This window comes from Haliotis cracherodii, unplaced genomic scaffold (assembly GCF_022045235.1).
Source record: "Haliotis cracherodii isolate W230 unplaced genomic scaffold, xgHalCrac1.p SCAF_9, whole genome shotgun sequence".
NCBI classification, from domain to species: Eukaryota; Metazoa; Mollusca; class Gastropoda; order Lepetellida; family Haliotidae; genus Haliotis; species Haliotis cracherodii.
In genome coordinates, this window is record NW_027266343.1 from 17,665,087 (window position 1) to 17,726,034 (window position 60,948).

The 60,948-nt window shown below is 38.8% G+C and overlaps 4 protein-coding genes across 4 annotated transcripts; 2 read left to right on the forward strand and 2 right to left on the reverse strand.

Annotated features, from left to right (window-relative positions):
• Window positions 1–2,830: 2,830 nt before the first annotated feature.
• On the reverse strand, window positions 2,831–8,409 carry LOC139453094 (uncharacterized). The gene is made up of 6 exons (XM_071234719.1): window positions 8,328–8,409; window positions 5,931–5,999; window positions 4,808–4,918; window positions 4,235–4,309; window positions 3,681–3,813; window positions 2,831–3,314 (listed from the first exon to the last, which is right to left on the reverse strand). Exons 1-6 carry the CDS (start codon window positions 8,337–8,339, stop codon window positions 3,214–3,216), a joined length of 501 nt encoding a protein of 166 aa, XP_071090820.1. The 5' UTR covers window positions 8,340–8,409; the 3' UTR covers window positions 2,831–3,213.
• Window positions 8,410–17,394: 8,985 nt separating this feature from the next.
• On the forward strand, window positions 17,395–26,332 carry LOC139453173 (uncharacterized). The gene is made up of 6 exons (XM_071234804.1): window positions 17,395–17,476; window positions 19,802–19,870; window positions 23,468–23,578; window positions 24,098–24,172; window positions 25,055–25,187; window positions 26,052–26,332. Exons 1-6 carry the CDS (start codon window positions 17,465–17,467, stop codon window positions 26,150–26,152), a joined length of 501 nt encoding a protein of 166 aa, XP_071090905.1. The 5' UTR covers window positions 17,395–17,464; the 3' UTR covers window positions 26,153–26,332.
• Window positions 26,333–42,302: 15,970 nt separating this feature from the next.
• Window positions 42,303–52,491, forward strand: LOC139452331 (A disintegrin and metalloproteinase with thrombospondin motifs 20-like). The gene is made up of 5 exons (XM_071233768.1): window positions 42,303–42,612; window positions 44,569–44,861; window positions 46,037–46,201; window positions 48,993–49,143; window positions 52,436–52,491. Exons 1-5 carry the CDS (start codon window positions 42,303–42,305, stop codon window positions 52,489–52,491), a joined length of 975 nt encoding a protein of 324 aa, XP_071089869.1.
• Window positions 52,492–57,319: 4,828 nt separating this feature from the next.
• Window positions 57,320–60,619, reverse strand: LOC139452541 (baculoviral IAP repeat-containing protein 3-like). Its single transcript, XM_071234055.1, has one exon. It carries the CDS (start codon window positions 60,552–60,554, stop codon window positions 59,604–59,606), a length of 951 nt encoding a protein of 316 aa, XP_071090156.1. The 5' UTR covers window positions 60,555–60,619; the 3' UTR covers window positions 57,320–59,603.
• Between the last annotated feature and the right edge of the window lie 329 nt (window positions 60,620–60,948).

A 60,948-nucleotide genomic window follows, 5' to 3' on the forward strand; every position in this document is an offset into this window, starting at 1 on the left:
GACGAAATGAAATTGTTCAATCAACGTAAGGTTGGATGGGACCCGTGAAGATCCGGGGTAGAATAGATCTTCAGCAACCCATGCTTGCCGTAAAAGGCGACCATGCTTGTCATAAGAGGCGACTAACGGGATCGGGTGGTCAGGCTCGCTGACTTGGTTGATGCATGTCATCGATCCCAATTGCGTGGATCGATGGTCATGATGTCAACCACTGGATTGTCTGGTCCAGACTTGATTATTTACAGACCACCGTCATATAGATGTAATATTGCTGAGTGCGGCGTTAAACAACAAACAAAACAAACAAACAAGCAATAAGTTTGGATGATATCAGCCGAAGAAGTGGTCGTTTGTTGTGACTGAATTCTTGAGATTAAGAGGAGTTTCGATATAACGCATATGTCGCCCACAAAACAGAGACTAATTCCTGTATTTGCACATGCTTGCACTCGGTCAAGGTAAATATCAGCAGGCCATACCAATAGAGCCAGCTACATTTATAACGAACTGGCGGATATAACGAACTGTTCTTTTGGCCCCGGCCATTTGCTGTATATATGCTTATAACGAACTACAGTTATAACGAACTTAAATTTCTGGTCCCTTTGGTTTCGTTATAACCGTAGTTTAGTGTATTTAGTAGACTTCTGGTATACATAAGAGGATAGGAAACGAATGTGAATCGTTCTATATTGCACAGGCAGCATAAACAATAAAATGGTCATCCGTTAAAGACCGCCTCCGGGGTCCAGTGGTAGAGCGTCCGCCCGGAGAGCGGAAGGTCAGGGGGTTCGATCCCCGGCCGCGTCATACCAAAAGATGTTAAAAGATGGTACTTGTTGTTACCCTGTCTGGCGCTCGGCATTAAGGGGCTAAAACAAGGACTGGTCGGCTCGGAGTCAGTATACTGTGTCTGAGTGGGGTATTCATGTTAAACTGCGGCATGGTATCTCAGTGAGCTAGCACTATAAATCGGCATCACTCCGTACTAGTACAAGCAGCCACACAAACACACACACGTGCATGCACGTCGCTATATAAGTGCAATAATCTTGGACGCGACGTTAAACCCCATTTCACCTCACTCATCCGTTAAATGACGACAGATGTTCGCAAGCGCGGATTTGGATAACGGTCTCTGCATCTTTTATACTGCAATCTGTGTTGGATAGTCATGCAACTTTGTGCGTAATGGTCGTGAGACTCAACAAGAGATTGTAAAACGTTTACATTTCACAACACACCATAAACCCAAGCCGGCTTTAGACAGGGTTATTCCACTTCTGACCACACATTTACATTGTAGACTATGGACCAAAAAGTTTCAGCAAATGAAGATACAAACTTTATGAGGCTTTTGTAGATTTTAAGAAAGCTTTTGAAAAATAAATCGCAATAAGTAATGGTCTGGATGGTAAAATGCTGAACGCCTTAATAAAGAAGTATTTATTAATTTGTCGAATTCTGTGTGAGAGGAAACGTAATTGAATAACGTTATTTTGACTGTCAAAATGGTTTAAGCCAATGATGTATTTTGAGCCCATTATTTACTACTATAACGTGGCAAACGTGGTATTAAGTTTATTCCAGATATTTAAGAAAACTGTTACTGTTATTCGCTGACGCCGTTATTTTAGTATCAGACAGAGCCAGTGACACAAATAAATATTCTTTTCAGCTCATTGCGATACGTGCAGCTTAAAGGTGAATTTGGATATCAGCAATTTCAGCAAAGGTTGATCACATTTAGCCATTAAGAGGAAAATACTAGTCCTTGAACTAATCATATATTTTGTCATTGCTTCAACAAAATTCTTTTTAAAGATATTTGATGCGTAAATACTGCCATTTATTTTATATTGTTCCGAGGTGTGGGATACCAGCAATATGAAAATTCCATCTGCTAGCTTGTTTCTTAATGTCGGATCACAAACCCCAAATGCAATAGCATATAGAGAAACGGGTCACTTTCCTATATAAGTAAGTAAGTGAGTGAGTGAGTTGGGTTTAACGCCACTTTTAACAGTACTGCAGTTATAACTTGGCGTGTCAGGTTACTGTGGGAGGAAAGTCCGAAGTGATGTAGGGCCCAGACGTTTACCACTTTGGTGAAACCCACGAGCAGGGGTATGGTGCTGACAAACCTGGCAACATAATCGGGACAAACCGGGATTCGAACCCACAATCATAGGTTTCTGGCGTGCCTAAGTGACGCAACGCTGCTAATCGAACCGCAGCGCCTTAAAGGACTGGCCATATGTTAAGAGTCTTTAAGATACAGCGAACAATCTTTCAATCCTATCTAACAGAACGTTTATAGACATTCTTACAAGATTTAGAGCAGGCGTTATAAAATTGAAAAAAGCAAAACAATGAAGGGAGATACTTGGCTGCTGATGCGAGGACTGATTTATAAGTTCAAATCCTCACATAGAAGGATGAGAATTGCATAAGTCTTTGGTGTAAAACATTACGTGATGTCATGGGATATTGCCACAAACACTTGAGTTACATGCGCAAATTGTAAGTCTGTAAAATAAGCATGGGTCTGAGACCTTTCGAAAATGGATAAACCTGAGGAACGTGTAGCGACCCAGTGATTATCACCGCACTCAGCAATATTAATGACAGCGGTCTGTAAATAATCGAGCCCCAGTCACTGAGCCTAGCCATGGCGACAGGGTCCATTCCATCATCTAACAACACCAGCATAATTCAGTGAGGAACCATTCCAGCTCTGAAAGTCCAGGCTGGCACCAATAAGGAATGATACCAAATAAATACAATATTTTGATTCCTTTGAACAAAAACTTTATTCAACAATCGACGATGAATTTACACAGGTGTCATGTCTTTTTCAGACGCAATCGGACTAATACCAATAACAACTATGAATGAGGGCGTGAATTAGGTTTTACGCCGCTTTTAGCAATATTCCAGCAATATCACGGCGGTGACAATCGAAATGGGATTCACACATTGAACCCAAGTAGGGAATCGCCTTCGGCGCTACGAGGAAACGCTTTAACCACTTGGCTACCCCACCGCCCAGAACAACCATGAAGTATCAGATATAATTATGAATATGGTTTGTTTGTGCCAAGGTAACGCACTCATGTCAGGATTTTTCAGTAAGTCAATTTTTTAAATATATATTTTCAATATGTCGATGTTTTTCAGAGGATATGCAATCCGTTGTCGTGTCCGCGTGTTCTAACATCTCCGCAGATACAGGACGCAGTGGCGATACAGACGTCCACGGTAGATGAAGTATCTGCATCGCAGCCTGTAGCAGGTGGCTCGCTTGTGTCGGTCTGTAACAGAAACAACAGATTGTATGTGACTGGCTGTGTTTAGCAGTACAATGTATGTGATTGGCTGTATATAGCAGTATAGTGTATGTGACGTATTTTATTAAGCAGTTCAGTGTAATATAAAGACCGGGCATCCCAACTCCCCCTCTCCATCATTCGCCCATCAACTCACTCAATCCATGAAACCATTAAACACACCTTTAAAAACAACATTGTCATCATCATCCAGTGGATCACAAACTACCCTCAACTACCCCACATGACAACCTTTCAAGATGCCTTCAGCAACAGCATTGTCGTCCTGGTCCACTCACTCACTCACTCATTCACTCACTCACTCACTCCATGACCACCCCTTCAAGTTACCTTCAACAACATCACTGCCATCTTCTACCAGAAGGTAGACCTCGCCTGTGCACCATTGCTTGACACTGTCCAACACTGCTTGATCAGTCACCTCCACCGCCGTCTTTGATTGGTCCATTATAGCCTCTTCGACCTAAGCAATTAAACAATAAAAAAAGGTTTCAAATAGGTCAATTAACCACATTGTAGTTACATTATTATTAAAACAAACGCCCCGAAAGCGCGACTTGGGCGCAAAAAGTTCACGTCTTCATCGCGATCCCAATATTGGAAAACCAAGTGAAATGTCTCTGCCATCAAGACCCTATAATACGAGGTTCACACATCAACAATACTATGTGCGGATTTGTTTCCCCTGCCTGTGTTAGGATCCGCTGTCCGAATACCAGATTCTCCCTGATTACCTTGGTTTTCCAGCAACATACCTCTGATCCTGAGTAGTAGACGTCTACAATCTACATCACATTCCTCCCACATTGAGATGTCACGACTCGACTCAGTTGTACCACTTCGAATATTTAATTCTGAACCATTATATAATTGCTTTTACTTACATAGTCTGGAAGGGGAGCAGGATCGGAGTCAATGAAGCAGGTGTCGTTTCCGCCCATCTTGAACACACGACGGCCCTGTGGAAGTTGTTGAAAAAAGGACAACACTCGTGTTAAGTCAAGGCAAACCCTTATTCTTATAAAATAAAACAAAAACGTTTATGTAATATAGAAAATAATAACTCTTAAAATATAATCTCCTTCCAATAATCCAAGTACATATCACCACGTGCCACATCAGTTTCAGATCTACGTATTATCATCTGTGTCCCATGTGCCTGGTGGTTGAAAGCCAGGAAATCTATTCATTTTACCCAAATCAATGAAAATGAAACTGGCAACCTTATTCATTTTATTGGTTTACATATCCGGCGACCATTACCAAATGCCGCCTAGTAAATATGAAAATAACAATTTTAACTCAACTTATATACGTGGATATCAATAGGACAAACAAAAATTATTGAAATTGTAAAGTGTGATAATTATATGAAAGTAAAAATGTAAACAAGCGTAGATCTGGGAACAAATCTAATTATTCTGTTTCATTATGTATAAATACATCTATAAAGTTACCTTTAGATCAACGCCGACGAAGACGTTGTCCGTCTCCCCTGGCACCGAGGACACCCCTGTCCCATTCTCACAGTCCTCCTCCACCATGTCGCCTGTGTCCATCTTCTCACACTGAGGACATCATTCACAACCAAACATAGATGAGCGTAATGATACAGAATTCAGTTAGTGACGTGACGTGTTTGACGTATTTTGTTGACGCCACACTCAGCAGTACTCCGCTGACCACCCATACAGTCGCCTCGTACGACAAACATGTCTTGCTGGTGCCACGGGGTATACACGTACATTGAATGTCTGGGACACGAGTGGCTGAGTTATGATACAGTTACCAGTTACTAACGTGAATTGTTTGAAGGTTTTTTGTATTTAAAATCCATGGATAACAAATGACAGAAATAAAGGAGCCATGTCAATACAACAGAAGTGTTATGGTCCTTTATCTTACCTTTCTATTCTTTTATTCGTTCTATTATATCGTATGTATCCTGCTTACATGTAAGGTACATATCTTATGTGCCCCGCTCGAATTGCCGAACTGTTGGCATTACATTTGTAACAGACCAACCGCAAATTTGTATCTAGAATTAATAATGTATTATGCATTTTCCGGATATTTTCCGAATGAAATAGATCTCAGGGAAAATCTGGTTGTTTTCTGTCGTCTTCTGCTTCGATGAATGTAAAGCATGATCGAAGTGGATAAACGCCTAACTGTGGTATTCTTACCGAAAACCACGCTCAGCAGAGCTGAGAATCTATATGTATATCTTGACGAGACAAATCATGATGGATTTTGTGAACAACGATCCAAGACTTCTTACGACCGGCATAGGTTTCATTGGACCAATCTAACCCAGAAACCCAACGTGGGCATGTTTCACTGTGGTTTTAGAACTCAATCCAATTGTCTGGACGGTGTTGTACACTGCTTTGAGCATTATTCTAGCCATACAAGAGAAATTGTCATCACGAATAGGTTTAAGACACTGTACCAGTGTGATGAATCGAATTCACATCTTTAAAGTAACAAGCGAACGCTTTATCCACTTGTTTAACCAACTGGTCCTTATCAAACAATAGTACTACTAGTGTAATTGTAATTGAATATACGTGTCCTTACCTTTTTCACTACAGGAGTTGAATAAACGAATGCGCAGAAGCACAGGACCATTGCAAGAACACATGTTACCTAGAAAATACAGAAATAGTAAAACTAAGAAAAGAGCGAATTAAATTGAGATTTTTGAAAATTGAACCTCCTTTCCTGTCCAGGCTGCTAAAACTGTACACGGACCTTCTTATAGAGCTAAACTATGTTTGAAGATGATCCAAGCAATGTTATGGAAATTCTATCATAATTGTAACGATTGTATCTTTTTGCTTTGGTTAATCATATATTGGCCACTATTAAGAGCAGCAAGAGCTTGTGTAAGTAGGGTTCCACATTCATATATCGTTTGTTTGTTTGTTGTTTAACGTCACACTCAGCAATATTCCAGCCACATGTAGGCGGTCCGGAAATAATAGAGTCTTGACCAGTCATTCCAGTGATTAACATACGTGAGCATCTATCTACGCCACTGGGATACGATGACATGCATAAACAAAGTCAGCGAGCCTGATCACGCAATCCCGTTAGTGGTCTCTTACCACAAGCATAGACGCCTCTTAAGACATGCATGGGTTGCTGAAGACCAGTTTTAACCCGGATCTTGACGGGTAACACATATCGTGACAGATTATAATATGAGAAGTAACCACCAGAAAAAAATACTGAAAACTTGAACAGTTGGATTTTCACGTTTAAGTTAATCATGAAACTTGTTATCATGCTCTTTAATATATCAACAAATTGAGTTGCTCTGAAATATTGTAATCTTTTACTCTGGTACAAACATGAAATTGAATCATAAATATAGTGCTGGGTTTTAGTAAGCAGATCACTCTCAAAATGCAATACAATATTTCCATGCACACGCATGTCATATATGACTATATATGAAACACACTAGTTATAAGTTATAAGGTTCAAAACCATTAGGTTAACTTTTTATTCTATAGACTCGAAACTTGCTTATGATATTCAAATCAGCATTCTAGATAAATTATTTTGCTACAAGAAAAACAACTATCTTTTCAAACATATAATTCTTCTTGCAAAAAAATACATTCACCAGTCAAGCATTAAAAAAACTACATTATGCTTTCCTTTCTTCACAAAAGATGTATGTAAAATAGAAATAATTATCGCAATGAAAAATGGTAGTATTAATATATTCGATAGAAACAAATTCGGGCGTCGTCATTGGTGGAAGCCACCTTGAAGTTTCAGTTTCATTGGTCAAGCGCTTACTGAGAATATGATGTTTACAATGCGAGGGAATACATTTTGAAAAAAAAAGAATTTAAATAAAAAGTTACAAAACCCTTGCCATAATTATAAGAAATAGCCCCTAAAAGCAGAGTTCATGATCCGATTAGGACTATATCATAAGCATGTGTTTAAGAACCACTTTCAAATTGTATTGATAGCAGGTGTTTGTTTGCAAAGGCAAGCCAATTGTTCACCTAAAACACGGTAACATAATGATAGCAAACTGTTCGCTATATTTTGGGCCATATTTGACGAATGACGTGATTGCCAACAACATATGAAATCACCTGTGAATATATGACCAACATGTTCGAATTCGTAGTAGTGTGATGAGTCTTGGAAGCCACAAGTTGTGGAACTTATAACATGAGCTGTGAAGTCCACGTTCTGCAATAACTTGGATGCATATGAAACTGTTAGTGTTCTTTAGGGAAAATAAGTTTTGTCTGAGAAACGTTATTTATGCTTAAATTCAAGTCCCTTGTTTGATCAAATTTTAAAATCAGGTCCCTATGGTAGAGTCTGTTTCCGGTTTATCCAAATGTTTCAATATATACTCTTCAGACATACTGTGGGCTCAAACAGTTTGAAACAATTTCGAAACATGATCCAAAATGCAAGATCAAATAAAGGCCATAATTTAAAATTTCACGAAAAACGGAATATATGTGTTGAGCTCCACTAAGAACTACACTTATAACACATTTTATTACATTTTGAAACAAAATGTATGGTTTTACAGCAGAGGCCAAATCAATGTCAAAATATAAAATATCGCAAAAAACGGAACAGTTATAGTGAGGGCCGCGACATACTACACATACACCAAATTCCATTATACTAGTATTTGGAGCGAAAACTAAGTAATGGTCAGAAATATGTATCTCAATATGGCTGAGGCAACCAATATGACAATCGGATTCGAATCTCTTCTAAGAAGATTTTACAGAAGCTGATGTCGACCAGCAGGTCAGCTGGAGTCAGATGAACCCAAACAAAATGGACGACAACGACCGGATCACGACTTGCTCACCTGAGAGAGTGAGTTAACCTGTTAAGACACGTTGGCAACATTTCAGTCACATTGTGAGTAAACCAAAACTGCACTCCCTAAACCAAAAATGTAGTTAAACTTTTACTTACTTTGACGCCCATGGTCTTCAGATTTAAGATGCTGAGTTGACAACTTCAGTTTCTTTGAGACAGTTCAGGATCAATCTTTCACTGCTTCTGTCCTCTGAGAATATTTCAGTCACATTTTATACATTCGCGGAGCCAGAGTTTAGCCAATAAAAATGTGATTGCACAAGTACAAAATCCCCTAAACGTTTTCCACGATTTTCTTTCGCAACTGTTCAAACTTGAACCAGGAACAAGATTGAACGACAGGCCATTGTTTGTTCGTACCTCAGTAGTCGGTGAAACATGAAGTCCTCCAAACGCCTGGTTGTTTCCGAGAAGCAACTTAAAACTCATCCTTTCAAGACCCACTTTCCATAAACTCATGATTCAGTGTTTTGTTGACTGGCATAATTTCATTACCATCACCAGAGCAAAAGTCAGTGTGAAGTGTTACGCTAAATAAGTGCAATCTTATTATTATCATATATTATGTTTGGCTTTCGGGGCTAGGCTCGAGCAAATTGGCAGTCCTAATACGTTTGTTTCAAGTCGTTCAAACACCACCTTGGTTGTCTGTTAGGGGTTACCCAGTAGTCTAAGGCACAGTGCAGATTTGCGCCACTTCGGTCAGTAAGAATCCTACGTTCATACTTCGAATTATGGTTTCACCTTGAATATGATTCATGGCTTCATCGAGTTGTTAAACACATAAAACCTGCATAACCTTGATTTCGTTGTGTGTAATAATCTTACAGTAAATTGTTAGATTAATTATAACTCAAAGATAATGCCACAGTTTCACACAAATAACTAATTGCAAAGTGTAATCTTTATTAAACTCATTATCGGTAATAAATTGTCCGAGAATATATAGAAAAAAATAATTATGCTCAGACTGTTGGAAAAAAGGAACTACTCTGCCACAAAAATTACATTCTTTCAATGTGTATTTTACAAACAAATATGAAGGATCATAGGTTTAAATATCTGGTTTTCCGCTGTAGCTGAATAAAATATCAAAATCCCTGTCCGACCCTATCATCCCGAATATCAAATAGGGGGTCCCTTGTAGATATATGAACATGTTTCATCTATATATTGTGAGAATAGTCTAAGAAGATCATTACCCTGAAAATCAAGCATTGCGTTAACGTTTGACTGGTCACGTTGAAAACCGTCTCTACACCCTGCTCAACGGGTGGGAGCATTATGTACTCAAACTACGTAGCACACAGAAAAACCGACCTCATGATGTTTTAATACGGGATGGGCTGTGGAATAGATATACTTAAAGGTACTTAAAGGTAGAATTTAAAATTTAAACACAAACATCCGGACATCCGTTATTCCACTTATTTAATTATTACTATATTGTGCCTGAGAGTTAGAACTTTACTGTGCTATACATATATATATATATATATATATATATATATATATATATATATATATATATATATATATATATATATATATATATATATATATATATATATATATATATATATATATATATATATAAGCTGGTCTCCCTAAGGCTGAATCTGTATGTATGCAAATTAAGGAGACCCAAAAACATGTATATTTTTTATTTTTTAATATATTTTTTTCATCTTTTAGCTTTCGATTGTCCACATGATTTAGAGTTAAAATACATCATTAAACTTAATAAAAGTATATGTGCAACAAAATATACACCTGGTCTCCCTAAAGCTGGTTTTTACATACGGTCTCCCTAATGCTTGTTTCAGATATATATATATATATATATATATATATATATGTGTGTGTGTGTGTGTGTGTGTGTGTGTGTGTGTGTGTGTGTGTGTGTGTGTGTGTGTGTGTGTGTGTGTGTGTGTGTGTGTTAGTGTTATTGAGTTATTGAGTTTTGCGGCAAAATTTAACATTTGAAACATCGTATAGAAATTATTTTACCGGTCACCGAATACTTCATCACATCTTCATATATATATAAAGCACAGTAAAGTTCTAACTCTCAGGCACACAATAAAAAATTAGGAAATGTAACGCCGATGCACATCTTGGTGTGTACAAAATCTACTACATCATTAACGAACAAAGAGAAAAGCAAGGGAGATATGTTGTCGCCTTGTCTTACGCCGATACAACAAGGGTATAATTCTGAATACTCATTATTATTAACTATGCAAGATTGTCAAACCTTATACATATTCATAATTAATTTTCCTTGTATTCCATATGTAACTACTTTATTACAAAGCCCCACTCTCCATACACTGTCGATCGCTGTCTGAAAATCTATAAAAGTACAAAACAGTTACTTTTTGCCTGATTTAAGCAATTCAATAATACCATAGAGTGTGAAAATATTACCCGTCGTGAAGTAAATATTTCATGTAAGAGTCAGTCAGTTTTGTGTATAAATCTGGGAGGGTATATATAGTTTTGATAATTCCACTGTGCTAAATGTTAGAAATATACTTTTATCAGATACAATGTTAAACCACTTTACTTACAAAGTTAAGACTTTTGGAATGGAGTATAGGATTTATCTGTTTCATGCTGTTATCGTTCATATTGTTGAGTAAATATTCCGATATCTCAAATTCTTCACCTGAATAAGATTACTAAAGTAATAAAACTCGTCATTTGAGGGGCAATCTGTATTTACTTTTTCTTTGCTTTTTGATTTGAATATATTCCAGTAAGATTTGGCATCTGTTTTTCGTAATTCGAAAGTTTATTTTCTGTTTTAAAGTTATCAAGTTTAGCATATTTCAAAACAGTTTTCTTGCATTCTTTACCTGCAATACATAGCCTCGAAATATATGCCTCTCAGTACTTTGCATATACTGCCGAACCAATACTTATTCTTTCTAGAAACAAACTATCGTTTAGGCTTAACAGTTCCGAACGAAAGTTTAAAGAATTATGTAAAACTTCACCAATTCTATGTACAACTTCATATATTCTACTCGGTTGCGACTGCAAGATATTATCAAGTTCTTCATTCATTCCGCTATGATTACATCATTAATGTTTTCTATGAAAGAGCTTGATTTTGATTTATTATATGGTTGGCCACTGGATGGTTAGTTCTTAACTGGCATATTCAAAATATGCATGTCCTTTGCCAAGGGTAAAATATGCGTAGATTTCTAAGGTGTTAATGAATGATACAATAGTTCACCTGCTGAATTTGATTAATACATTCAAACTGCGAAATCAGCATCAAGAAATCCTAAATGTATTAGAAAATATAACTTATTTTCAAATTCTCCTGAGCATTGATATGTTGCAATATTCTATTTTATATAAGCAAGATGAAAGGCACAGCATTCTCAGCTTTCCGGATGTGTGACTCAACCGGTAGGTCCTGAACTCTTTGTTATACCCGGGGCGACAACAACCCTTATTGCGATTGCTAAATGTTTTAAACTGAAGTAAAAAAAAGGTTGCATTCGTAACTCACGTCCACATTGTTTGTAGATGTTAAAATATATATATTTCAGATCTGCGATACAACTTTGTATTATCAACTTACGTCAGCACACACACACACACACACACACACACACACACACACACACGCACGCACGCACGCACGCACGCACGCAGACACACACACACACACACACACACGCGCGCGCGCGCGCGCACGCACGCACACACACACACACACACGCACTATTCACTTCACATTCGCCTATAGGTTTTGCATCTACAATACCTTATCAGGTAAAAGGTAATACGCTATATAATCGTTTAATCGTATGATTGTATCTGGGTAGATCTATGAACTATTATAACAATCTATTAATGTCTTCATTTATTTGATCTTAATTACAGACGATTAAGTCTAAAAGGACTGGTTCATTACCACAACAGGGAAATCTCATATATTTTGAAAGGCCATCTCTAGTCCACTGTCTAACAACTGAGGTTTCCGACAAATGGGATTTGACCCTCTGCCGTGGGTCACATGTCACAAAGACCAGAAAACAATTTTATGAAAAACCGTCGAACTCGGAACCTTCGTATGTTTAGCCCGACAAGTCAGCCGAGATAACGTTCACGCAGTTCGACTGAGTGCAAATGTATTAACGGCCACAGGGTAATGAACGGAAAGGGGCGAAATAGTGACGATACGTGCTTTATTGATAAAAGAAAATTGTTATTGATTATGATGACATGGGCAACATATTGATCACCCATCTGTGTCGACAACAAACAAGTCAGGGTAAAGTGATGTTTTTAAATCTGTTATATAAATAATATAACACGTAATGTTAATTTAATTTAACAGTTCTCCTCATAGCTTACACGGTTTAGTCGTAACCTGCGTAAATAAGTCAATGACTGCTTGACAATTTTTTTGTTAAATTCTTAATTAAAATCAATAAAAACAACTAAAGCATTATTGGATCCATCTTCAGGTCAATTTAAAACAAGTACACGTCAAAGGAAAAGGTTTTGAGTAAGATTACACAATGACAACACAACAAGTTTATCTTAATCACCTTTACCTTTATGAAGACATACAATATAACTATTGCACACACACACACACACACACACACACACGCACGCACGCACGCACGCACGCACGCACGCACGCACGCACGCACGCACGCACGCACGCACGCACGCACGCACACGCACACACACACACATACACACACGCACACACACACACACACATACATTCTACTGCAATGGAATTTTATCTGTTTCATTAAAACATAAATAGATCACGAATCCACCCGTCGAGCAGGGCATACAGGCGGGTTTCAAAAGAACCCAGTCAACCGTAAAACTATTGTGCTTTTCCGAGAAAATAGATGCGCGAGGCAGGAGTATTGGCCGTACTTGTTTGTTTAACCTGAAACGGTTCATGGAAAAGTACCCTGCATACACAATGAGCATGCTCGGATGCTCTGACCTGCCTTTTCAGGGGGAGGGGTGTGTGGTTGGAGTGTGTGTTTGGAGTGGTGGAAGGGGTGGGGTGGGGGTGGGGGGGGGGGGGGGGGGGTGCAGGAGTGGTCGGGGGATAGGGATGGGTTTAAGATGTTTTCTCAGCTACGTAAATTGTATTGAGGAAGAATACCTTGCCACCGTTACATTGGGGCAGGCTATGTCTATATTTCGCAACCGCCTGAGGCATTATTATTTTTTTCAAGAATTTTCGAGAACAATTTATTTACCGCCGGTCTGTGTTAAGGGTTTTATGAGATTGGGTATCTTAGAAACATGTTATAACATTTATCGTTAATCCAATTGGAAACTCAAGGGGTTTGGTCTGCACGTTTGTGTGGCATACCCATTACTGGTCAAATTCACAGAGGCATATTCGTTGTGCTCACAGTTTTGTATTACAGTGTAATTAACAATAAATAACTTCTTAGAATATTTTAACCACATATATGTAAAATGTGTATCTACAAGCACTAAAATGCTATCGTCTATACAGACCCCTAGGATTTCTTCATTCCTAATATCTAACGTATGTGTTTTGACCATTAGAATGTGGTATATTGAGTGAGTGAGCGAGTGAGTGAGCTGGTTTTAACGCCGTCTTGTACATTATATTAGTATTATGGCTGGCTGAGTAAGCGATGTCCAAAAGGTAAAACAAACATGTAGGGTATTGTGCTGACAAACCGATGGTCAACTGATCCTGAAACGGTTAAGGGACGCAACTCTTCTCGGCGAATTGCGGATTGATAAATCAACAGTCCGTCGAGTAGTGGAAAATAACGGAATAATTTAATGATAATGTAGAAATAACGTTAAGACAGGATAAGTGTGATGTTGTAGCAGACAAATGACCAACGTGTAAACATAATAAAGGGGAATCTGGATTCGAACCCACAATCATAGGATGCTGGCACGCCTAAGGGACGCAACTCTTCAATGATTTAATGATAATGTAAAAATAACGTTAAGACAGGATAAGTGTGATGTTGTAGCAGACAAATGATCAACTTAATCGGGGGAATTTGGGATTCGAACCCACAATCATAGGATGCTGGCACGTCTAAGGGACGCAACTCAGCGAAGTGCGGCGCCTCGGACGAATGGGTCACGCGTGCCCCCTACACCCACAGTGATCTGTTGAGACCCCGGGTAAGAACAAAGGTCCCCAGTAAACTATATGTATGTTTGTTGTAAGAGGCGAAAAAAGGCTTATTATGTCACTCATTAGGATGCTTGGTCCTGACTATTTTTTACAGATGGCCGTCACATACCTGCAATATTGCTGAATGCTCCATTAAACAACAAACAGACAGGGTAACACCCTACCTATGTAACTCCAGTATTTGAATAGGGGCGGTGGGGTAGCGCAGTGATCAAGCGTTCGCTCGTCACGCCGAAGATCCGGGTTCAATCCCTCACATGGGTACAATGTGTGAAGTCCATTTCTGGTGTTCCCCCGCCACGATTGTTGAGTGCGGCGTTAAACAACAAACAAACAAAACAAACAAAAACACACAGATAATGTTTGCCGGTACCCACAACGCGATATTGGCGACCTAGCTGGCATGTTCATTACTCATGAACACGTGCCACCCACGGGCGACTAACGGGATCGAGGGGTCAGGCTTGGTGGCTTGGTCGATACATGTCATCGTATCCCAAATGCATAGATCGGTGTTCATGCTGTCAATCAATGGATTGTCTGGTCCAGAATCGATTATTTACAGATCGCAGTCATATAGCTGGAATATTGCTGAGTGCGGCGTTTAACAACAAACAAACAACCATATGACTTTTTTTAAATTGTACATTCACTCGGGCTTATTTTCGTGTTACTGTGATTCTAAGGCTGAAGACAGTAATGTTGCAATTATTGACAAGAACAAACAAACATTGCTCACAAGAAAACCAAAACATGAAAAACTCTGAAAGAGGGTTTCCGTCTCGACTATATAAATAGTCGTTTGTCTAAAAAACTGGACATGATTGTTGTGTAATTGCATTCACAATTCCCTGTGAGATGATTACACAAAACGAAATTTGAATAAACAGACAGAATGAATGTGTGAGATGTATTGACGGCTGTTCTAAAAAAATATTTCGGTTATACAGCTGGAATAAGCCCTTAGTCATGCTTGTTTTTGACGTTCTGATCAAAGAACCAAGAATCATATTTAGAGTGATCCTGAGATTCGAAGCCATGTTTCTGTCAGACCGAAGTGATGCAACTTTGCACAGCAAAGGCAAACAAGGTGGTGTTTGAACGACGTGAAACAAACTTACTACGACTACCAATGTACAGTTATAAAATAACGATTAGGATAATCATAGAGATCGCGAAATACTGACATTTGTCTTTTCCCGCCACCTCCATACAATCCATTCATTATGGAACACCTAGTGTCGACATACTGACATGTTTCTATTCCCGCCACCTCCATACAATCCATCCATTATGGAACACCTAGTGTCGACATACTGACAAGTTTCTATTCCCGCCACCTCCATACAATCCATCCATTATGGAACACCTATTGTCGACATACTGACATGTGTCTATTCCCGCCACCTCCATACAATTCATCCATTATAGAACACCTAGTGTCGACATACTGACATGTGTCTATTCCCGCCACCTCCATACAATCAATCCATTATGGAACACCTATTGTCGACATACTGACATGTTTCTATTCCCGCCACCTCCATACAATCCATCCATTATGGAACACCTATTGTCGACATACTGACATGTGTCTTTTCCCGCCACCTCCATACAATCCATCCATTTGAACACCTATTGTCGACATACTGACATGTTTCTATTCCCGCCACCTCCATACAATCCATCCATTATGGAACACCTATTGTCGACATACTGACATGTGTCTATTCCCGCCACCTCCATACAATTCATCCATTATAGAACACCTAGTGTCGACATACTGACATATGTCTATTCCCGCCACCTCCATACAATCCATTCATTATGGAACACCTAGTGTCGACATACTGACATGTTTCTATTCCCGCCACCTCCATACAATCCATCCATTATGGAACACCTATTGTCGACATACTGACATGTGTCTTTTCCCGCCACCTCTATACAATCCATCCATTTGAACACCTATTGTCGACATACTGACATGTTTCTATTCCCGCCACCTCTATACAATCCATCCATTATGGAACACCTATTGTCGACATACTGACATGTGTCTATTCCCGCCACCTCCATACAATTCATCCATTATAGAACACCTATTGTCGACATACTGACATATGTCTATTCCCGCCACCTCCATACAATCCATCCATTATGGAACACCTATTATCGACATACTGACATGTTTCTATTCCCGCCACCTCCATACAATCCATCCATTATGGAACACCTATTGTCGACATACACGTATAACTAATTCTAACACACAAATAAAACTAAATAGTTTTCTTGCAATGTTTGTCAAGAAAATAGATTCACTTACGGATAATCTGCAAATGAAAAGTAATAACTATTAAATGTTAAGGTTTAAACTATTTGTTTGAGGATATGATGTAATAAAACAGTCCGCAATATGGTTTACCTTTGAGTACCCCTTTCAATATGACAGTGCTTTCAATCAGAACCTTCATATGTGAGCATTGTGCTATCTTGCTAGGACTCCTTGAAAAAATCATGGTGGTAGTCGATTCAAACAATGCAGTGTTAGGCCATTATTAATTAATCATGGGACTTTAATCCCCATCCGTCTCATTAAAACAATTGCCTGACATACTTCCATTGTCCCTCGCTATATGTTCCATCTTTTTTTTAATTAATGAAATACTTAGTTCAACCAGACAGCCATTCGTCATGGAAGTCATATTCGTCACCAGTTAACGAGAACAGATGCCTTGTATTCATGTTTCGCCCTTGCTTGTGGCGACCTAAACCGACTTCTATACAAACAAATGAAGGCCTGACGTTTAATCTTGTTCCTGGTTCAAGTTTGAACAGTTGCGAAAGAAAATCGTGGAAATCTTTTAGGGGATTTTGTACTTGTGCAATCACATTTTTATTGGCTTAGCTCGGGCTCCTCGATTGTATAAAATGTGGCTGAGATATTCTCTGAGGACAGAAGCAGAGAAAGAGTGATCCTGAACTGTCTCAAAGAAACTGAAGTTGTCAACTCAGCATCTTAAATCTGAAGACCATGGGTGTCAAAGTAAGTAAACGTTTAACTACATTTTTGGTTTAGGGAGTGCAGTTTTGGTTTACTCACAATGTGACTGAAATGTTGCCAACGTGTCTTAACAGTTTAACTCACTCTCTCAGGTGAGCAAGTCGTGATCCGTCGTTGTCGTCCATTTTGTTTGGGTTCACCTGACTCCAGCTGACCTGCTATTGTGACGGCACATCGTCTGTACACATCTTCTCAGAAGAGATTCGAATCCGATTGTCATAATGGTTGCCTCAGCCATATTGTGTTACATATTTCTGACATTACTTAGCTATTTTCACTCCAAATATAATGGAATTTGGTGTATGTGTAGTATGTCGCGGCCCTCACTATACCTGTTCCGTTTTTTGCGATATTTTATATTTTGACATTGATTTGGCCTCTGCTGTAAAACCATACATTTTGTTTCAAAATGTAATAAAATGTGTTATAAGTGTAGTTCTTAGTGGAGCTCAACACATATATTCCGTTTTTCGTGAAATTTTAAATTATGGCCTTTATTTGAACTTGCATTTTGGATCATGTTTCGAAATTGTTTCAAACTGTTTGAGCCCACAGTATCGTCTTATGAGTATAGGTTTGTATATTGAAACATTTGGATAAACCAGAAACAGACTCTACTAAAGGGACCTGATTTAAAACTTCAATCAAACAAGGGACTTGAATTTAAACATAAATAACGTTTCTCAGACAAAACTTATTTTCCCTGAAGAACACTAACAGTTTCATATGCATCCAAGTTATTGCAGAACGTGGACTTCACAGCTCATGTTATAAGTTCCACAACTTGTGGCTTCCAAAACTCATCACACTACTACGAATTCGAACATGTTGGTCATATATTCACAGGTGATTTCATATGTTGTTGGCAATCACGTCCTTCGTCAAATATGGCCCAAAATATAGCGAACAGCTTGCTATCATTATGTTACCGTGTTTTAGGTGAACAATTGGCTTGCCTTTGCAAACAAACACCTGCTATCAATACTATTTGAAAGTGGTTCTTAAACACATGCTTATGATATAGTCCTAATCGGATCATGGACTCTGCTTTTAGCGGCTATTTTTTATAATTATAGAAAGGGTTTTGTAACTTTTTATTTAAATTCTATTTTTTTCAAAATAAATTCCCTCGCATTGTAAATATCATATTCTCAGTAAGCGCTTGACCAATGAAACTGAAACTTCACGGTGGCTTCCACCAATGACGATACCCGAATTTGTTTAAGAGGTTTAAATCTGATTTTCAGTATGGCCTCCACGGTAGTCATATTGAAAGACCTGTTTAGGACCATTATTGCCATATTTTATCAAAAATGTAATTCAAATATAGTATACGTTTAGTTGGTATTTGAACTACATATTGGTTTAGGGAGAGAGTATATTTTTATCCAGGTGATCTTATGTCGTCGCAAGTCGTCCGTCGTCGTCCATTAATCTTTATTAAAGAACTCAAAAACCTGTTTATGACCATTACACAGCCCTTATTACTCCACATTAATGAAATGTGATCTATGTGTAGCCAGTAACAGGGTCAACATCTCTTCCTTTTTTTGCGATGTATTAATTGTGACCTTGATTTGACCTTGGCTCTAAGACTATGCTGACAACAGAGACTACTTTTTGCCCTTTCACGGCCATTTATTTTCAAAATGTCATGAAATTTGGTATATGTGTACTTCGTAGTTGGGCTCAACACATACGTTCCGTTTTTCGTAATGTAATAAATTATGACTAGATTTGACCTTTGCATTTTGGACCACGCTTTAAAATTGTTTCAAAATATCCTGGCAATGTTAATATCACTTCCTCAGAAAGCACTGAACCAACGAAGCTGAAGAGGTTCGAATGCCGTTCGAATGCCGTTTTCAGCATTATCAGTACGGCGTTAAACAACAAACAAACAAAAGGAGGCGGTATTGCCTTTGAAATGATACTTGAATGTTAGATTATGACCCTTGTCGCGAACACCTGGTGTCAGCACTTATTTTCGGTAACCCATTCCTGTATTTTTCATCTCTGTTTTACCTTTTACGCCTACTGGTGTCAGTTTCGGCGGTTGGCCGAGGCTGGTTGGTCTCTTGGGTTCACATATTTGTTCATTAGTGTGCATGGGGATATTGTATTGCATTTTGACAGTGAATTTCTTACTAAAACCAGCCACTATCTCTGTCTATATGTGGTTCATTTTCATGTTCTTACCAGAGTAAAATATTTCAGAGTAACACAATTTGTTGATATATTAAAACTTATCTGTTCCATATTTCAATATTTTTCTCTTTTCTAATTTTGCTGTTTTATGTTTTCCAGGTAACATGTGTTCTTGCATTAGTCCTGTGCTTCTGCGCATTTGTTTATTCAACTCCCGTGGTGAAAATGGTAAGTTTATTGAAATTTGTACAGGTATCACTATTATTTTATAAACCCCAGTTGGTCAGCCAAGTGGTAAGCCGTCCGCTTGTCTCCCTGAAGGCCTGAACTCTATTCACTGTACTGTTACAATAGATAGATAGACAGATATTCTTTATTTCCTCCAATTGAATGAAGATTACAATATGCAGATATGGTTATGCTACATGTTTACCATGAATTGGGGGTATATTTACACATGTGCATAAACATACAAGTCTTTTAGCAGGTATCGCCATTTCCTTATAAAGCGGCTTACATTAATTCTTACTTCTGCCCACACATCTCTTTCTAGTTCCATAATACATTCTACTGGACATCCAAAAAGTAAGAACGCAAGAATAACATCATCATCATTCTCCCAAATCTTAACAAAAACATTTAAATCCAGGATATCACATATGGTGTTAAAAAGTAAATTTCGGTCATTCGTATTGATCGTGCAGGACATAAACAGTTTTACAATAGCATTCTCTAGAGACAATTTCAGCTGATCCATAGAATACAAGCCTTGCAATATTAGTTATACTTCTACACAGCAGTCAGACATGAGTGGATTGTGTTCTACACAGCAGTCAGACATGAGTGGATTGTGTTCTACACAGCAGTCAGACATGAGTGGATTGTGTTCTACACAGCAGTCAGACATGAGTGGATTGTGTTCTACACAACAGTCAGACATGAGTGGATTGTGTTCTACACAGCAGTCAGACATGAGTGGATTGTGTTCTACACAGCAGTCAGACATGAGTGGATTGTGTTCTACACAACACTCAGACATGATTGGATTGTGTTCTACACAGCACTCAGACATGTGTGGATTGTGTTCTACACAGCACTCAGACATGAGTGGATTGTGTTCTACACAGCAGTCAGACATGAGTGGATTGTGTTCTACACAGCACTCAGACATGATTGGATTGTGGTCTACACAACACTCAGACATGAGTGGATTGTGTTCTACATAACACTTAGACATGATTGGATTGTGTTCTACACAGCAGTCAGACATGAGTGGATTGTGTTCTACACAGCAGTCAGACATGAGTGGATTGTGTTCTACACAACAGTCAGACATGACTGGATTGTGTTCTACACAGCAGTCAGACATGAGTGGATTGTGCTCTACACAACAGTCAGACATGACTGTATTGTGTTCTACACAGCAGTCGGACATGATTGGATTGTGTTCTACACAGCAGTCAGACATGAGTGGATTGTGTTCTTCACAACAGTCAGACGTGATTGGATTGTGTTCTACACAACACTCAGACATGAGTGGATTGTGTTCTACACAGCACTCAGACATGAGTGGATTGTGTTATACACAACAGTCAGACATGAGTGGATTGTGTTCTACATACCACTTAGACATGAGTGGATTGTGTTCTACACAGCAGTCAGACATGAGTGGATTGTGTTCTACACAACACTTAGACATGATTGGATTGTGTTCTACACAGCAGTCAGACATGAGTGGATTGTGTTCTACACAACACTTAGACATGATTGCATTGTGTTCTACACAGCAGTTAGACATGAGTGGATTGTGTTCTACCCAACACTTAGACATGATTGGATTGTGTTCTACACAGCAGTCAGACATGAGTGGATTGTGTTCTACACAACACTTAGACATGATTGGATTGTGTTCTACAAAGCAGTCAGACATGAGTGGATTGTGTTCTACACAACACTTAGACATGATTGCATTGTGTTCTACACAGCAGTTAGACATGAGTGGATTGTGTTCTACCCAACACTTAGACATGATTGGATTGTGTTCTACACAGCAGTCAGACATGAGTGGATTGTGTTCTACATAACACTAAGACATGATTGGATTGTGTTCTACACAGCAGTCAGACATGCGTGGATTGTGTTCTACACAACACTTAGACATGATTGGATTGTGTTCTACACAGCACTCAGACATGCCGCCTTCTTGATCCCGGGTTGGATAAACCCCCAGCAACATATGCTGGTTGGTAAGAGGCGACCAAATGGACCCGGTGGTCATGCTCGGTGATTTGCTGATCACGTTTCATCGTGCCCGACGGCGTAGGACGTTGCTCATTGTATCACTCAGTTGTTTGTCTGAATGTTGATTCGATTATTTAAAGGCCATCGTCCTTTTAACTGGAATTGTGGGGCGTAAAGCAACAATACTCAAAACTAAGTCATCAGTATGTTAATAGTGAGAAACATGGAGAGATAAAACACTTTGAATACTTTGTCACAGGAGACAATATAGTCTTCGCTATATTTTCATGGTCGAGATAAATAAGGGCTTTCAAAACGTGTCAAATGCACTCCATTGACGTGAGTTTACCCTATGTTGTCTCTTACAGATAAGTTTCTCAACAACAAGGGTAAACATTTGTTAAATATACATATATATTAGAAGAAACATATATCTTTCATTGGCGATATGAAAGAACAAACTGCGTTTAAGAACTGACAAAATGAACATTGCTTTTCTAAAATTGATCAAATGAGCTGATGTCATGGGCTTCAACCTTCTTAATTTGGTTTTTAGATTTTTTTGGGAAGTTCATGATGAACAGGACATAGAATTCTCGTTTATTAATATCTCGCTTTTGTTTTGTTACAATGAAACCCTGTGCTTTTTACATACAATGGTTGGTTTGTTGTTTAACGCCGCACTCAGCAATATTCCAGCTATATGACGGCGGTTTATATACAATGGGCTTTACGTCAGTGAGTGCTTGGTCACGAGAGTGAGGTATGCATGACTGATCCGCCAAACATTTTGAACTTCCAAAAATAATATTTTGATGTCAATGTACAGCATTGCTATTATATTCACACCTTGGTACATAATCCGAGAAATGGATTTATGTACCCTCTATGTTAGTTTATGTACCCTCTATGTTAGTTTCTGTACCTTCTATATTAGTTTATGTACCCTCTATGATAGTTTATGTACCCTCTATGTTAGTTTGTGTACCCTCTGTGTTAGTTTATGTTCTTCAGAAACTACAATAGAGGGTACACAAACTCATGTCACTCGAGGGACCGTTGGACAATTTATGTGTGGGGTGCATACCTAATTATACTGCAGGCATGTCCTATGAATGCATGCGCTGGTCCGAATCGGTAAGAATACCACAGTTAGGCATTTATCAACATCGTTCATTTTTCACATTCATCGAAGCAGCACAGAAAACAAAACCAGTTATTTCTAGTCTATTTCTTGGAAAATATCGTAAATATCAAGAGAATGGCGTATTACATAATTTATTCGAGATACATAATTGTTGTTGGTCTGTTGCAAATGTAATGCCAACAGTTCGGCAATTCGAGAAATGTAACACACATGTGAGCAGAGTATATTCAAAATAGCAGACTATGTCTAATCCCGTGGGGATTTCGGGTTAGACAACTTGACCAGCAAGATATGTTTGTCGTACGAGGCGACTGTATGGGTGGTCAGCGGAGTACTGCTGAGTGTGGCGTCAACAAAATACGTCAAACACGTCACGTCACTAACTGAATTCTGTATCATTACGCTCATCTATGTTTGGTTGTGAATGATGTCCTCAGTGTGAGAAGATGGACACAGGCGACATGGTGGAGGTGGACTGTGAGAATGGGACAGGGGTGTCCTCGGTGCCAGGGGAGACGGACAACGTCTTCGTCGGCGTAGATCTAAAGGTAACTTTATAGATGTATTTATACACAATGCAACAGAATAATTAGATTTATACGCAGATCTACGCTTGTTTACATTTTTACTTTCATATAATTATCACACTTTACAATTTCAATAATTTTTGTTTTGTCCTATTGATATCCACGTATATAAGTTGAGTTAAAATTGTTATTTTCATATTTACTAGGCGGCATTTGGCCATGGTCGCCGGATATGTAAACCAATAAAATAAATAAGGTTGCCAGTGTCATTTTCATTGATTTGGGTAAAAATGAATACATTTCCTTGCTTTCAACCACCAGGCACATGGGACACCGATGATAATACGTAGATTTGAAATTGATGTGGCACGTGGTGATATGTACTTGGATTATTGGAAGGAGATTATATTTTAAGAGTTATTATTTTCTATATTACATTACCTACCGTTTCTGTAAGGATGATATGGGCTTTATGTTATAAGAATAAGGGTTTGCCTTGACTTAACACGAGTGTTGTCCTTTTTTCAACAACTTCCACAGGGCCGTCGTGTGTTCAAGATGGGCGGAAACGACACCTGCTTCATTGACTCCGATCCTGCTCCCCTACCAGACTATGTAAGTAAAAGCAATTATATAATGGTTCAGAATTCTTTATTCCGCGTTGTGCATTCAGACATATCCTGGCGTGACATCTCAATGTGGAAGAAAGTGATGTCACTGGTATACGTTTACCACTTTGTTGAAAGTCACAGGTAATACCCTATGCCAGTAACACAGGGTCATTAGTGATAATCTGGTATTCTGACCCACGATCAGCGGATCTTGACACAGGCAAGAACAGCAACTCTGCATAATACATTACGGAGTCTTAGATCACTGGATCATCTGAAGTAGTATAGGAAGGTGATATGTAAAACACCTATAATAATATGGTGTGTCAAATCCTATTTATCCACTTGCAGTAAATTCTATTTGGTTTAAATGTAAAATGCGGTTCCGACAATACAACTCACATTGCAAATAGATAGAAATCAGCGTTCGATAAACGTTCGATGCGGTCAATTTGACGTTTGTAGTGAATAAGGACTTATACCAAGCAACCCTCAACTCAAGGTTTGGTGATGATGGTGCTCTTGATTTTCCAATCATGGGATCGCGATCTTGACGTGAACCTTTCACGCTCTGTTCGCTCTAGCGGGGCGTTTGCTTTTTACCTTAAGGCTGTTTTATTGCTTAGGTCGAAGATGCTACACTAGAACAATCAAAGACGCCGGTGAAGGTGACTGATCAATTGGTGATGTGTGATGTGTGAACCTCGTATTATAGGGTCTTGATGGCAGAGACGTTTCACTTGGTTTTCCAATATTCGGATCGCGATGAAGACGTGAACTTTTTGCGCCCAAGTCGCGCGTTCGGGGCGTTTGTTTTAATAATAATTATAACTACAATGTGGTTAATTGACCTTTTTGAAACCTTTTTTATTGTTTAATTGCTTAGGTCGAAGAGGCTATAATGGACCAATCAAAGACGGCGGTGGAGGTGACTGATCAAGCAGTGTTGGACAGTGTCAAGCAATGGTGCACAGGCGAGGTCTACCTTCTGGTAGAAGATGACAGTGATGTTGTTGAAGGTAACTTGATGGGGTGGTCATGAGTGAGTGAGTGAGTGAGTGAGTGAGTGAGTGAGTTACTCCCTGGTGGAAGAAGACAATGCTGTTGGTGAAGGTTTCGTCAAGGGTTGGCAAAACATTTACAAACAATATCATCTAGGAGGCAGGTATCCGATCTAACTTACACGGTACTGTTATATACAACCAGTTACATACATTGTACTGCTATATACAGCCAGTCACATACATTGTACTGCTATATACAGCCAGTTACATACATTGTACTGCTATATACAGCCAATCACATACATTGTACTGTTATATACAGCCAGTCACATACATTGTACTGCTATATACAGCCAGTCACATACATTGTACTGTTATATACAGCCAGTCACATACATTGTACTGCTATATACAGCAGTCACATACATTGTACTGCTATATACTGCCAGTCTCATACATTGTACTGCTATATATACAGCCAATCACATACATTGTACTTCTATATACAGCAGTCACATACATTGTACTGATATATACAGCCAGTCACATACATTGTACTGCTATATTCAACAGTCACATACATTGTACTGCTATATACAACAGTCACATACATTGTACTGATATATACAGCCAATCACATACATTGTACTGCTATATACAGCCAGTCACATATATTGTACTGCTATATACAGCAGTCACATACATTGTACTGCTATATACAGCCAGTCACATACATTGTACTGCTATATACAGCCAATCACATACATTGTACTGATATATACAGCCAATCACATACATTGTACTGCTAAACACAGCCAATCACATACATTGTACTGCTAAACACAGCCAGTCACATACAATCTGTTGTTTCTGTTACAGACCGACACAAGCGAGCCACCTGCTACAGGCTGCGCTGCAGATACTTCATCTACCGTGGACGTCTGTATCGCCACTGCGTCCTGTATCTGCGGAGATGTTAGAACACGCGGACACGACAACGGATTACAATATCCTCTGAAAAACATCGACATATTGAAAATATATAAAAGCATTGAGTTTCAGAGAAATCCTAACATGAGTTCGCTTTATACACGAACAGCTGACCTTTTATGACCTTTTATGATTGATCTTGGTATAAGTCCAATTGCGTGTGAATAAGACTTGCCACCTGTAAATTCCTTGTGAATTGTTGAATAAAGTTGTTGTTTTTCAGAATCCTTTTATTTGATATCGGTTCCTAATGGGTGCCAACGTGGACCTTCTTGGTTAGAATAGGTCCTTACCAAATTATGCTGGTCTTTATAAGCGATGAAATAGACGCCATGGCCAGGCTCAGTGTCTGGGCTTATTGTGTGTCAACGTACTCTGATGTGGCTCACGCTATCAACCACTGGTTTACCATGCATCATTTGAACACTTTGCCACGTGCATCAAATAAGCCGGTACACACAAGTATATGCATTTACGGATAGTACTACAACCTTTATTTAGGCCTTCACTTTCACTAAGGCCATGACCAAGCAACTCTTAAACAAGAGTCGTATTACGTACTTCGAAATCTTTGCAGAGAGAGCATGTCCGATCGATAGTACCTCAAAAGTTGTGAAATGTAGACACCATTTAAGGCTGGCGTTCCGGGTTTCAATAGTTACCCAGAAACCCATGGTTGTCGTTAGAGGCGATTAAGTAGATCGGCTGGTCAGACTCGCTGATTTGGTACATAGCGTTTTGTTTCATATAAACACATCGACATTATTCCGTAACCGGGGCGGTCGGGCAGCCTAGTGGTTAAAGCGTTCACTCGTCACGCCGAAGACCCGGGTTCGATTCCCGACATGGGTACAATGTGTGAAGCCCATTTCTGGTGTCCCCCGCCGTGATATTGCTGGAATATTGTTAAAAGCGGCGTAAAACCACACTCACTCACTACTCCGTAACCATGACACTCGTTAACCAGGACGAATTCAGTGGAACTACGCATTAAAGGGGGTTCGCCGTAGTAATGTTATAAGGTTAAAATGTGTCTCAAAAATATTAGAAAATGGTAATAAATTAAACCGTTTATAGCTGAAATGATGAGTTGCATTAGATATACAAAGTTTGTGACAGAGAACTTTTAGATTGAAAGGAATTAATAGAGAAAAGACATATCACATGTATCACAAGAGTACTCTGGACATTGCATATTTATCATTGGATTGGTTACATGTTATCGTCGATTAGTTAATGAAACAAACAGAGAAGTAAGATACTTTTCATTTGTAGCATCCGGAGTAAGTCACAAAATCAATAGAGAGGTGATCAATCTTGCACGTAGGTTTCGGTATTTTTCCGATTACGACACACATGAGTTCATGGTCAGATCTAACTTTTAACGAATAAAAATGAGGTATTGTGACATGTGACAAAGACAGGCCAGGCCCGAACACTATAAAATGATACCTTCAACATTAGGAGAGGAGAGCGTGGTTTGCAATCGATCGAGTCGAATCCCGATCGTTCTAAGTTTTCCCCATTTAGTGAACGAGTCTGGCCGGTCTGATCCTGTCCTGTATTGATAGACGGACTGAGAGTAAGTAAAACTATGTCAGTATAAAGCTGTTGTTGCGTTTCTTTATTATGCGAGTATGAATGCTGATGGAGACAACTTGGGGTAAGCGTCGTTAGACGAATCTCTCCATGACTGAGTTGTATCGATGCTGACAAGGCGAGTTGCACAGTCAAGGCTTAACTGACCATAGGTCGCACTTGACACCCGAACGCAGTTACGACAGTATAACCAATATGTCCCCGACCGGTATACAAGACAATTGAAAAAGAATTACCTAATCATTAAGCTGTTTCCATGCGAAATATTAACGATTTGTTATCAACTGACAGACGTACTTATCATTTGTACAATTAATAGTATCAGAAAACAATTACAAAGCCTTCATCATCACACAATGATTACAGAAGACTAAACTCAAACCTCCAACCTTTGTCTGAATGCCTATACAGTACAGATGTTATGGTTTAAGGAGAGTCTTTTTTCGAATTTAATTTCTTTTTGGAGTGACAGAAAATTCACATTGGCATTCTCCCTATATCTTCTTATGCGAATTTCGAGTAGAATTTGTCCCCAGCAACCTATGCTGGTCGTATGAGGTCCAAATACAACTCCGCGAGTTAGACTTATTGGTCCTATTTCTCGGCACACAACCACGGCACTTTGAGCAGTACGCTGTCCGATATTTTCTTTATAATGTTCTCATTTGTTTCATCTGATCAAAAGTTTTTGTTTGTTGATGAAAAGAAAACACTCAAGGTCGTTAACTCTCTGTTTAATGAATCATAAACAAAAAGAATCTGGATCGTTACATAATCTGTTGGAAAAGATCGGACACGATCATCTGTGGGAAACAATCGGACACGATAATCTGTGGGAAACAATCGGACACGATAATGGCCCCAGGGTTAAACACCACATGCAGCGTGATCCCGTAATACAACTACAATCCTTTTGTCACATCTTACTTGATTTTCTAGAATTATTCACATAGATAATTCATTTTTTGAAAAATAAATGTCGTATTTACCAAGTTTTTATATGGTTTCAAATAGTAAACTTTAGATTTACCATCCCGCTGTGTTTGGTGATAACAAAATATGAATTCAGATGTTACATAAGAGATCTTATGGTTTGGTTTGGTTTGTTGTTTAACGCCGCACTCAGCAATATTTCCAGCTATATGACGGCGGTCTGTAAATAATCGAGTCTGCACCAGACAATCCAGTGATTGACAACATGAGCATCGATCCACGCAATGGGGACCGATGACATGCATCAACCAAGTCAGCGAGTCTGACCATCCGACCATTTACGACAATCATAGTCGCCTTTTACGGCAAGTATGGGTTGCTGAAGACCTATTCTACCCCGGACCTTCACGGGCCAGAAATCTTATGGAAAAGAAGTGGGACACCAAAGTAGTATAAATAAATTACACGAAATTAAACCAACTATCGGTTACGCCTTCTATGGTTGTCAGTCTAGATTTGAAGAGGTCTTTATACGACGATGTCTTGTTGGCCACAGCACGTATACACAAGAATAGTTAGTGAAAGGTGGGGATCCTCCGTTTTGTATCCCTTGTGATGAGAGAATCACGGTCAAGCATGTCCTGCTTGACTGTATTGGTCGTTCCACCACAAGGGATAAATATTACAAATCATCATCTATTAAGGATCTTTTTAATAACTTAAGTGTTCATTTAATCATCAGTTTTAAACCAAAAATTGAACGTATTGATAAATTTTGATGTACATGGTTGTTTCTGAAATTGTTAGTGTGGTAACTGAGATTGTTTGTGGCTGTGCCCTCGACGGGGGTTGAAGTACTGTAAGATTATTGTCCCCCTGAGAGGGTATCGTAAGTCCATGACATTCAAAGTATGTTATTTATTCCATAGATTTAATCGTGGAATATCTAACTTTTTAAATTTTGGTTAAATTTGTCAATAATCACGTGAAGGGATGCTATAAATCCTGCTGGGGCCCGTGCAGGTAGCGAAGTAAGTGCATATACATTTCGAATTTGAACGGCTTGACGCTGAAATAATTTATTAAAACGACAAAACCCTTTCCATACCAAACAGAAATCGTGCGATTCTGACTATATCATGAGCATGAATTATGAATCATGATCACTATCAAATAGTGATGATGCCAGGTTGTCGCGAATACACTAAATGCGTTTATTGAAATCCGCTCAACCTTATTCTTTTGTTATTTGTTTTATTGATTATTTAGAACATTCAGACATTAACTTCCGCTATTTACAAAGGAGACGCTTAACACATGTCGACACAAGCTCACAACCCCAGTAAATCCCTATTGCATAGTAAATTATAGTGATTTGATCACACCTGCATATAAACTATAGCCTGTAATCAAAGGTTCTGCCTTTGTAAAACGTGAATAATTATGGCCACACCCAAATGTGACGGCATGGCTTAAAACAGATTTATTCCCTTCAATCGATCTCCAGGATATAATCTTATCCTGTTTGAACATGGTTTAAAGAGTATTAACAATATGAGAAATTTGGATTTGAAAACCGTCATATTGCCGACATCTCGATGAGGCTATTCAACATGTTGAAAAATGTCTTTTATAGTTATCATTTTTCGATCGCTTCCGTGCTCAAGTGGATAGGGCGTCTGTCCGGAAAGCGGAGGGTTGGTGGTTCTGTCCCCTGGCCGTGTCATACCACACGACGTTAAAGATTGTATATTTTGTCATTTTATTTCTGATGATTGTAAATGGCATCATATTGAAGGAGGCGCTTGTAAAATATCGGTTGATTAGCTGTTGGCTGTAAATAATGGTATCAGATCAGGTAAGTTTTGGCTTGTTTGCTGTTTAACGCCGCACTCAGCAATGTTCCAGCTATATGACGGCGGTCTGTAAATAATCGAGTCTGGACCAGACAATCCAGTGATTGATAGCATGAGCATCCATGCACGCAATTTGGATTGAAGACATGCATCAACCAAGTCAGCGACCCTGACCATCCGATCCCGTTAGTCGCCTCTTACGACAAGCATAGTCGCCTTTTACGGCAAGCATGGGTTGCTGAAAACCTATTCAGGATGTTCAAGGTAAGTTTTGGAGTAAGATAGGACCAAAAGGTGTATCCACACGGTTCATACAAGCCTGACTACCAGAACCACCAGGACCCAGCTATACTGTGCTGTGTTTGGTAGGTCGAGTCCTGTGAATCAGGTATTTTTGTTGACTTTTCCGGAAGAGAGAAGTAGAGCAACAATGAAATGTTGGACTTGCGACGAGGTAAGGTGAGGGGAAATGGGGTTTAACGTCGCGTCCAAGAGTATTGCACTAATGTAGCGATGTGCAAGCTCGCGCGCGCGTGCGTGCGTGCGTGCGTGCGCGCGCGCGCGCGTGTGTGTGTGTGTGTGTGTGTGTGTGCTAGTCCGGACTGATGTCGATTTATAGTGCTAGCCCCCTGAGATACCATGCTGCAGTTTAACATGAATATCCCACTCAGACACAGTGCACTGACTCCGAGCCCACCAGTCCTTGTTTTTGCCCCTTAATGCCAAGCGCCAGACAGGGTAACAACATCTTTTAACGTCTTTTGGTATGACGCGGCTGGAGATCGAACCCCTAGCGCTCTCCGGGCGGACGCTCTACTACTAGACCACAGAGGCGATCCGGACCTGCGACAAGGGAATCAAACGCATGATGACTCATATTCACGAGACACATCTGATAAAGGTATTTACTGCGATTTTATTGTAGGTCAGAATGTTGCAATCTGCTGCTCCGAAATTCAGGAACTTCATTTCGCGTGATCGTCATTGAAGATCTTGTCTTGAACTCGATGTGTTGGTGGGGAAAACTCACATGAGCGTGTTCCAAAGAATTTTGTATTTATCATTTTCCATGACGCCCTCTACATATTTTGGGTCGTTCCATGGATGGACCTCTATGTCAAAACCACAAGCATGGCGAAGACGGTAAGAAAGGATCGAGCCACACTTCCACGTAGCTTAAGTTTCTGGTCATCCAGCGACAATGAGTTGGACAATGATTAAAATCATTGCACAATCTACATTTCATATTAACATATTTAAATATGTAAATTTTCAAATGTGTTCATGCCTTAGAAAGTTATCTATCATTCAGGATATTAAGGGTATGTATGTGAAGAGTTTTATATGCCCATATTACCGGTACTAAATCACGATAGTCATAGATGTTTCCACTTTGTGAAATATTGGGTTCAAATTACTTTATTTTCACATATGCATATATCTTTGCCATCAAAGCTCTGTTACAACCCTTAATGTAAAAATTACTCTTAATGTAAAAAAAATACATTAAGGGTTACGGGTTAACTCTTTTTACAACCCTTAATGTAAAAATTACTCTTATTATTATATTGCCATGATGGTAAATCTCTGAATATTGATTAATCATCTCTGCAGATACCCTTTCCGTTACCATGGAACCAAGGAAGTAACGTAAATAACGTCATATTGTATAGATACACCTTTGTAACAAGATTTACAAAATCGTCAGTTATGACCCATAAAGAAAACCTGTAAATAACGATCAGGTTGTCGTTGTTGAGAGGTTGTTGGAATATGAAGGTGTACTGCACTTACACAAGTTCAATGGCTCTACTTTTTGTTGTTCCTGAATAAACGCGCACAGTTGAAGTAAGCTATGACGAATAATAAGTCTTCACTTTATTCAATACTTGTAGGCCACGGGACTTTATGTACAAACGAAATACAATTTAGGTGCAAACAAAATAAAATACAACACATTCCTTTGCATTTTATTTTTGAAAAAGGAGTTTTAACATTATTGCATATTATCAAAGTTGGAGTATTTGTGTTCTTACAGCATTGGCGTAAAAACAAGTACTTTTCTGTATTCATATTGATAATAGGGTCTTGCGATGACAGTAGTGTATTAAACTTCTGAATATTTGGAAAGATATAAAAACTTTGCCTCAGATCGCTATAACATAGAAAATTTAAAAAAAAAGTGATATTCATTTTCGATATGGTTTAGGTTACAAACTTTACATTATCTAAATTCACGAGGAATATTGAACTGAACCCAAAACGAGTCCTGATTTTATTTACAGTTATACTACTCCAACAGTTCTCACATGAAATGGATGTTTAAACTGTGCATAATAAGCCATTTGGGTTTTTTCGTATAAATTACCATGCCAAACCTGAAAAAAGGTTTAAACTGCTGACGTAACATATTTAAAAACGCGGTTTTATTACCACATGTTTGAAAGTACCAGACATCACCAAATCCTAATCTAAAAGTAACAGATTTAAGTTTCGTTACCCAATTTAGGTGTCCTTGTTCATCGTACAACCGCAACACATTGTAACATTTGGGGGGTATACGAGATTCCTGCATATTATAAAGAGACAGCCAATATTTGACACATTTCAAAACAGCGAGCGACTGAATAGAAAATCTGCCAGACTCGGTTCTATGTCATTGAACCCCCAAATTCCAGCCCCGTATAAAAGTATTAGTGTTATCTTTGTATCGAAAACATTTTAAGTAAAAGTGAGGCGAGTGTGGTTTCAAGGAAAGTATACTAATTAACAGGACCATGAACACCTTTCTTGCCTCAACTGGAATATTATTTAAGCTTTTATGAAAAAAACTGAAACAAAAAGGGACAAAGCATACACCCTTGACTCACACCCATGAAGCAACACATATACCAGATACTCTGTTGTTTTAACGAACACAGGCCTTTACATTACTGTACAAGGATTGTAACATTTTAGCACTCAAACCATGTTTGTACAATGGCTTCCATAGATGTCGTCAAGCCAGCTGATTTATTATGTTTCCAGGCACTGATGCTTTCAAAACGTTCTGGTGATTGTGGATTCTAATATGTCAATTGTCAGTTCTTGCACATAACCATGACCTGTCACTATGTCCTCCACCTCACCAAGATTATCCTGAATACTCATTGGTTCAGAATTCAGCAACGAGAAATAGTCCCCCAGTCTTGTATATCAATAGGGTTGGGTCGTTGCGGTCGTCCAGCCATACGTTTTATGATGTCCCAGAAATGTTTAAAGTTTACGGCTGCTGCATTTTCTAGGTCACTCCCTTTACTTTATGCAAACTGGTCCTTCTTGATTCCACACAGTTGTCTGTATTCATAGCAAACTTTGTTTTACTTAATAAGGTATGAGTTATCTTTAGTTATTTCTGAACGCGTTTACATAATGGCACTGTTCATGTTTTTTACAGAGACACTCATCATCATTGGGGAACATATCACTCGATGCCAAACCATAATCTATCACACTACATCCTGAATGCCCAATAGGAGGCAAGGTGGCCCAGTCGTCTAAGGCGCCGCGATTCGCTGTGCAGTTGCGTTCCTTGGGTACGTCAGAAACCTATGATTGTAGGTTCGAATCCCGGTTCGCCCCGATTATGTTTCTAGGTTTGTCAGCACCATACCCGTGCTCGTGGGTTTCACCGAAGTAGTAAACGTCTGAGGTCTGCATCACTTCGGGCTTTCCTCCCACATTAAACTGACATTAAGCCGTGATATAAATAGAATACTGTTAAAAATGGCGTTAAACCCAACTCACTCACTCACTAAATGTCCAATAAATGTTCAGTCGCCGATTTGATAGTCAGTTCCAAATCTTCCATTCACAATATGTTTGTTCAGAATTGAACACATTTCCAAAAGAGTTTTTCCAAAGTAAATTATCACATGAATATATCTTTCCATCTCAAATTGTGTAAAAACATCTATTAAGTAATTATTACTTTCAACATGGTGAATAACATCGTTCTCCATATGGTCCAGCGTCACACCGGTTCTACTGTTCATGTACAGTGGACCCGTGAAGATCCGGGGCAGAATAGATCTTCAGCAACCCATTCTAGCCATAAAAGGCGATTATGCTTGTCGTAAGAGGCGACTAACGGGACCGGGTGGTCAGACTCGCTAACTTGGTTGATGCATGTACTCATATCCCAAATGCGTGGATCGATGCTCATGATGTCGACCACTGGATTGTCTGGTCAAGACTCGATTATTTACAGACCATCGTCATGAAGCTGGAATATTGCTGAGAGCGGCGTTAAACAACAGGCAAACAAACAAACAAACAAATCCAAGTACAATGATAGAAACAGCTGGGTCTTCTTACAGTCTACTCAATAAAAAATACAACAACATCTCTACCCCATTTTGTCTATCTTTGTTATTGTTACCAGGTCGATCTCTCCGGCTGGATATACAAAGTACGTAAACATACATGATGTAGCGCTACTGAAACCAAACATACTTATATCCAACAGAATAGTAATAGCATGTTATCTGTAGCGAAAATCAATAACACGTCTTACCAGTGAATAGTTTATCAAAGGTATTCCTCCCGAATACCTCCCGAACCATGACATTTTACGAATTACGCTTATTACGATAATTGCAAGAAACCGAGCAAAAAAAACAAAAGAACGTGAACATAGCAAAACGTATCCTATATTTCAAATCAAACTTTGTTTATAAGAATATTTTACATTAAGGGGCGATATGTACGATATCAACTCTTAATGTCCCCCCCAAAAATGTTTACATTAAGAGTTGCGGGTTGTTACTGTTAATGTAAAAACGAAACCCTTAATGTAATTTTTTTACATTAAGAGTAATTTTTACATTAAGGGTTGTAACAAAGCTCATATGACCTCATTAAGTTTAAGACGCTTAGGTTGTGGCTAAGCAAAACACTATTATGCAAACTGACACGTTCCCATTAGGTCACCAGCTTAACCACTTCCATGAACCCGTTCTTCAGACAATTGTGAAAACTTTTAAAAACATTTTCCTTACACATTTAGCCTTAGCACATTATGCTTTTTATAAACGTTTACCTAAGTTTAATAATATGATCATTATATTCTTCACTTGCAGCTGCCTTTCCTGGCAACATATGAGTCGCATGTTGAAGATCCAGTTTGACGAGAGTGAGGTGAGGTGAAATGGGTTTAACGTCGCGTCCAAGATTATTGCACTTATATAGCGACGTGCATGTACGTGTGTATGTTTGTGTGGCTGCTTGTACAAGTCCGGACAGATGCCGATTTATAGTGCTAGCTCGCTGAGATACCATGCCGCAGTTTAACATGAATATCCCACTCAGACACAGTATACTGACTCCGAGCCGACCAGTCCTTGTTTTAGTCCCTTAATGCCGAGCGCCAGACAGGGTAACAACAAGTACCATTTTTTAACGTCTTTTGGTATGACGCGGGCGGGGATCGAACCCCGGACCTTCCGCTCTCCAGGCGGACGCTCTACCACTAGACCACGGAGGCGGTCGTTTGACGAGAGTGTAATCGATGGAATGAGGGAAAAAGTGTCGCATTTGTAATGCCTCTTCAAGTTTCCTATAACCATTTTACGGTCTGGTGACATCTTATACGACGACAGGATACATAATTCACTCTCTTTTCCTGGTGGAAAGATCTTCAGGTGTGTGACGTCGTGTGAATACCACGGTTCATGATTTATGCATGAGTCGCGCGATCCTCTGAACTACAGTCCGTTTGATTCCATTTGAGACCGATGAATTGCTCACTAACTCAAAATCTAATAATTGCATCCAAACCAAAATGTGCACAGCGACATGAATTGGACAGACCAACTCTGATGGTTTGTGTCATAAATTTGGAAACCGAATAAAAAAATTTGTTTAACAAACGATCATCATAATTATTGGTGACATTTTTCGCCATCCCATACCAGGGAGCACCAGTCGCTCATGGAACAGCCAGGTAAAGAACAAGCACGTGCACCGTATATGGGGGTCATCTCAAAAGCCGTTTTAGGTGTTCAATCGGAGTCACTGTTGCAGGTTTCTGAAGCCGTGACAGTGCATTCGGAATCGGTGTCGCTGTTGTCAGAATCGCTATCGCCGCTGTCCGAGTCTACCCTGATGACCACTGGCTTGTATGTGGCATTGTCCAATCCACTATGATCCCAATAATGTCTCTCTATTTCATTCTCAACTTTCTCAACACACTTTTGCCACGTTTCCTGCGTGATGGTGTCTATTGATTGTTGAACCAGTTTCTGTACATCCCGCAGTTTGAATGTTGTATTTTGCCTGGCAACATCCGATTTAATCATACCCCAAATAAGTTTTATTGGGTTTAAATCGCAATGATAGGGCGGCAATCGCAAAACTGAATGGCCATGTCCTTTAAGATACTCGCCAACTTTAAAGATAGGTGTGGTTATATTAGACTTTATAATATCATACAGAACAGGTTTCGTTGCTTTTTGTGGATACGGTATTGCTTTGTGTGTCAACCATTCTATCATATCGCCCTTCCTACTGTTAGACGTACCTGAACGCCATGATATGGAGCATTGTCCATGACAACCAGACTCTTGGGGGGCAATACCGGTACCAGTTGAGTTTTAACCCATTCTAGGAATACCGCTCCGTTCATTTCGGTATGATAGTCTCGGTTGTCCTTGGATTTTGCCTTGAAGACTAGCGAACAGCCTGGTAGGAATCCCCGACTCTTGCAGCCAGCATGGAGCACAATAAGCCGCTCACCCTTGCCAAGTGGCAATTTCCTGGCACAGAATTCAGAAGAGGAGCTAGGGAACCATTGTGTTCCTGTGGTATGGGAAGCGTTTACCCACGTATCGTCCAAGTATACGGGGTCATAACCCTCGTAACGTTTTTCTCGTATGGTGCGTAAGAAATTGTTCCTTAGTCGAACAATATCAGACCTCTCGCATAATACATGTCTATTTTCGGAGCCTACTTTTTTGTAACGGAAACAAAAATTGGTGTAGCAATTTCCATTACTGATATTTTGAAATGGTCAAAGAATGATTTGTCTCGATATATTGTTTTAGAGTAGGGAGAGAGACATAGATATTTTGTTTATACAGAGTTTTAATGGCGTTTCTAACCATCTCTTGTTGAAATGAATCGACTTTAAAACATCGCTTGGGCTTTGAGATGGTCCCATCATGTGTGTCACTGCAGGTTGAATCAGTAAACTTTTTTAACAGTTTTTAACTTCCCTTCTGTTATCCCAACTGCAAGTGCAGTTCGTAAACGATACTTTTTCAAAGCATATTATGGTCTACCTCTTTCACATTCTTTTTAAAAATTTTTTGAAGACGTTGCAAATAATTGACTTCGCGTCGAGTGATGTTCTCATTGTTTCAGGTATAACAATCACGCATCTATGGTTTGCTCAGCAAGCCTTACGCCACTTTCTCACATGAAACTCGCCCACCTGGCTGTTCTATGAGCAACTGGTCCTCCCTGGCATGGGATGGCGAAAAATGTCAACAATATGATGATCGTTTGTTAAACAATTTTTTTATTCGGGTGTCTAAAATTATGAGACAAACCATCAGAGTTGGTCTGTCCAATTCATGTCGCTGTGCACTAATGGTTTGTATGCAATTATTAGATTTTGAGTTAGTGAGCAATTCATCGGTCTCAAATGGAATCAAACGGACTGTAATCCATGCACACAAAGCATTGCATCGAGTACTGGAGAGCCATCTTCATTTATAACTGTAGAAATAAAGTTCAGTTAAGGGACTGTAGCTTACTAAACTTGTACTTAAAGAACAGCTGAAGATGTCTTATGTCATGTCTTATGAGATATTGGTGCTATATTACGTTCAGTGTATTTATATCCCGACATATATATTGCAAACATTGCAATTAAGCACGTCCATTTTATCAAAAGCATGATATTTCACAGAACTTTGCGACATAACACTTCGAAATGACACCTGAAATCAGAGGTAGTGACATCATATGTAGTTGGATAATTGAATGTCCCTCGTTTTCTATTGAGATAATATCTGGAACAGGTAAAATGTCTGAAACAGGTATAGTGCCAAAAAAACGGATATAATGCCTAAAACAGATATGAGGCCTGAAACAGATACGATGCCTGAAACAGATACGATGCCTGAAACAGATACGATGCCTGAAACAGATACGAGGCCTGAAACAGATACGATGCCTAAAACAGATACGATGCCTGAAACAGATACGATGCCTGAAACAGATACGATGCCGCCTGAAACAGATACGAGGCCTGAAACAGATATGAGGCCTGAAACAGATACGAGGCCTGAAACAGATACGATGCCTAAAACAGATACGATGCCTGAAACAGATACGATGTCTGAAACAGATACGATGCCTGAAACAGATACGATGCCTAAAATAGGTATAATGTCTACAACTAAAGTAATTTTTGTGGTTGTTATAATCCCGGAAAAAGGTGTAATGTCCCATATTGGGATAATGTCTGCAACGAAATGTACGTGACAACTGTACTAGCAATCTCCACTATATTCAGAGGAAACGTATTCAGTTTATTAGAACTGGGCATATATCATGACAAGGATATACATTTGCTCGGGCTTTATTCTGTTATTTATGAAATATATCCATTTGTTTAATCTTTATATCGTTTATTTTTTTTTTTTTTAAATATGTCACTGTGTATATTATTTATATTGTTTATATTGTTATTTATGATAATTATTCATCTGTTTAATTTGTATATTGTATATATTGTTGTTTATGTTGTTTAAGGTAAACATGCTCCCTGCAGACGTTCGATTGGAAAAAAGGAGCTGAACAACCTTAAATCGTTTTTTGAAGCAATTTCCTTGTCAAGTTGTCGATGTCACATGTCAAATCTAGAAACGCATACAAAAGCAAATCTAGCCAGCTCTAGCTAGCTCTATTCCACATATGAAATCAGCATAGGGATTTTTATTTTATTTTTACAATAAAAAAGGATATTGTGTAATATAAGATTTCAGAGACTAAATGTTAGTCTAGTCACAGCGCTATCTAGAAATGTCTATTAACACATCCCCGACTTTTGCGTATGTTTATGTTCGTGGGTCAATTACGTTTCAAAAATATGTGTCGAGTTTTTTCAAGCATGAAATAGACGAAATAACGACGCATTTGCTGCGCCTTGTACAAATATAAAAAGCCAATCACATGGCACCACTCCCTGGTCATCTTCAGTTATATGCACTATTACCTATTTCGGACAGCCCTTTGTGTATTGAACCGCCTCCGTGGTCTAGTGGTAGAGCGTCCGCCCGGAGAGCGGAAGGTCCGGGGTTCGATCCCCGCCCGCGTCATACCAAAAGACGTTAAAAGATGGTACTTGTTGTTACCCTGTCTGGCGCTCGGCATTGAGGGGCTAAAACAAGGACTGCTCGACTCGGAGTCAGTATACTGTGTCTGAGTGGGGTATTCAACTGCGGCATGGTATCTCAGTGAGCTAGCACTATAAATCAGCCTCAGTCCGGGCTAGTACAAGCAGCCACACAAACACACACACGTACATGCACGTCGCTATATAAGTGCAATAATCTTGGACGCGACGTTAAACCCCATTTCACCTCACCTCATCTTTGTGTATTGCACGATTACACAGTAAATGAAATCAAATCTTTAGAAATATGATTTCTACATACACCTTGTGTACACTCAATATAATCTTTGGTATTGATTGTGAAGGAATACCTAAAACTTGGTTCTTACTTTTACGGAATTAAACGTAATCAATATACAGCAAGGACGCATATCCACTCTCGGCTAATGTAACCCTGTCATACATGTTTGGCATAAGGACGACCATGCACTGTCTCAGGTTGACATTGGCTTAACGTTTTCGACGTCACCAGTCCCGACCACGCCTATGAAGGAAGTGCCATGTGAATCGGGTGTCATCTGATAACATGACGTTGGCGTCGGCACGTGGGCGGCACAGCACGTGGCTGTCGAGCATGGTGATGAGCTGCATGTAGACGATTTTCTGATCGGCGGACCCGTACTGATGAACGTATGCAGTAATTTGATTGGCCTTTTGAGCTCGATTCCGTATAGCCCGGTTTCGGGTCAGGCGACCCTGTACTCTTGTCGTTGACCTGGAACACCCCAAACAGCATCCATCGTCAAACTTTGGGGTTTGTTGGTACCTGCTAAACACGAATTGTTCGCTAGTTCATATAAATACAACGAATGAAATCAAGTAAATCACAACTGCATCATAAGCAGAATCAATAAGATTGACAAAAATAATGGTTCATAGAGATTAATCCACCTTTCTTAAGAGAGTCCAAATTAAGAATGCCACCCTCGCACGTTTGTGGCGCTACTGCGTGCGGTAGGTGCAAACTATCGGATGTGTTTTGGTTTCATATTTTACAGACATAAACATACATTCATGGGATGCTTGTCGTCAACACTTATGTTTGTTTTAATACTTGGTATTAACATTTTTATTTCATGATCCCCAACTTTTGTTAAGAGTATATTACATACTATAGTATTACTTAGCCATATACAATCACACGTCTCTCAGTTAAAAGATCCTGGCATGTATGCGCAACGCAAAAGATAAGTGTTAGATAACATACATGAAAACTTTGCAGGATAACATTTTGAGGTAAAATATTACTGTTTGAGGTAACATGTTATAAGGAGGCCCAAACTAATAAAACGTGTAGTTCATTTCATATTCTAATATCTGGCAGATACTAACAGATAAGTCTCATCCAGCTGCAGTGGTGCTGACACAACGATAGGGGGAGTAGTTTGGAGCCTCTCGGTAGTCCCAGCAATTGCATTCAAATCATACAAAACGTGTTTGTTTGTCTGTAAACAAATCGTTACACACAATCCCTCAGATATGAGTCACTAATCAGCACGTCTATACCTACACGGAAAGTGGGCATCCGTTCGTAGAACATTGTAAAACGTAAAACAATTTCCCTGTGTTTTTATTATTTTAGATAGTACACATGAACAGATAACAACCTAATGTAAAAAACCTGTATCAATCAAAAGCATATTATTATATATTCCAATTTTATAGTTTTGAGTGATTTGTATACCCCCATATGTTGGAATTTGCTGGGATCTGAGTAAAGATTGCACAGTCCCAGAAATGAAGTTATTGAAAGTATTTGAAGAATAAAGTAATATACTTTCAGCTGTTACAGTAATTTTACTGATGAAAGAACTGGTGTGGCATATTCCAAGATCCTGGGAGAGCATACAGGTTTGCAATAAAGGCCTACCGGTATGTGTCTTATCCAACAACCTCATGTATGCTCTTGGTACCTTTTTTTCCAAGGACAAGAAAATAGGTATAATTAAATGTAAATATACGTTATCTACATGAATATCTCTTCTTGTCTGGCCGACGTAGTAAATCGCCTTGTACGTATACGTCAGGCATAGAAATTCCCAATGGTAAATTTAAAAAAAACATATTTTACACTAGCATGTTGTTTCATTATGTTCATTGTTGGTTGAATGATCATGTATGCTTCTGTGGGCGCCAGCACGAAGCAGATTCTACCCAGACCATCACGTATTCAGTGCAGAACTTTGTCTGTAGAAGGAATAAATGAGTGCGCATTAAGAATTCGCTAAGTGATGCTGCATTGTACCAACTGACTGTTGAAACCTAGCAGTGAAGATACAGACTCACGCACGCATACACTACATCTTCGGGATGGATCTGTGGACAATTTTGCATTTGATGATCACCATCGCAATATCATACATTTCATGTTCGGAGCAGCACTGTGGGGTGTTTTTACTATTTAGAAGACGCGGGTACGCTTCCGCCGATACTGAATCAACATATGAGTCACTGGTGGACCGATTCCATAACGTATCCATGTTAGAGTGTGCCAACAGGGTGTACACCAGGTACAACTGGTTCATCTATGGTGCAAAGAACAGAACATGCACCGGAAGCAAATGCCTGTTTCTGCCAGTAACTCTTTCGGAAACTCCTTCAGACTACATCATCTATCATCGTAAGTTACACCTTTGTTTGATTGAGTGTGCTTGATATCACTTACATAATGTGGAAGAAAAGACCCAAGTGAAGCAGGTGACGGGCGTACACCTTTCAGTGATGATAATGAGCATGGAGAAGGTTGCCATCAGCTCAAGAATTATTATAGAGGGAATCTAGGCTTGTAAAGGTTTCTTCAAATAATGTACTCTAGTAGGTTGTCAACATAGACCTCAAAATGGTATTTTCTCGTTAAAAATGCCCATAAGCAAATTGGATTGTTTTAATAAGAATCAAATCGTTTTGTCATGTACATATGTTTTTAAGTTATTTTGTCTATCTAAAAGGTACGGTAGAAATGTATTTCAGTAAATGACTTGACGTGATTAAAGCCGCAGTTAGCAATAATCCAGCTATATACCTGGTTGGTGAGTGAGTTGGGTTTAACGCCGCTTTTAACAGTATTCCAGTTATATAACAGCGTGTCAGCTTAATGTTGGAGGAAAGCGAGAAGTGATGCAGGTCCCAGACGTTTACCACTTCGGTGAAACCAACGAGCATAGGTATGGTGCTGACAAACCGAGAAAGATAATCTGGGCGAACCGGGAGTCGAACCCACAATCATAGGTTTCTATATAACAGCGTGTCAGCTTAATGTTGGAGGAAAGCCAGAAGTGATGCAGGTCCCAGACGTTTACCACTTCGGTGAAACCCACGAGCACGGGTATGGTGCTGACAAACCGAGAAAGATAATCTGGGCGAACCGGGAGTCGAACCCACAATCATAGGTTTCTGGAGTGCCCAAGGGACGCAACTCTGCACAGCGAATCGCGGCGCCTTAGACGACTGGGCCACCCGTGCCCACTCGAGATTAGAAGTTCATTGTGTTTACCGCGACCGGTTTGGAATCTGAAAACCTGGTGGGAAATTCATTGGTCGGATAAATGCAGGTTCCTGCTCCATGTCACAGACTGACGCCTGAGTGTTCGGGGTCTATAGGCCTATCATGTCCGAGGTCGATTCAAGTGTAGACATCATTTTCAAGTTTATATCGCCGCCGACATTTATGATTAGATATATGTGTTGTACTGGAAAAAGTAGATTGAGTGGTATTGCCTCTGTAAATTTAATTTGAAGTATATTTCAACGGTGGTACAAGAGTATATATATATATATACAGCATATAATATACAATGCAGATCAAGATGGTAACAAGCCTCAATAAAACAAATGTAAAAACATAAAATGAAATAAAATAAAATAAAATAAAAATAAAAATTAGACACCTTAATGTAATAATGTGTTCAAATGTACGATGAATCTGGACAGATGTTTCAAAGTGGATATATTTTAGGTATAACGTTTTACACAATTTACACATATTTGGCAAGATATAACAATTCTTTGGGGTGAAAAGAAGTGGTTGTTGGAGAAGTGCTAAAAAGATAGTGAAATTCTTGTCCAACAGCAGATGAATTGCATAGTGTGCAGACACGGTCTTCTCTCAGTAACCCTCTCCATAGGCCGGTTTCAATGGGCAAATGATGATTGGATGTGCGAAATTGTAAAATGTGCAAGTAGATATTTTTGGGAAGTAATAGAATGTTTTCGAATTTTGGTAATTCTTTTAAAAGTTGGTAGTATAACCCTTTTGAACTTGATAAGATACACATATCCATTTTGTCGCCCCTTAAAGCATAGGTCACTGGGGATCATCAAGTTTTATCATTTAGATGTAGTGTGTGCAGGAAGAAGTGTTCCTCCTGGCATCTCCTCATTTTGTTATATATTGTTACAGCAACAAAACTCTAAAACGGCATGGTATAAGCCATAGGGTGTTAATGTCATGGTATTATAAAATTAAAACATATATGCTATTTAAACAAAACATTGTTTCTATCGATCTGAGAAGTTGAAAATACCATCACACTTGCGGGGAAACAACGGAAGGTCATCTTTGAACATTTGATTCTAGGTGACCAGCCACATATGTGTGAAGACATTCAGACCAGGGACCCGACAGCTGGTGACGGGGAGTATGTCCTATATCCCACAGCTGCCTCCATGCATGGGTGTCCTACTAAGATATACTGCAGTAACATGGCGTCTGGATCCCCGCTCGAGTTTGTGACTTTACCAACACTCAACGAAGGAAATTACCCAAAGCTCTACACAAAGAACTGCAGTGAAGAGATACCCAAGCTGTCTGGGTATGGAGTTGGAAGTGAAGGCAACTATCTATACTCTAAAATACGAATCCATGTAAAGGTGAGAAAAGGAAGCTGCAACGCTAGTACCATTAAGTCGAGAGTTTGTAATGACTCTTATATATTTGGGAGGTAGTCGACGCTTAATCCTGTGTGATATAGGAGAGTGTTTACTAGGTTGGGTTTAAGGTCAGGTAAAAGCTCAGAATGATGGAAGCCATAGAGGTATACCACTTTGTGGGAAATACACGAACACTGATAGGGGTGCTGGTAGACCAATGATCGTTATCAATACCGGTCTAATGTGGGATTCCAACAACGACCAGTCGATTATTGCAACAAAGGGAAGCAGATGTGATACACATGCGATTTATCATCCAAAACTGGCTACCACAGGAAATATCGCTTGGATGAGATCAAGCGATTTATTACTTGCCCGTGAAGAGATCACCCGTTTAATAAACATACAGCTGTATTACACATTGTGTAATACCAAAACGCGTGCTTATGTACTCTCGGAACACGTTTCACGAACAAATATTGAAAGCTCTCAACATCACTTGGCTTATTCAACGACATTGTGTGTGGAGATGATAGGTCACTGGGGGGAGCTTATGCACACTCGATGACCCCAGCAACCGTGTTGCTAGGCTGACGTCACATGGCATTGTTTCGCCGATGGATCTTGCAACAAAATTCCACAAATTACGTCATCGGGTATTGTGACGTTATTGTAAACTTTGAGGTGCAAGGCCCCGTTCCACAAGGCGATCGTATTGTAGCGCAACGACAGTCGTTAGTCTAAGTTAAATTATGTGAGTTGCGATAGCCACTTTTATCAACTCCTGTTGATATGTTTGATATCAAAAGACACTCAGGTGAGATTCTCTATATGTAGCACGTCTTTTGAAGTGAAGAAAGACATTTAAAGTGGGAATATAATTCTAATGACAGGATATATATTGACTATTATTTGCTCAATTACATTCAACGGAAATCATTTGTGGTATCGGTCCCTTGCATGTAATAAATACGTTGATGTCATTTACCCTTGATATCCTACCCAACACGCTATCACGATGTGGCTGAAATATTGCCGATGTGACGTAAAGCTATTTCTCATTGCTGCTATCGCCCCTTGACATCCTACACCAGCCAATCGAGTCTATTGAAGTCGTGACATCTCACACATGATACTCTATTCTGTGTAATGAAGTACTCACTCCTGTCTTTCAGAACATGACCGTCAAGGCAGATGACTTCACGTTTGTCAATGTGGTCATGGGGAATACTTACCCATACGGCACAGCGTCTGACTGCTACACTTACCAAGCTACCTGTGGTCCTAAAGGAACGTTCCACATCAACACCCTGGGAACAGGGATGCTTGTGGATAAACAGGTACTGTGTCAGTATGTAAACTGTACAAAGACATACGTTAAATCGCCTATGCAATAAGCACACATCACCGTCATATAGCTGGAATATTGCTGAGTGCGGCGTTAAACAACAAACCAACTATACCAACCAACTTAACACCAGTTCCCCTTGCAGTCAATGGTGTTTTTAACGCATTTTATTGACGCTTCTTACAACACAAAGACGACGGTCTATAAAATTTGGGGAATACCCCAATTACTTGCCTTTACATCGGCGAAGGATCTGGTGTAAAATAAAACAATAACCTTGACAGTTTTTTTGAAAGTACGTTATTGAAAACACATGTGTTTCTTGTTTGGTTGTTAAAGAGAGAATGACAATTAAATCCATACAACGGGAATTACTATGTACTTTGTACCTTCTTCACCTGGAGCCTCAGGATTGAGAATCCAGCTAACTATGCTGGAGGGATGGGTTCTTTTGATTTGGTATTCGTTTACCAAGTGAACAGTATCCGAATGTTTACCTTTATGCGCATGCCAAGGAGCCAATTTCTCCGCGAAACACGGAACTTGATGAAAATTGTATGGAATTTCCTCAAATTACAATGAATTAATTCTTTAGAAGGGAACTAACCCAACGGATCATATATTAGCTGCGCCCCGTAAAATGCATTGTTGCCGAATTTCCATGGTGTAAAAACAAACACACCTAACATTATGATGTGGTGAATGTAGCAGATATTCTTTATATATACATTGCACCAAAAAACAACAACGCAAAAGTGATTGTGGATGTATAAATCATATAAATAATGATGATAATTAATTGTTTTAAATCGGCATACATCACTCTCATTGACCTAGGTTCCCTATGGCACACATGAAACAGTAGATTTTCAAGGTGAAGATCACCTGTGCTCATTATTTTGTATGTCCACCATTAGAGTTCAAAACTGACTGTCATCGTCGACCCATGGAAGCAATCAGATTTGGAATTGTGGCCTGGGGAATGTTTACCCACTCTTCCTGCAGTGCTTGTGTCAACCGTCGGAGGTTCTGTGGATGTTGCTGGCGTGCTCGCAGTCATTAATCCCGTTGGGAAATGACGTTCTCTTGTTGCATAATGGGGAGGACGAGTGGCCAATGAATCTCATCCGTTAAACTCCATTGAACTTGCACAAGACTGTTCTACCCGTGTAGGAGATAGCTGCCCACACCATCACACTACCACCGCCAAATCTGACGTTGACATCTTTGACCAACGATGCAGGTTCGTCAAAAATGGCCCCTCGAATAGGTCATACCTTCAGCGCGTAAACGTTCCTCACTGCCTGGGCTGATATCCTTCGCAATCCTGGTATGGCCGTAGTGGTTCTTTTCACGCAATTGACGTAGCCATAATAATATGTTTTGTCCTGTAGTAGTGATACTGGAAGGTTACTTGTTGCCCCGTGTGTCTGATAACGGTTCCAAAGTCTTGTGATGATGCTTGGTGCTTCGTCTGTGTGCAGTCGGCCGATGACGTTGTTGCATCAGTCAGTCATGGATGGTTTCGCTGTTCACTTGCTCTACTATTGTGATAGCATGCAAATGAAAACACAACGTTTTCATAGGCCTACAAGTGATGTTCGACGTGCATGTCATATTGGTGTGTTTCGGCGCTAGGCTCTCACGTACCAAATTTCTGCAGTACCTATTTTTTTCCACAAATATAAATCCCAATCCATGCAGAAATTCATCATTGTATTAATTTGGCATGGATACCGGCAGTATTGTTTAAAGTTGAATACGGTTATATTTGACAAAAACAGAATGTAGCATTACATACAGAATTCATAAAAGTATTTATACAAATATTGATAGATATTGATAAAGAAAATTGGTCTGAAAAACATCTACATTAAGTAAATGTTATTCCTATTCAATGTATAGAAGTTATTTCTATATATGACTGTAACTAGCAGAGGGGAAAACATTAAGGACAATCTTACCACGTTTTCAATGCTCGTCGCATGATTTATTCATTGAAAAGGGACGATATATAAATAGTAAAAGAGAATAGAGAATTTGACAACTTTGTGATTTAATAGCAGTCGAAGATGAAAATCACTTCATCCTTGAAAGTCCAGCTTTTACAACGTTAAGATATTGATACATCAAACAAAATTATCTTGTCCATCCAAATATAATCCAAAGTTTTATCTTTGTAAAGCAGTATACTCCATGAAACACTGCAGAATCTGTCCATGTTTAGTTATTAGGCAATGTTACAAAGAAAGATATATTACACTGTAATATATATATATATATATATATATATATATATATATATATATATATATATATATATATATATATATATATATATATATACAAAAATGAGGTAAATGTCCACTCGGTGTACATGATATATATAAATTAAATAAAATAATAAAGTCCACGTTAGTCCATCATCTTCTTTATATCAGTTTCATACATAGTACTTTCGCTGTCTCATGACAGCTCTTCACTGAAACTGAAACAGCGAAAGTACTATGTATGAAACTGATATAAAGAAGATGATGGACTAACGTGGACTTTATTATTTTATTATATATATATATATATATATATATATATATATATATATATATATATATATATATATATATATATATATATATATATATATACTGTATGTAATGTTATATAGGCATGTGGCCTCTTGAGAAGCGATTTAATGAATTATTTATTATTCCAGTGCCGTGAATAACGGTAAAAGCATCGCAAAGTGCATCTCAAAATAATAAATAATTTCTTATTCTTTTCAGCTCAACTGGATTTTGCATGGTTCTTCCCATAAGGGAAAACTGCGTGTCGCTAGATCACCAGGGGGAGAGAAGATTGAACTCCTCTGCGGTGGCTTCTGCGGAGGATGCGTGCCGGATGGACCAATTGTGCTATACCCGAATACCGAGGATGGTGAGACAATCGTATTGTTATGATCGATTGGCCCGGTGGGTTTAATTTCAATGATCTAAAACCTGATGAAGGGCATGGCATCAGTATATGTTCTTTCCTTGCGTGAGATCTTCTCTGAGATTAGTCTTCTTGTAATATGATCAATTTACCTAGTTTCGCTTTGTTTTTAAAAATAAGAAATCGGTGTCAATACGTTTACATTTTCCTAAATGAAATTGTTTCAAATAGGCCTCAAGAGTCTATCGTATACATAACAGAAGGAGGGAGTTGGGCTGAAAGCCGATTTGAACAGTATTCCAGTTGTTTCACGGCGTGTCAGCTTGATGGGGGAGGAAAGCCCGAAGTGATGCGGGTCTCAGACTTTATCCACTTGGGTGAAACCCGAAACACGGGTATGGTGCTGACAAACCTAGAAACATAATCGGGGCTAATTGGAATTCGAACTAACGGTCATAGGTTTCTGGCGTGCCCAAGAGATGCAACTCTGCACAGCGATTTGCGGCGCCTTAGACAACTGGGCCACCCGTGCACCCTACCCCCGTGATTTTCTTTCAAGGTACAAGTGGAACTATTACCATGTATATTCTCAAAAACTCAATAATTTGCTTTTAAGTTTTCCAATCTCAGAAAAGAACCTACTTTAATTCTGCCCAAACCATTGATTTTTCATCTTTGTTCACCACTATCCCACATGACAAACGTAAGGGAAAACGTTAGTGACTAAGGTGGTGACCATGTACATAGTTACATATCTACGAGTATCTTCAGAGGTTCAGGATAATTTGTCAAATGTGAAAGCAAATGTCATCTGAAGTTTATGAGAAAACAATATGTTAAATGCAAGACTTCCCAATTGATAACATCTTTTTGCAATTAGGGGTGAGACATTTAGGCAAAAAGCAGGCACCCCCACCAGCAAAAATTGTGGTCCCCTTCTTGCTGATCTGTTTCTTTATCCATACGAACCAGAATTTCTGCTCGGATTGGCAAAATCAAAAGCAAGGGAATTTGGCCAAGAAGTTTAACTTAGGCTTCAGGTATATCGTTGATCTGATATCGTTCACTAACCGTTAAATAGCCAATTCCCTTGCTCTAATTTACCCACCTGATCCAGAAATGTAAGAGGACATTGAAACAGGTTCATCTGTTTCACTTTAAGAGCTGTGCATAAATATTCAAATGACTTCAACTTTCCAATAGTGTAAATTGAACTAATTTCCAATATTCCAGCAGTTCAAACCTTTGGTGTCTACATTTCACAACTTTTGATGTACAATCGAGCATTCTCTTTCTACCAAGAGTTCAAAGAGCGCCATACGACTAAAATGTTGTTTGATCAAGGTTACAGCTTTTCGATCTTTCAAAAGGTTTGATGGAGGACATCTCCAAATGTTACGCGTCGGTGGCATAAATGATATCCGATGCAAACCTATTCCGTGTTTTCCAGTGTGTTTTTCGGGAGAGAACAATTGACTTGCCTTTGCATGTGTTTGTGACGGGTGCCACCGGTGGGACAGCATCGCCGCGATATTTTTAAGATAGTTATTCTTTTACAGTCATTGTCAGTAGGCTTATTCAAACAATTACATGTACAAATATAGACTACTAAATGCAATGTTGCAGTAACTACAATATTCAGAGGGTGAGTGGCAATACATTTCGTGCAGAAAACACCATAAAAATCTACAAAGAGAAATTTCAAGTTTTGAGGACAACAGAGAGCTTTGCTATTTGGCGCTTTTCTTTTATTGTGACGTGCGGTGTAGAACAAAACCTTTGCAAGGCTTGCTTAGTTTTCTTTAAGGGTGCCTACCTCATGTTAGCTAACGAAGTTGTCGTGCTATACGTGCTTTGAGTGCCTGTGATAAGTTCTCATGAAGAATAACGGTGTAAACAAACTGCTTGAGCATATAGAGCGCCATATTTTTTCTAAAGGCTTTTGTCAGTGATTCCGTAGATTCTGATCGACAACCCACTCAAAACACATCTTCCCGAGGCAAGGGAGTTACCTGACTGTAAAAGTCAATTATCCACCCTTGCCGAACTAGGCTGGAAGGATGGAGTTATATTTTGTCTGGACTAACGAGTCTGTGCATAGTCCAATCAAAATCGCTTACCGAAATCGACATTTCGGTTCGTAAACAGCATGAATTTCAAACTGCAGATTTCGGTCGACTGCAGGATTTGCAAAGGATGTGCACCGTCAACTGCGCGCCGACAGATATTTTCCAATTTTTTTCATGGTTTCAATCAAGGTGCTAACGTAATTTGATGCACTTCCCGAGGTAAGACACGCTGATCTTGACTGGGCGCCGCCATTTTGTTTGAAGCAAATGCAAGTGATATGAGAGGTGGAATGTGAATGGTCAATAGGAGGGGCATAGAAGGGACATAACTCGTAAAAGCTACTGGTGGCGCTACGATCGAGCCCAGAAATTCCAGCCAAGTTCCGCAACGCCCTTGCCTCGGGAAGATGTTCAAAACACTGGACTCAACCCATGCTGTTTCAATCAATGTATTTTCTAACTTCAAAGAGTTCGCTTTTTATTTTGTCATGGTAGAATGGAGATAAACATACAGTTTTGAGCTAGGTTACATGAAAATTTAACATTTGAAGTCGCACGTATCGCATTCGGTTCCCAATTGAGTGTAGCGCAGTGAATATCAATCTGCTGAAACAAAAAAAAACCCAGTTGAAATAATTATGATTTCATCACTGAAAATCGGTGATGCCACCAGATGTTCGTGAAAAGGATGAGCATATCTTGCTCTCCCTATAGCACCCGCCACTCACACAAACGACATCACAATAGTATGTGAAAGTAACCTGGGTAACGAGGTTAGAATATCCCGTGAAAGGTAATATCATGGTACATGTATATCGATGCGAATCATGGTAACAAGCAACGCGTTATATTAGTCAATTCCTCAGAATGTCTACCATAAAAGTTATGAAATGACCTAACAAGGTCTTTGATGGCGAAAGTTCTAAGCAACATTTTGACGCCGTAAATTGCAGCTGATAATGTATTGAAAACGTTTCTTGGAGACTTAAAATAATAAAAATTCTGACATTTAGTCTTACCTCCACATTTTGTTTTGTCATTTGTCGAAAACAGACAATGTATAATTCTCTTTGATTCGAACACATAATGATCTCGAAAGCTTTCCCTCATTTCTAGAATACATAAGCAGCTCCTAATGGTCTAAAAAATAACCTTATTTTATGTTCTCCTGTTCATAAATATTTACTTAAATTCAACAATATAATCATTATATTCTTTAATTGCAGCTGCATTTCTTGGCAACATAGGATCCAGTTTGACGGGAGAGAAATCGATTGAATGAAGGTGAAGTTTCACATTTCCAATGCCTCTTCAAGTTTTCGGTAAACACTTCACGGCCTGGTAACGGGAATATTATAAATAATTTTATTATTAACTCTTAAAATGTGAAGTCAAGTGTGAATGCCCCGGTCCCTGATTTAAGCGTGGGTCGCGCACTCCTGGATCGAGTACACAGCCGCTAGAGAGCTAACTGTACAAATAAAGTTCAGTTAAAGGACTGTAGCTTATTAAAATTGTTTTAAAATAACACCTGGAGGCGTTGTCTCATGAGAGATTGGTGTTAAATTACATGTGATATATTTATATCCCGAAATATGTACTGCAAACATCGCAATTAACCACGTACATTTTATAAAAAAAAACTGTGATATTTCACAGAACTGTGCGACAGAACTTTTGAAAACAAAAAGTTCTGTCACCTGAATTCCGAGGTCGAGGTATTTATGAAATAATCGACGAGTGAGAGTTGTTTATCATACAATAAAACACTACAGGGAGAATAAACCATGAGGGCGCAGCCCCGAATGATTTATTCTTCCTACATTGTTTTATTGTACGATAAACAACGACCACGAGTCGTTTATTATATGACATATCAACATTATGTACAGGCTCTTTAAGGATGAAAATAAAATGCACATGCCTTAAAAATATTTACCCGTATTTAAATTATCATGACACCTCGGCATTGTCGGACAAGACCATATTATGCACAGGTGGGTATTTCCCGCATTTTGTCACAATCCACAGGTCGATTACCTGTACCTTTTCTCCCAATACCGATTGTCATGTCTCTCCCGCTTTTGAATGCGATCGTTCGGCCACTGTGTTTATTTGCGTTGCCGAGCTACATCTATGGGGAACAGCTCACTAGACACTCCCCCTTCAAAGTAACGGTTGTTAAGGTGCCTGAAACAGGGATCATGCCTGAAGCATATGTTATGTCCCACAAAGGAAATAATGTCTGAAACGAAATGCACTTGACAACGGTGCTAGCAATCTCCACTTTAGCCAGAGGAAACTTCATTCAGTTCTTTAGAACCATACATTGTGACAATGATATTCATGTGTTTGTTTATTTATTTACTGTTTGTTATTTATTAAATAAAATGGGGCGGTCGGGTAGTCTAGTGGTTCAAGCGTCCGCTTGTCACGCCGAAGACCCGGGTTCGATTCCCGACATGGGTACATTGTGTGAAGCCCATTTCTGGTGTCCCCCGCCGTGATATTGCTGGAATATTGCTAAAAGCGGCGTAAAACCATACTCACTATGAAATAATCCATGTGTTTATTTTGTGCATATTTGTGAAATTTATCAATGCGTTTATTCTGTATATTATTTATGAAATCTATTTATGTGTATATTTTTTGGTTTATATGTATTGATATTTACTAAATTTATCTATGTATCTATTCTTTGTTCTGTTTATATTGTTAATGATTCAATTTATACATGTGTTTATTCTTCTGTTTATATTGGTAATGATTAAAATTATGCATGTGTCTATTCTTTGTTTTGTTTATATTGTTATTGAAATATATGTATGTGTTTATTCGTCTGTTTGTATTGTTATTGGTGAAATCTATGCATGTGTTTATTTTTTTTCTGTTTATATTGTTAATGATGAAATATATGTTTGTGTTTATTCTTCTGTATATATTGTTAATGATTAAATTTATCTATGTTTATTCTTTGTTCTGTTTATGTTGTTATTGAATACATTTACGCATGTTTTTATTCTTTATTCTGTTTATTTTTTTATTGCTGAAATGTATGCATGTGTTTACTCTTTGTTTTGTTTATATTGTGATTGAATAAATGTATTTGCATGTGTTTATTCTGTGTTCTGTTTATATTGTTATTGATGAAATCTATGCATGTGTTTCTTCTTTATTCTGTTTAAATTGTTATTGATGAAATTTATGCGTGTGTTTATTCTACTGTTTATATTGTACATGATTACATTTATGCATGTGTTTATTCTTCTGTTTATATTGTTAATGATTAAATTTATGCATGTGTTTATTCTTTATTCTGTTTAAATTATTATTGATGAAACTTACGCATGTGTTTATTCTTTGTTTGTTTTTTATTGTTAATGATAACATTTATCTATGTTTATTCTTTGTTCTCTTTGAATTGTTATTGATGAAATTGACACATGTGTTTATTCTTTGTTCTGTTCATATTGTAAATGATTAACTTTATCTTTGTTTATTCTTTGTTCTGTTGTTGAATAAATCTACATATGTGTTTCTTCTTTATTCTGTTTAAATTGTTATTGGTAAAATTTATACACGTGTTTATTCTTTGTTTTGTTTAAATTGTTAATGATGAAATGTATGTATGTGTTTATTCGTCTGTTTATATTGTTATAGATGAAATTTATTTATATTGATGACATTTAAGCATGTGTTTAATTTGCATATTGATTATGTTGTAATTTATAAGTATAACCGTTGAACATATAATCAGATTGAGAAAACATTCAGTGCTCTACGTACGCACACCATTATTTGGTAAGCATGCTCCCTCGGACATATTCCTTATAAGGAGATTGAAAGGAGGAAATGAACAATGTTAAAATGATTTTTAAAACCCATGTTTTAACATTCGAACAATTATGAGTTTTGTATGTAAAGCCTGATGCTAGATTCTTTATTCAGACAACAGTCCCTATGACTTTGAAAGCAATATGGGATTTGCAAAAGAAAGACTTGCCTTATTATTGTTGGTTTAAGTGTTGTTAAGGTCACCTTCTTACTTATGCACCCTTGACAAACCTGTTTTAAAACTTTCACAATGTTTCACTTCACTGCTAGTACAGGACAATGGGTGTTTCTGTTCAGATATTAGTAAGGCATATTTGTCCATTTGCTGTGTTAAAGTTCATTTTTCGTTAATAAATATGAGATGAAAGTACAAATGGGTGTATTTATTATTCCTTAGTGAACTATGAAGATTGTTAAATTTATATGCATCATCATTATTTAGTTATAATGGAAACCACAAAATTCTGAACGAACGGAGGACCGTTACAATATTTGCCGCTCGATGGAAAAGTCCAATGTTTGTGTGCTCGAGCCGGAACCTCCCTCGTCTGTGTTTCGCGTATATGAACTGGAACTTCGGTTCAATATCTTATTGTCATGTGTTTTTTTTATGTTATTTAAAGTGCATACAATATCATATAAGTCTTTGAAAAGGATTTAAAAGTGATACACATAAGGAAGAGAATTAATGGATGTCAACTTCTCTATTACGTTGTGTTCCTCATAATAAAGAAGTTGACATCCATAAATTATATTCCCCATATCATATAACCACCTCAACGACAAATCGCTTATTTAAGTACTTGTCCGCACATGTATATCTTACCTAGCGTCATTTTAATGGTCTTAATCGTGATTATTGCCTGAAGCAATATCGTTGTCAACCTATCGATGTCACATATGAATTTTAACTATCTATTTGTATTTTCTGTGTAGTAATTATTTAAGGGATTTTGAGGACGAAAGTAGTGTCATAGTGGAAACCGCATCAATATTTTTGCTTAAAAATACTTTAATCCAAAATACATAATTGTTTCAATATGTTCATTTATCCAAAATACATAATTGTTTCAATATGTTTCCAAAGTCTCCCTTGTCTGTTTAATACATTCAGCAAAAGTCCCCTCTTATAAGGACCACTCATCCACCTATCTATAAAATAAAATGTTAGTTGTCACCCCAACACGTCCCCGGATCTTACGTATGTTTATGTACGTGGGTCAATGACCTTGCGCGACCTTATTCTGTACAGCTCACGGTCTGTGTTCTGTCACGTGCTAACCAAGAAGCAGGCTGTTATTCAAACTTCATCAGTAAACCTACCTGCTGCCTTCCATCGGCCGAGTGAGCTACCAACTGATGACACCCCGTCGTCTTGGACAAAATGTTTCCAAAGCCGTAATCTACTATGGTTCATGCTTGGCTTGGCTTCCTATTGGTACTGACCCGTGAAGATCCGGGGAGGATAGGTCTTCAGCAACAATTGCTTGCCGGTAAAGGCGACTATGCTTGTCGTAAGAGGCGACAAACAGAATCGGGTGGTCAGGCTCGTGACTTGGTTGATGCATGTCATCGTATCCCAATTGCGTGCTCATGTTATCAATCACTGGATTGTCTGGTCCAGACTCGATGTTTTACAGACTGCTGTCATGTTGATGAGTGCAGCGTTAAACAAGAAACACGTCGTATTGGTAATTGTTAGGTATTCATTCTACCACGTTGTAACTTAACCATTAATGGTTAAGCCTAGCTTGTTTCATATTTTCTTATCCTTTAATTCCAGTGTCAGTAGTCTTGCCTTGTGTTTGCATATAACTCGTATACAAATTTCTACCAAACTATCAATGCGCCACGATATATCACTTTCCCTGCCCCTAAATATTTCTCCTCAACTATCTCCTGTCACATTTCTCTCTCCCGATCTCCCTCTAGTTGAATACCATCATGCCTGGGGCACCCTTATGTAGTAGACACATCAACGCAGTCGTCATCCTTTAGTTTTAACGTCCATAAGGAACTGCCACGTCAACACGATTTGACCATGTGGCTTATTTACACATTGTACACAGTAATCGTCGCACCATGTAAGACCCAAGTCGGTCTGTGGAAGTTTTAACAGAAGTAAAATATTATAATAACACTTTGTAACACTTTATGGATAACAACTTCTGGTTTATTGTACGTAGCGATGTAGATTTGTACACTGTTATCAAGCTGGAGTGACTACAACAAAGTGATGAATAGTATCTTTATTCATGTTATGAAAAGAACCAGATTAACATTGACAACAACAGGTAATAGAAGCATCCAGACAAATAGATGAAGCCAAAGTACAGAAAGTATAACAAATGGCACACGGGTAATGAAGCCAGATGTGCAGGGAGGATAAGGATTATACAAGTTGTAATAAGATGATTGGATAATAATTAAAAGAGTCTAAAAATATCTTATGTGGCAAGATCTAGAATTTATAGTTCTTCACATTTGTCATTACAGGCACGTATTTGTCAATAATATCCAGCTTGGTAGATGTTTTAGATTTCAAATCAGGCTTTTTAAACTGGTGTATATATTTATAATAACCACTGAGTGGTATTTATCTGTAGCTGGATGTATAAGTAATAGACCCGTGAAGATCCGGGGTAGAATAGGTCTTCAGCAACCCATGCTTGTCATAAAAGGCGACTAACGGGATCGGGTGGTCAGGCTTGCTGATTTGGTTGATGCATGTCATCGGTCCCAATTGCGTGGATCGATGCTCATGATGTCAGTCACTGGATTGTCTGGTCCAGATTCGATCATTTACAGACCGCCGTCATATAGCTGGAATATTGCTGAGTGCGGCGTTAAACAACCAACCAACTAACCAACCAACCAACTATTATTGATAATATCGAGCCGTGTCAACATTCAGCACAGTACAAACTACAATAGCACCATGTAAGATAAAGGCTAAGAGGTATCTTCTAGGTGTGGCTCTACAGCTCACCTTTTGCCATGTTTTGGATGTTGTTTGATCAGTTTGTACTAGTCACTTGCTATACAAGGGATTCCAAACAGAGAAAAAAATAATATCTTGTAAGATTTTCGGAAAGAAATGAAACCATTGTTCGCGTGGCATTCTGCTTTTCCTGTGTTGTATTGATATCTTGAGAAAACATTGGTTCTACTCCTTTCACATATAAAACATGCGTGTTTTAAAGTAATGGCTGAATAAAAGCAAAATAATTGTACATCATGGCTTCTGCCAGTTGTAATAAAAATTAACATAAAACATCGGAACAAAGAAAGAAAAATAATAACTAATATACAGATTAATTAATGTAGTAAATCACTGGCTTCTACAAGGTACCACTGAGGTGTAATTCAGAGTAGGGTATTCAATATGTTACCCACCGTGGCCGATCGGTTACTGGTTAACCTTTCTTTCAGATGACGACAACAGTGACGTCATGGGCATTCATGGATTATGGCATCTTCTATTATTCGTGACAGTGCACTGATCAGATGCTTCGTTGTTATAGGCTACTTCTCAAACAATGAAACCAGTCGTACATAGGTATGAATAAACGTTAAAACATGTTATATTAATTCTATTGCGTATTATTGAAAACTGATAAATCATATCCGTGCAATTATTAAAAATACTAACTCGATGCGAGCAAATTATAAACAATCTTTACTACACACAGAACGTTGTCACTTAACTATGGTTATAATTTCATATTTAGGTGACATGACATACGTAGATTACACAACTACCTGACAGACTGACATGTCATATCAGGTACAGGAGATGGGTGGTTTTGAACATGCGAAATCAGAGCAATTATCAAGGCTAATTTGTCCTGTTAGTAAATCATTACAGAAGTGTAAATACCTTCGTTTGCAATGATAACATCGAAACAAAAAGTCTTGAAAAAGGAATCTGAATGTCTGCCCTAAAACTAATAATTTTCGAAATAATTACGTAGTTAGGCACCCTTATTCTGCTATCAATAAAATGGCAAATACACATGAACATAGCTAAATGCTATAAACACTCTTTCACTAAGTCATTTACAGTTTCAAACAGTATCGAAGCATAGACAAAGCGTCACATTTACGTTATATGGCCACACATTGGATTACTGTAGATTGGTATTGTTTGCTTTCACAATACATATCAGATAATATAATTACTACAAATGTATGCAGGTTCCTCCAGGAGAAGTGAAATCTTAGTTGTTACTGCATGTAGTAGTATTCGCGAAATACTGTGACCCGGTCACCTAGGCGAGTACATCTGCGCCACCTGTCGTACATAAAGTATTCCAAAACAATTAAAACAAATAAAAACCGATAAAACAACACCCACATGACAAGGTAACAAGATATATTTACCATGATGAACTCAAGTCTAACATCTGAATATATTTACATGCTTATATCTAACAGTATGGTATATCCTTATTAAACATTGTAGAATTAAGGAAGTAATTCTAAATTAACATCTAGTTAATTAATATCAACATTCTTCTGACACAGTTCTGAAGCTGAAAATGCATCGTCTCGAGAGTTTCACATCAAGTCTTCCACCGCCAGAAACAATGACGTGGCGTCAGGAAAGTCATCTCCTCTATTCTGCTTCCTTGATGCAATAGCTTGTCGAATTAGCTCCTCCGAGACGCCCATGGCAAGCACTGCCTCCACCTGTGGAGAGCTCCTGGGTTTACTTGGAGGACTACCTGCGTGTCCTTGATTCTTTGTGGGACATCCAGTTCCAGGTCCGTCTTTGTCCCTGCTGGATCCAAGATTTGCAACAACTACACCAGGTGCACAAGACGCTCCATCGTGTCCAGGATCCTGTTCACGCATGTCAATTGCGTTCCCCTGTTTGCTGTTGTGGGTGTGTTGTATATACTCGCATCTAGGAGACCACTGGAGATGTGCAGCGAACGGATCATCATCAGTATCCCAGTCCCTTAATGTCACCCCACAGTAGAAGCACCGAGCTCGGTCTGCAGAACCAATGTAGAAAAACCCGGCGGCAGCCATGTTTTGAGGAGAATGAATATCCAGTTTAAGGGGCCATGCTTCAAATGTGCCAAGTCGCTTCACCTGGTCAGCGAAGCTGCTATACTTGGCCTTTGCAACGTCATAACCAGACAGTAACTTAGGCGTGACCACAGGAAACCACTTATTGAGGAAGCTGCAGTCTGGAGAATGTTTCCTGTGTGCGTCAAGAGGGACGTCCTTCTCCGTCCAGTTGTACAGTTTGACCTTGCAGGTGTCACACTCCACTTTGTCCCCGGGTCCGATCAACACGAACCCGGCAATGGCTAGTGTTACTGATCTTATCTTCCCAGTCCAGTTTGCGAATGTTCTCAACCTCCTGGCCAGGTTGTCCTTCTCTGGGGTCGGCTGATTATCGACTCCAGGCAGTCTACCACGACTTTCACTTCCTGTTTGTCGCAGTACAGCACCATCTGTACACACAGACTCTTGGCATTCCGTATTTGATATATCCATGGTAGTATGATATAGATCACGTGTACATGCACCTACATGAACAAGCTTGAACGTCAATGTCGTCGGGGATAACCGATCGTAACATTCAAATCCGTCCTTAACCTGTTGTGTTGTATCTATAAATAGATCCACATGAAACGCCTAGTATTATTAGTAACACGTCACGCCATAATCTCATAATCGCCATAATCTCATTTCAGTTCCTTGTTAGTGCAGCAAAGCTAAACAAAGATCTGAGGACATATCCCAATGAGGGCGGACGTTAGAACGACATATTGTCCGACTAGTCAGAGCGTCGAGTCGGACACACTCCACCGCAGTGGTAACTTAGCATAACACCACTGCCACAGGCTAATTTGCATATCACGGGAACATTCTCTTGTTTGTAAACAAG

Excerpts from the sequence above, each read along its gene's own strand:
- LOC139453094 (XM_071234719.1), bottom strand. Across the intron at positions 4,919-5,930 it reads CAACTCCTGTAGTGAAAAAG|TGTGAGAAGATGGACACAGG; the intron begins GTAAGGACACGT and ends TGATGTCCTCAG. Across the intron at positions 3,814-4,234 it reads CTGCTCCCCTTCCAGACTAT|GTCGAAGAGGCTATAATGGA; the intron begins GTAAGTAAAAGC and ends TTAATTGCTTAG.
- LOC139453173 (XM_071234804.1), top strand. Across the intron at positions 23,579-24,097 it reads TCGTCGGCGTAGATCTAAAG|GGCCGTCGTGTGTTCAAGAT; the intron begins GTAACTTTATAG and ends CAACTTCCACAG. Across the intron at positions 24,173-25,054 it reads CTGCTCCCCTACCAGACTAT|GTCGAAGAGGCTATAATGGA; the intron begins GTAAGTAAAAGC and ends TTAATTGCTTAG.
- LOC139452331 (XM_071233768.1), top strand. The coding sequence starts at position 42,303 with ATGGATCTGTGGACAATTTTGCATTTGATGATCACCATCGCAATATCA. Across the intron at positions 44,862-46,036 it reads AAATACGAATCCATGTAAAG|AACATGACCGTCAAGGCAGA; the intron begins GTGAGAAAAGGA and ends CCTGTCTTTCAG. Across the intron at positions 46,202-48,992 it reads GGATGCTTGTGGATAAACAG|CTCAACTGGATTTTGCATGG; the intron begins GTACTGTGTCAG and ends TATTCTTTTCAG.
- LOC139452541 (XM_071234055.1), bottom strand. The coding sequence starts at position 60,554 with ATGGATATATCAAATACGGAATGCCAAGAGTCTGTGTGTACAGATGGT.